A 72,089-nucleotide genomic window follows, 5' to 3' on the forward strand; every position below is an offset into this window, starting at 1 on the left:
GAAAGCCCCTTCTGTCCCTTCATCTGTCTTCATCTGTCCCTCACAAAGGTGCTATCCACAAGACTTCTATTGTTTCTTACTTTTTGGCCACACTTGACCATGCTACTCTAGAAGAGATCCTCCTGGCAGTTCTCAAGGGACCACACAGATCTTGGAATCAAACCCAAAGTTCCAACATGCAATAGATACACTAGCCCTTTGATCCTCATGCATTTATTCTGAGATATCTCTATTTGCTTACCATATGTTTTCTCTCTCTCTCTCTCTCTCTCTCTCTGTTTTTTGGGCCACACCCAGTGACGCTCAAGGGTTACTCCTGGCTACGCGCTCAGAAATCATTCCTGTCTTGGGGGACCATATAGGACACCAGGGAATCAAACAGCAATCCATCCTAGGTTATCGCATGCAAGGCAAGTGTCCTGCCACTTGTACCACTGCTCCAGTCCCATATGTTCTTTCTCTCTTTTTTTTCTTTTTGATTTTTGGGTTACACCCAGCAGCGCTCAGGGGGTTCCTCCTGGCTTTATGCTTAAAAATCGCCCCCAGCAGGCTCAGGGGACCATATATGCCCGGATTCAAACCACTGTCCTTCTGCATGCAAGGCAAATTACCTACCTCCATGCTATCTCTCCGGCCCCCTATATGTTCTCTTATGTATATTGTATATACTCGAGTATAAGCTGACCCCCCCACTCCAATTTTACCCTAAAAATTGGGAAACTTAGTGGTTCGAGTATAAACTGAGGTGGAAAATGCAGTAGCCACAGTAAATTTCAAAAATAAAAATATATACCCAAAAAATTACAATAATTGAGGAATCAGTAAATAAATAAATAAATACCTGATTACATTTACAATACATGATTGTTTGATATTCTGTATACCATTAACATACCACATTAACCCATAGCATTCAATGGCAGCTTTAATGAAGTGAATAAACCATTTAATCCTGAATCCTTATACACCAAAACCCCTGATTATAAGGATTCAGGATTTATACACATTTATATATATGACTTTACTGCCTTAAATGGGTTTTTCGCTTAATTAAATGTGCCATTGGATATTGTGAGTTAAATAGTTCAGTGGCTTACAGTTCAGTTCAATTTAGCCACCTCCTTCTTCAGCTCAGCCTCGACTTGTGGACTGAGCTGAAGCACTGCCCTCTTCAGCAGATAGCAGAAGACAACTGGAGACTACCTCATTTGATTCGGTACACGCTCACCAAGTCAAATAACCTGTAGGACCCGCGTATAAGTCGAGTTCGGGGTTTTCAGTGCAAATTTTGTGCCCAAAACTCAGCTTATACTCGAGTATATAGGTAATTAAAAATAATTGGGGCTAGCTCTGGCTGTGGCTGTTCTCAAGGTTTCTTCTGACTCTGCTCAGGGATCACTCCTGGTGGGACTGGGGTGGTGGATGTGCAGTCCTGGTGGAGGTGCAGTCTCTTATCTACAGAGAAAGAAAGGAGGCAGAAGAGGCACCTTCAAGAAACAAATAGCTGCAACCCTAGTCTCTGAAGAGGGTTGGGGCTAGCAGTAACTAAGCCGTGTTATGTTTGTTTTCCTTTGTTTTTTGGAATGGGGCACTTAAGTCCTTCTAAAGTCACTCTACCCACTGTAATATTTCTCTACCCTCCCCCAATACCATTTTTTAAATGTCTTCAAAAGACAACTATCTGAGAACTGAGTGATCGATAGTACAGTGGGGCAGGCACTTTCTTTTCATGCAGCTGACCCAGGTTTGATCTTTGGCTCCTCATACGGTCTTCTGAGCCCCAACAGGAGTTATCTCTGAGCACAGAGCCAGGAGTAAGTCCTGAGCACTACCAGGTGTGGCCAGCTTTCTGAGATTTATATTGTAGCACATAGTCATTTATGATAGAAAAAGCTAAGTAAGATATCACGTGGGGAGGCCTGATAATGGAGTCAGAGTTTTCTTATTCAATCATTTTAGGGATCTATTTAGTATCCTTCACTTCCATATCCAGGTTACATTGCAGTTTATCATAGTAAAGCTACTGTTATAGAAAGCTACTCTAGTTTTGATGTCAGGGATTACAATTAAATTGTGTCTGACTCTGGACAAGTCAGATTTAACCGTAATTCTTATCTTCTGAGTCTGCATCTTGACCACACTGTGACTTGGCTTGAATAATTTTTTTTGTTACCTGAAAGATTAAGATGCTACATTTTTTTTTGTTTTTGTTTCTGTAGCTTCCTACAAAACACATGACTTTCTGGAATTTCAGATTGAGTATATGGGATGTGGATGAATGTAAGGATGGTATCATTTCACTGGCTCTCTGCTGTTAAAGTTCTTAACCCTTCTGCTGTTGGGTATGCACTCAATTTTAGGGTTGAATCCAAAAGCCCTCAAAGCTTCCCACAGTTCACCCTCCCAAAGTGTTCTAAAAGAAAAACTTTATAGTACTTCCCAGACTCTCTGTGTATATATTATTGAATATATGCGGGGTCCTGAAGCCCCCCAGGGGGGCCCGGCCAGCAGGAATTAGCTGGGAAGACTTCTCAGACAACCGCACTCCTATTTTGCTGGGTAGAAGCACAACCACACTGTAAAAAATCTGAGAGAGGTTAATAATAAAGACCCAAGGCAATGTCTCACTGCTCAAGGGCAACTTTATTTGGCTACAGCTCCTTCTTATATAGAGAAGGAGAAGGGGGCAGTACAAGGGTGATGTCAATCACACTTTTGGCATGAAAATTACTTCATTATTCCAAATAAGGCAAGTGGGCAATACTTCTTGCAGTATCCATGGAAACATCTTGTGACCTTCTAGCTGCATTCCTAATTGCTTGACTATCAGGAGGTGGTGCAAGATGTGCTTGCCTCAGTGATCTTGAACAGACAATGTAGCATATACACAATAATGAATGTCTTGTAAACTCAGGGATATGGTTAAAGGAGTAAGGCCTCTTTTCTGGGAATGGTACTGGGCTGTGTTGCTCTCCTCCGGGCTAAAAGATTAATTATACTTTGCAGCTGCATTTTCCTTTCTCTTTGGCCCAAGAACTTACAGCAAGACTGCATGTAGCCTTTAGGTGAAAGGCTGGATTATGGCAGAAAGAATAGCAAAATGGCCTCAAACAAGTCAGTCCCCAACATCTCCCCCTTTCTCTTCTAATAAAAGAAGGAAAGTCGTGAGCGGGTGGAAGAACCGTGTCTTAGGCTACAAGGTTTGACCAGGTCGGACACGGCCAAAGCCGCATTTAAAAGGTGGCTACAAGCGCCGTGGGTGTGCACAGAGATCCGAATTATGTGTTGTAGCCTTTTAGGGCCGTGTCCTAACTGGGACCTTGCTAATCCCGTCGTAGGTATCTCCACAGCCGAGAGCACAAGTATCGGAGCGAGCTCCGTTTGTTAGCTATGCGCTTTATCTCCTGAAAACTTAGTGGCTGGAAGGGCGGCTTGGTGACAATAGCCAAGTTTTCACAGGAGTCACGTTGGGTTAACTGTTGGTAGTGAACTTGAACAGAGGTTTTTGCCGTCTCATTTACTTGGTTTTTAACAAGGGCAGTAAGTTTGCGGAAAGCCCATGGGTCAAAGGAAAGGAGCAGCATGAGGCTAATAAGAGGGCCCAAAATAGTGGACAGTAATGTATGTATCCAAGGAGAAGAGAAAAACCAACCCTGTTACCAACCTTGTTCTTGGTCAAAACGTTTCTGGAACTTCTTCATACCATTACCAATACGTAGAACACTATTCCTAACTAATCCAGATTTGTCTTTAAATACACAGCATAGTTCTTTAAGGGCCACACAGACTCCCCCCTCTTACATAAGGGCAAAATATAGAGCACGACGATTTTGAAGAACTATCATAATATGGGTCTGTGAGGGTTAGAGCAGAGGCATTTATAATATTTAAAATAACTTGAGAGGAGGAGGATGGGCCAGAAGGCAGAGTTCGTAGCTCACAACTTGCTTAATAGTGAGTTGATGACGCTGAGGCTGAACTTTCCAGAGAAGAAGTTTAGAGTTATTGGTGTAGATAGGAGATTTAAACGTTGTGATGCTTTTATAAAACGCGAAACCGGTGAATTGCAGATTTAACAGTGTTCATAGCTGGTGTTGGAGAGCGCTTGGGCAGAGGCATTGACCATTTGCAGGATGAGGTTCAAGGTGGAAACCGGACCAACAGGTTTGATGGTTAATGTAGGCTTTAACAAAGCTAAAACATAATAATCATGATAAGCAAGAAACATTTCAGTAACAATATGGGGAGAAAATTTAGTGGAGCAAACAAAATAAGTGGAGTTGGGGGCTTCAATGAAGATGGAAGAGTTGTTAACAATAATGGTTTGATTGCAAATGTGTGATTGTTGAACAGGCGGGCACATATATGGTTCGAGTAAGCAAAGTTCCACGACCGTGACTTGTTTGCAATGGAGGTTGTTGGTGGCAATGGTGGGCATTTAAGGCAGCTAGGCAGAGTGCTCAATTCAGCATTGTCAAAGGTGGAGTTAGTTAGAAACAGGTTTGCAGGAAAGGCGGCTGGCAGGAGGGGTGACAGGCTTTTTTGAAGTGGATGAAGACAGGACTGTGGAAGGCTGCGGAAATTTTTTGTTAGACTTCAGCATTTAAAAAATTTTTATAATTAACAATCGCCAATTTATCAAAAACTTTAAACTGAACATAAATGATTTTTGTTAAACTTTTTAGTTATTATTTTAAAGCTAGATGCTATTTTTTAGCTATAAATACATATTCTATAGGCCTGAACTTACACATAGCAGGAAAGTTGGGTGACTGCAAAGTCCAGAAATTCTCCAGGGAAAAGTTATCCCCGATGGCCATTGAGAAATTTGGGGTTTGCTATCCTTCACACTTTCCGCCATGTTCTTAGAAGGACAAAGCTAGCTTAATACATAATTTTTAACACATGATTTTTAGTTGCAAGATGCCAGTCTGTGAATTGACCAGACTGAACCAGGTTGAAAAAATTAATTGAAATTTGAAAAATGGATAAGGCTTTAAAAATTGTATTATTATAAAATGTAGAGATAACAAATAAACAGACAAAACAAAACAACACTAAACACAACATTTTACACTTGTGGCCACTTTCATTCATCACAACAGACACATAAACAGACAAAAGGATTGATTTAAGACTTATTTATAAAAAATTGACAAGCGCTTTTAAATATTTAGCTAGCATGTTTGTGAGAAGAAAAAAAAATTTTTGTAGAAAAACTTTTTTAGTTTTGAGAAGTACTTAATGTAGATGGAGTGGAACTTTGCTGAAAATAAATTTTAAGGTTTAGATTTAACACAAAACATTTTTAAAACAATTTTAATTTGAAGTTTAAAACATTAAGTAAAATGGTTAATGAGCACTGTAGAAGGAGTCTTCACTCCAAAGTATGAAATCATTTGCTGTAAATGAATAGGTTTTATTTAAATTGGTTTTGCAGTAGAACAGTAAGACAGCTGCAATAAAGTGTTAAAATTTTTATGATTAAACACAATAGCATGAACTATGATTATTAAAGGTATAAAAACTGATTTTAAAAAACAAACAACTGTTTTTACTATGAAGACTTAAAGTGAATAATTTGTAAAAAATATTATATACTAAATTAACTAAATGCTTAGATTATTATAAAATATAGTTAAAGACATCTGATACATTTACACACTTAGAACTTAAGACTAAAATTATATTTAATACTAGTTAATTTGCTTATAAAGTTTAGTTACTTTTATATATTACTTATAAAATTATATATAATATATTTTTCATTTATATTATTTTTTTACTGCGACACAAATATACAGATTTGTATAATGTGCTGATATTTTGAATGCACTTAAAATAATAGTTCTTTCAATGCAGAAATAAAGAACAACCATTGCTGTAGCACAAAGTTAAAACTAAGGGTACTATAAAGCACACCTAGGTGTTCACTGTGCATTAAATTAACTATATTGTTTAAAAAGGCTAACCACATTATTTTTCACATAATTTTGTAAATACTTTAAAAATTAAAATAAAACTTTTAATAGAAATATAAGATTTAAATTTAACACTTTTGTGTTCGTTTGGATTTTAAAACACAAAGAAGTTTTTCTTTTACCAATATTTTGTTATCTGTAAAGTGACAGAATTATGACCTTGCTTTAAAATTTTCTGAGAGGCATGAGAAAAAAAAATTTATTGCCTTTATCTTTCTGTTGCTTTTTAATGTTTTAATAATTACTTTACACTACTTAATGCACTAAACCTAATAACACATATTTGACGAAGTGTAGGGCTGACAAGGTGAAGCAGAGTTTTTCACTGATAATTCGGGGAGGGGCTAGCACAGTTAACAGCAGGAAGGCTAGAGGCAAATTATTTACAGTCCGCAGGGTGTAATGATATAGAGAAAAAAAAAGCAATCTTTTAAGATTAATTACTAATTTATTGGAATTAGAGGGAGTGGCAACCGAAGAGGGGAGTCTGGGTTGCAAAAGCACTATGGGGATCATGGTTTTATTAATTGATTTGAGAATATGCAAGAGATGCCACTTTTCAGATTTCTTTTGAATAACAAAGATTGGGTATTTCAAGGTGAATTGGAAGGCTTAAAGTGGGAGTGGCAGGGTTTGAGCTGGCTGTTTTCCAAGGCTGGCAGGAAAGAGGCTGAAGGAGGCTGAGGGCTGGTTTGAGCAAAGTAAAGGGTACATTAGGCTCAGAAGTTTTAACAGCAAAGTGTAGATATCGCAAGGTTTTATGGCTTAGCAGATGATACTTTGTAATTATCCTGCTTACTGTGCCCTTAGAATTTTTTGTAGGCACTGCAGCAGTTTCTGTTTTATGGCACTTAGCCTGACTTTTATTAGTTTGTTCCTTTGAATTCTCAAGAGGGGGGGCCTGGCCGTGGAATTCAGTGGGCAGAGGACAGACAACTATAGATTTAGGAGGGGGGGGGAACGCCTGAAAGGCAGAAACCTGTGAATTAAGAGAAGCAGCCTGTTTTTGAAGGCTTAAGATTTGTTTAAGATTTTTAATTTGGCCAAGTAGTTTCATTTCTATAGCTTTAAGAGGGGGAGCGGTGAGAGGAGGGAAATTGCCATGGTTAGGGACTGAGCGTTCAGGGCATTTAGAATTTTTTCTTCTGGGGCGGCGGAGGCTGCTGAGCAGGCGGGGGAAGACTTTCTCCATTAGGGAGAAAGACAGGAAAGGTAGCGCTGGTTTTTGAGCCAAGAGCATTATCAAGTTTGTTAGAGAGGTGAGAGACCATGGATGTAATTGTGGTGAGTTGGGAGCTTAAGTCAGAAAAAGGGGGGGGGGGAAGGAGAAAGCAGCAACAGTTTGTTGCCGGTGTGGGGGAGCTGCTGGAATGCCAGCTCTGGGGAGCGACTTCCAGGCACAGAGGGCAGCAAGAGCCATGTTGGCAAGCTGGGACCTGGAAAGTGTGTGCTGTATCTTTAAGGTATGAAAAGAGGCGAGGCCAGCTATACGAGCTTAGAGATTAGGATTCCTGCCTATTTGCAGGGGCTTTGCAATGGAAAAAAAAAGTTAACTTCTCAAGAGACAAAGAGTTCAGCTTTTAGATTCTAAGCAGGAGAGCGTGTAAGGGGCTTGGGGGCCATAGGAGGTTAAGGCTTGAAACGGCTCTTTGAGGCTTTTCCAATTAAAGGCTTTGTATTGTTGCAATTGCTGGCTAAGGAGGGGAGGGTGGTGAGGGGAGTAAAGGTTTTGGTGGAACAGGGACGGAGCTGAAGCTAGGGAAGTGAAGGGCTGTTTAGGATTTTGCACAGAGGGTGCAGCGGCCTCTTCTGTAGGGGTCTGGGTGCATAGAGCAGAAGCATGGACAGAAGTAAGGGAGGGATATAAATGAGAAGCATTAGAGAGATCTTTAAGAGCATTAGTTACTTTGGAGACAAAGGTAGAAGAATCAGTGGTGGAGGGAGGACAAGGGGAAGTATTCTCAGAGGGAGAAGGGAGATGAGAGACAGAATTAGAACGAGAGGGAGTCCTGGAACACTCACGGGAGACTTGTTGTACATGAGATTCAACGGCATGGATGATGTCTTTGGCGGTTCCGGCATTTTTAGTTACAATGATATCTCTTAACAGGCTCCAATATTGGAACATAATTTTTTCCTTCTGTGAATCATCATTATTTACAAAATAATCACTCATTTCATGTCCTACTTTGTCCCAAGTGGACGCAACAATTTCTGGACAGGTAATAATAAACCAATGACATACATTATGAATAAACATAAGAAAATTACAAATATTCTTTTTGGTAACCTCTACATGTCTGGCTATCAACTCAGACTGAATATCAATAATGAATTTAAGTTCAGTACTCAATGAAACACCCATGGAAGTGAAGCCAACGGGCGAAGCCCCAAGAGCCAATCAGGGGCGGTGATCGGAACGACTGAAAAAACTGCAGTTTAAATATTTGATTAAGGCTAACTCGTTTCAACGCCTACCCGGATGGGGTATATCCTGCGATTTACGAAACAGCTCCGGACTCGCCGACCCGTAGTCGTTCGGAGTGTGGCGGTGGTCTTCGAGCCCAGCGTTGGGCGCCAAAATGCGGGGTCCTGAAGCCCCCCAGGGGGGCCCGGCCAGCAGGAATTAGCTGGGAAGACTTCTCAGACAACCGCACTCCTATTTTGCTGGGTAGAAGCACAACCACACTGTAAAAAATCTGAGAGAGGTTAATAATAAAGACCCAAGGCAATGTCTCACTGCTCAAGGGCAACTTTATTTGGCTACAGCTCCTTCTTATATAGAGAAGGAGAAGGGGGCAGTACAAGGGTGATGTCAATCACACTTTTGGCATGAAAATTACTTCATTATTCCAAATAAGGCAAGTGGGCAATACTTCTTGCAGTATCCATGGAAACATCTTGTGACCTTCTAGCTGCATTCCTAATTGCTTGACTATCAGGAGGTGGTGCAAGATGTGCTTGCCTCAGTGATCTTGAACAGACAATGTAGCATATACACAATAATGAATGTCTTGTAAACTCAGGGATATGGTTAAAGGAGTAAGGCCTCTTTTCTGGGAATGGTACTGGGCTGTGTTGCTCTCCTCCGGGCTAAAAGATTAATTATACTTTGCAGCTGCATTTTCCTTTCTCTTTGGCCCAAGAACTTACAGCAAGACTGCATGTAGCCTTTAGGTGAAAGGCTGGATTATGGCAGAAAGAATAGCAAAATGGCCTCAAACAAGTCAGTCCCCAACAAATATATATATATATATATATTTTTTTTTTTTGGGGTCACACCCGGCAGCGCCCAGGGGTTACTCCTGGCTTCATGCTCAGAAATCACTCCTGGCAGGCTCGGGGGACCATATGGGACGCCGGGATTTGAACCGATGACCTTCTGCATGAAAGGCAAACGCCTTACCCTCCATGCTATCTCTCCGGCCCCATATTATTGAATATATTTAATAATACACTTATGAACACATATATTTCCATCCAAATAATATAGTAAATTTAAGTGTTGATTACAGATTACACTTCCTCCATAAAATCATTTCTTTAATTTAGATAGCAAACATTTATTGAACAGCTGCTATGTGTCAGGTGCTATGAATGACACTGGGGGAAAAAACTGAAAAAGACACAGTAGCATAACATTGAAGACTGAAGGAAACATCTTTTTAATTTATACTATTTTAGTATATGTGCTACTGAATTTCTAATATTTGAAGATAAATAGTTCCATATGGGGCCCGGAGAGATAGCACAGCAGTGTTTGCCTTGCAAGCAGCCGATCCAGGACCAAAGGTGGTTGGTTCGAATCCCGGTGTCCCATATGGTCCCCCGTGCCTGCCAGGAGCTATTTCTGAGCAGACAGCCAGGTGTAATCCCTGAGCACCGCCGGGTGTGACCCAAAAAACAAAAACAAATACAAAAGTTTCATATGTAATTATAACTTGCTTGCTATGTATAATTTCAAACTATTTCCTTTTCTGGTGGGGGCTACACCTGGTTCTGTACTCTGGGATCATGCCTGGCAGTGCTTGGGGGACCATATGTGGTGCTGGAGATAGAACCTGGGTTGGTAAAATGCAAGGTAAGTTCCTATTTGCTGTATCCTTCCAGTCCCTCCATTTATTTTTTTAGTTTAGGAAATTTTATTTATTTTGACAAGTGATAGGTCTACACCCGCTGACTCTGAACTCAAGAGTAATTCCACAGGAATACCATATGTAGATTCAGGGATCAAACCAGCTGCGTGCAAGTCCTTACCTCTTTTTTCTTTTCTTTTTTTTTTTTTTTTTTTTTTTTGGTTTTTGGGCCACACCCGGCATTGCTCAGGGGTTACTCCTGGCTGTCTGCTCAGAAATAGCTCCTGGCAGGCACGGGGGATCATATGGGACACCGGGATTCAAACCAACCACCTTAGGTCCTGGATCGGCTGCTTGCAAGGCAAACACCGCTGTGCTATCTCTCCGGGCCCAAGTCCTTACCTCTTATACTATCTCTCTGGCTCTAAATTATTTCTCTTTTTTGTGTTGTTTGTTTGCTTGTTTTGTTTTTTGTTTTGGTAACACTCCGGGCTTATTTTTAATTCTGTACTCATAGTTGCCCTTGGAGTACCGTTTGTGATGTTGGGTCAGCTGTGTGAATGGCATGTGCCCTACTAGAGAAATAGTACATATCTCTACCTACTGTACAATTTCCTCTAGCTCTATTCCCATTCTTAAGTTGCTGTTACAGAAGCTCTTATCCAAGCAATCAGCTTACAGCAGAACATTTAATTACATATGGTCACCTAAAAGTTATAAATAACCATTTTAGGTAGCCTTTTGTAAAAAATTCTCCACTAATGTCCTCTTCTCACCTACTTTTTATTTTTGGTCTTTTGGGTCACACCCGGCAGTGCTCAGGGGTTACTCCTGGCTCTGCGCTCAGAAATCACTCCTGGCATGCTCGGGGAACCATATGGCATGCCAGGATTTGAACCAACATTTGTCCTGGAATGGCTGTGTGCAAGGCAAACGCTCTACTGCTATGCTATCTCTCTGGCCTAAAGGGTAAATATTTTTTTTGGGGGTCACACCCAATAGTGCTCAGGGGTTCCTCCTGGCTCTACGCTCAGAAATCGCTCCTAGCAGGCTCGGGTGACCATGTGGGATGCCGGGATTTTAACCACTGTCCTTCTGCTTGCAAGGCAAGCGTCCTACCTCCATGCTATCTCTCCAGTCCAAAAGGGTAAATATTTTTTCTTGAAGATAATTTATTATCATTATTTTGTCAGCAAGCCAAGTACAGGCTCCAGTTTTATTGAGTCAAGCAAGTATAGCTTCTAGAAGAGGAAACAATGATTGAACCAAGACATTCCCATCACTTAAAGTCCATTTCTGCACCGTGTGTGTGCAATATGCTGCTAGCACCCTGTCGGCTCACATGGGCACATGCGTGTCTCGTGGGATTCCTTACAGAACCCAGCTTCGTTCTTCTCCAGTGTCGTCTCTTGGAATTGTACCTGATTTTATTACCAGCTTTCATCTGAATCCATTGAGGAATGGGCCGGTTCTGCTTTTGTTTCTTGGCCAGGAACTGCTTGATCCTAAACGTCTTGTGGGAAGACATGGAGAACACCACGTTCGCACAGCAGCGATGGCGGGGAAAAACAAAAGGGTAAATATTTTTTAAAGTTCTTTACAGACTCTGGATATAAACCCTTTGTCAGATATGTGATTTGCAAATATTTTCTCCCAGTGTCTTGCTTGTCTTTTTTATTCTCTTACAATTTTTTTATAGAACAAAAATGAAACATTTAGATGAAACCAAATTTTATTTTCTTTTTGAGACCATCTTTGTGTTGTTCCATAATATTGTCTCTAAGAACTCTGCCTAATCCAAGGCCATGAAGATTTTTTTTTATTGTAGTATTGAAACAGTGAAATTGATTTTGGTCAAATCACCAGTTGACTTCAGAAGAAATGTTTGGGTTTGTTTAAAGCAATCAATTTGGCAGTCACCATGTTTGAACTGTACCAGCTCAATAAAATCACTCTTTTCTTGGGGTCGGAGAGATAGCACAGAAATAGGGCGTTTACCTTGCACACGGCCAATCCAGAACAAACCTGGGTTCAATTCCCAGCATCCCATATGGTCCCCTGAGCCTGCCAAAAGTGATTTCTAAGCACAGAGCCAGGAGTAACTCCTGAGTGCCTTTGTGGGGGTGGGGAGGGGAGAAAATCACTTTTTTCTTGAACTAGATGAGCACACAAGCCACAAAGCAGAAAGCTGGCCATCTTGGGAGGAGAGGGTGGGCTAACACCCTACTTTGCTGAAGCCATTCCTGCTGCATTCATCACCAAGAGCCACTATTTTGCTTATGACCTGTCACATCACCATGTCTCTACAATTCTCTTCAGGGACATCAATCTGACCAAACTTCAGGTACCTCAGTCTTTGGGCTGCTATCACCAGGGCTTTTTGGAGTGACTATGGGCACCCACACACGTACTTGGTATCTTCATTCTGGGAAGCCAGGCAGCTAAGAACATACTCTATAGCAACAGTGCTTTGAATTTCTGGACAACTTCATTCATTTGAGGCTTTCATCCCTATAGGAGTACACCAATTTAACAGAATGGACAGCTAACAACAATAGCTTACTAAACCTTCTGCCATTGTATTAACAACTTCATTGGAGATACAATAATTTTCACAAAGTGCTTGCTACTGTACATTTAAAAAAATTTCTTCTTTTCCTTTTTCTTCTTTATTTTTTCCTTCTATTTTTTTTTTTTAATATGGAACGCTTCACGAATTTGCGTGTCATCCTTGCGCAGGGGCCATGCTAATCTTCTCTGTATCGTTCCAATTTTAGTATATGTGCTGCCGAAGCGAGCACCCTTCTATTTTTTTTTTTTAAATAACTCTGCTGGGGCCAGAGAGATAGCACAGTGGTAGAGTGCTTGCCTTGCTTATGGCTGACCCAAACTGATGGTGGTTCGAATCCCGGCATCCCATATGGTCTCCCGAGCCTGCCAGGGTGACTTTTAAGCACAGAACCTGGAGTAAACCCTGAGCGCTGCCAGGTGTGACCCCAAAACCCAAAACCAAAACAAAACTCCCCCCAAAAACCCTCTGCTCTCACTTATCCAGAAACAAATGTATTATAGTCAACTAAAATGTAATACAGTCAACTATGTCAACTATGTGATGCATAGTAAAAAATTAAAAAAGCAATACATTTTATTAAATTGTGTGGCCAAAAAAATAATCCCATTCTGAAATGCTTTCAGAATTATAATATGTTCTCTCAATGTTGTTTTTTTTTTTTTTTCTTTTTCCCTCTGAACACAGAGGCTCACATCTTAAAGTTGTGCATCAGTTTTAGCTAGTTTGGGTGAAGCAACTTCCAAAAATAGAAGAGTTCCTCTTCCCAATAGTGTCACAGGCCCAGGACTTTCTATTGTTTGGGCTGTACTGGTGCACAGACATTGACCTCTGCAGCTGAGAGGTGAGTATTACTTGGTCAGAGGTGGTCACACACTAATCTCAAAGGGAGGGCTAGAGAAGGAGTGACTCTGCACAGGTCGCAAATTGGAAGTGGCATTTTTGGAAAAAGCTAGGCATGTGTTAACAGAGAAAGGGCTATCAAATGACTGTCAGGTCAAACAGCAAATTTCACAACAGCTGGGCAAGCGCCCTTTGTAGCTTATTTTCAGTTGAATTGTGTTCCTTCTCTCAGTTCATAAATTGAAGCTGTAATCCTGGATGTGATATCATTAGGAGATGGGTGTTTGGGTACTGATTAGGTACCGATTAGGAACCTAAAGAATCTGGAAAACTGTAGTCCTCAGGCTGATATTATTGTCCCTATTATAGCTGTCAGTTCCCTCTCTCTCTCTCTCTCTCTCTCTCTCTCTCTCTCTCTCTCTCTCTCTCTCTCCTTCCCTCCCTCCCTCCTTCCCTCCCTCCCTCTCTCTTTCTCTCTCTCTCCCTCCCTCCCTCCCTCCCTCCCTCCCTCCCTCTCTCTCTCTCTCTCTCTCTCTCTCTCTCTCTCTCTCTCTCTCTCTCTCTCTCTCGGGGTAGTGGCTTTCTACAGATCAGGAAGAGAGTTCTCAAGACCTGATTTTGCTGATACACTGACCCCTGACAGCCAACTCCTCCTGTTGTTAAAGCCACCTGCTCTTGAATTCTTAGTCACAGCACACCTAGGAGACTCTCCTGCTCTTTATCAATTTCCAACAACTGCTATCCACAAAGCAATTATTACTTTTGGTTGATTGCTTTCAATGTGCCAGGCACTGTGCCAAGCATTTGATATGACTCCCATTTTCCTAGTGAATCTCTGGAAAATTTGATGACTTTCATCTTTATTTTAAAATAAAGTGTCAGATGAAGCTCACCACAAAGAGTGATGAGTGGTGTTAGAGAAATAACTACATTGAGAACTGTCCTAACAATGTGAATGAATGAGGGAAATAGTAAGCCTGTCTTGAGTGCAGGCAGGGATGGGGTGGGGAGGAGGGAGATTTGGGACATTGGTGATGGGAATGTTGCACTGGTGAAGAGGGGTGTTCTTTACGTGACTGAAACCCAACTGCAATCATATTTGTAATCACAGTGTTTAAATAAAGATATTTAAAAAAAATGAAGTCAGGGATTCTGAATGTGCCCTGTACTAATAGAGCTATTGTGAACCTTGGATCTAAAGCCAGTTGCCACTCTCATATCTGGTTCTTTCGTCCCAGTCTCTTAACTCACTAGGGCCCTGACTTGATCTTTTTATAAATATGAATACCTTTCTTCTTTTATTCTCCACAATTGATTAATTTTTATTATTTTTAATTTTTGACAGCTTTATTTCATGTATTTTGATTTTTATTATTTATATTTATACATTCATTTTATATTATATTTTAAATATAATATATAATTTTATATAATATAAACTATAAATATATAATATAAACATATAATGTAATAATATAAATATATAATTCTATATATTTTAATATATAAATTATATTATATTTATTATTGTATTTATATTTTACTATTATTTTATTATTTATATTTTCATGTATTTTTATTATTTTAATTTTTAATTTTTTGACAGTTTTATTTCATGTACTTTTATTATAACTACTTTATATAAGCATCATGGATATAAAATTATCTATGATTGAGTTCAGTCATAGAATGCATACCACTGTTTACCAATGCACATTTCCCATCACCAATGTCCCCACTTTCTTTTCTATACACCTTCCTGTTATTTTACTTATCTCTTTATCTTTCTCTCTCTTTCTCTCTCCCCCTCTTTTTCTTTTTGACACTGTGTTTTGCACTACTATTAATAAAGGGCTAAAATGCATATCACTTTGTACCTTTTCAGCACCCAGTTCTTGTCTAGGGCAATTAGTTTCAACTATCATTGTCATTGTGTATCCTTCTCTAACCTAACTGCATTCACCACTCTTTGTGGCAAACTTCCTACCATGGACTACTCCTCCCTGGCCTCATCTCTATTGTCTCTGAAAATTATTACCATGCTGTCTTTTATTTTTCTTATATCCCACAATGAGATTATTATCATCTATCCTTCTCTCTCTGACTCATTTAATTGAGCATAATACTCTCCATATCCATCCATGTATAAACAAATTTCATGACTTCATTTTTCCTAACAGCTTTATAGTATTCCATTGTGTAGATGCACCACAGATTTTTTTAGCCACTCATATTTTCTTGGGCATATATATATATGTATATATATATGCCTGATTTCTATGGCAAGTACTTCCATTACTATAGTGAATACCTTTTGTAGGGTGGTTAATACTAAGCACTTCAACCCTGTCCTCATATACAGACCACTTCTGCCTCCTACTAACTTCTGAATCCATGAGTATCCCAAAGGCTGTGAGAAGTCCTGTAAGGAAATAAATTTAACCTTTTTTAACTATGTAGGCAACTATACTTATAAAGGTTCTTATACTTATATCAGGAGCCAGAGATATAGCATGGAGGTAGCGCATTTGCCTTGCATGCAGAAGGATGGTGGTTCGAATCCTGGCATCCCTTATGATTCTCTGAGCCTGCCAGGAGTGCTTTCTAAGCGTAGAGCCAAGAGTAACTCCTGAGTGCTGCTGGGTGTAACCCCCCCAAAAAATGTTCTTACATAATAATGAGGACATGTTTTCTCATTTATTCTGGTGGTGACACAAATTAGGTTCTATATGAAAAATAATTACTTTAATTTTATGGTCTTCAGTTCTTTTTATTCCTTGGCCACATCAGCTAACTGGTAGCTATTTAAATAAGTGAATAGACTTTTCAGAAAATACTAACCTAATTGCCCTGGAAATATGATCCATGGGTCAAGAAGAATCTTCTGACTAAATTATTAATTATACAAAAATTATACACTCTCCCATTTCTCCCATGTCCTCTCTTATCTTGCTAAAAAGGCATTAAACCAAGCAATCAGGGGAATTAACTATTTATAGCTTAGGCATGTAGGCAAATAGCCCCAGCAATAACACACTGGTAGCCTCAGATATGGCTAGTTATGAATAAGCACATATCACTAAGTCAGGTCCTTCTTATGTGTTTGCTGATACATTTGCAATTTCATGCACAGTTTTAAATGGTGAGCATTAATCTGAATGGGCACTGAAGCATCAGTAAAGTCTACATTTTGCCCCATTTAATGAAAATGTTAGATAAAGATTTAATGCAAAACTAAACATTTGGCTCAATGTGTTCTCCTTCAGTGAATTAGCCAGTGTTTGCCATCTTTTTAAAAAACGGGGAGTTTAATGGCTCATTTCACCTGGTTTTGTTAGGGACAGATAGAGAACTGATAAACAATCCATTTGTTCCATTACAGTGGCTCCTAGCCACACCGCTGGAGTTAAGCCCCAGTGCTCATTTCCTTTAGAAACCCTGATGTGAGCTGAAGTGGTCAGTTTTGAATATTTGACTGATGTGGATGGAGCCTTAACAAGTGATTTCTCAGAGGAACACAGACAAGCTTTGTAGGAAAGAGACACCAGAACAGTGGGTTCTGAAATGACTCAGCTAGGCCAAAAAGGAATAGTGCATCACCGGGCCCTTATAGTGTGTTGTTCTAGATTTTTCACTGACTTTCATGTTCCACCTATCACTATATCCCTAGGAGCCGATTTCGTCCACTTGGCCCAATGTACAGACAGTGCTCATGCCTGGTGAAAAGTGGACCTAGGTTTTCACTTAAATGTTGTGTGCTGCCTGCCTGGCAGTTGCTAGGGAAAGTCCCAGCAGTGGTGAGAGATGGGTCATTCTAGGAAGTTCCCTATCCCCTCTAGATAGTCACTGCCTTTTTTTGGCTACTCTCAGAGGTGTATGGCTTACTTCTGTTCTGTGCTCAGGGATCACTCCAGGCAGGTGCAGTGGACCATATGGGATGCTAGGGATTGAATCTGGTTGATTGTATGCAAGGCAAGTGCCCTTCCTGCTGTATAATCTCTTTGGTCCCTGCTGATTGACCTTATGTTGATTACTGTTCTGATGACTTCACCCCCTCCTTCCACTTTTTTTTTGTTGTTCTGACCATGTCTGGGGGACACACCCTTAGTTGTGATGTACCAGAGATTCCCCAATACAGTGATGCCAGAGTGCAATTAATAACATGGGTATAGTTTTCTGGAGATGGACAGTGAATGAGTCATTTTGGGGGGCGGTGGCTTCTAAGCAGCGATCAAAAGGCTAGGATCTCATCAGAGATTCTTGGCCAACTAGGTGGACAATTCAGTGTAAGTGCTGGGGATACCTCTGCAGTGTTTGGACCATCCAGGGTCACACCTGGTGAGGCTAGGGGGTGCCTCCAGGGTTGCACCAGGAGATCTGACAGGGATCCATGTAGTGTCAGAATAAAACTATGTTGACACATGTTAGACATGAGCTCAATTGTTGTACTATCTCTGTGTCTCTTGAATGAGTATTTTTGTTTTTGTTTTTGTGCCATATCCAGTGGTTCTCAGAGGTTACTCCTGGCTCTGCACTTAGAAATTACTCCTGGTGGGCTTGGGGGATCCTATGGGATGCGAGGGATCTAATTTGGGTTGTCTGCATGCAAGGCAAATGTTCTGTATTATTGCTTTGGTCTCTTGAATGAGTTTTACTGTTTGTTTTGTTTTGGGTATATACCCAGAAGCACTCTCAGGGGTTATTCTGGCTCTGTGCACAGGAATCAATTTTGGCAGGCTCAGGGGACCATGTGGGATGCTAGGGATTTAACCTGGGTTGGTCATCACAAGGCGAACACCCTACCCACTGTGCTATCTCTCTGGCCTTTGAAATAAGTTTTAAAATAGATTTTCCACAGTGGTGCTGAGAGAGACTTGGGATTGATGGATTTTGGTGATGCTCAGGGGCCATTAGCATTATACAGAGAGGCTCTCAGGGCTTATATGATGCTATGAGCACTTCACATATGTTCTACATTGTCCTACTTGAGCCATATCCTAGTCCTGATTATGTATTTTTGTTGTGCTGGTGCCTCCAACTTCTGTCTTTTAGTGTATTAATTGATGACTTGTCAGAAATCCAAGAGGAAGCATAATCTCTGACATCACCTTTGTGGATACCAGAATTCCCCATCAAAGCAATTTAAAAAGTGTTCATTGAAATGTTTATAAATAAGATGAGTCTTGGGCCTGGAGAGATAGCACAGTGGTGTTTGCCTTGCAAGCAGCTGATCCAGGACCTAAGGTGGTTGGTTCGAATCCCGGTGTCCCATATGGTCCCCCGTGCCTGCCAGGAGCTATTTCTGAGCAGACAGCCAGGAGTAACCCCTGAGCACTACTGGGTGTGCCCCCCCCCCAAATAAGAGGAGTCTCATAATCTGCGATTCTATTTCTGGAGTCTGAGGAACACACTGGCCAGGTAATAATCCCAGTGGTTGTAAGCCTACTTTGATTTGAATCCTCAGTGAGTTGCAGAGCTTCTGAGTTTAGAGTCCTTACTGTCTGAAGTACACATAACAATAGCATACACTTTAAAAGTGGTTCGACCAATTCAATAAGTATGGCAGGTACAGTCTTTGAAACTCTACCCCATACATAGATGCTCAACAAATACTGGTGATTTTATTTTACTTAAAATTTATTATTATTATTATTATTATTATTATTATTATTATTATTATTATTTTGGTTTTTGGGTCACACCCAGCAGCACTCAAGGGCCACTCCTGGCTCTACACTCAGAAATCACTCCTGGCAGGCTTTGGGGACCATATGGGATGCCGGGATTCGAATCCCTGTCCTTCTGCATGGAAGGCAAACGCCTTACCTCCATGCCATCTCTCTGGCTCCCTATTATTATTTTTTGATCTGTGATTTTTTTGGGTCACACCCAGCACCACTCAGGGTTACTCCTGGCTCTATGCTCAGAAATTGCTCCTGGCAGTCTCGGGGAACCATATGGGATGTCGGGGTTCAAATCACTGTCCTTCTGCATGAAAGGCAAATGCCCTACCTCCATGCCATCTCTCCGGCACTTGATCTATGATTTTTATTTTAATTCTTTTTTTTTTTTTTTTTTTTTTGGTTTTTGGGTCACACCCAGCAGCGCTCAGGGGTTACTCCTGGCTCTATGCTCAGAAATCGTTCTTGGCAGGCTCAGGGGACTATATGGAATGCCAGGATTCGAACCACTGTCCTTCTGCATGCAAGGCAAACGCCCTACCTCTGTGCTATCTCTCCAGCCCCTTATTTTAACTCTTATGATCACATAATTTACAAATTTGTGCTGATGATCATCTCTACTAATGAGTTGGCAAATGCACTGTTATCAGTTACACTTATAGGGATAGGTTAGTCATGTTTATTTCTGAATAGCTATTTAAAAGACAACTCTGAACATCAGTCTGACTTCAGTAAAGAATTTATAAACAAAGTTTTACTCTAACTCGTCAGCCTAAATCTTAAAAGCATCTGACGTTAAGATCATCTAAAAGATGAGAAGTGTTAAGCATTTTTTATTTGATACTACACATATATCATACTAAAATACTTTTCGTTAAGTGAAAGACAATATCTTAGATATAGAGAATTTTTTTAAGTTGGAAAATTAAGAACAAAAAGATATAAGGGTCACTGTCATCTTATCCTGTTTTTTTTCCTTTATCAGGCTAATGAACACAACCTAAAACAGATAAGTCTTCCTGTTCTAGGAGACAGTAATTTCCTCAATATTTAGTTATATTAATCTAGCCAGTCATAGAAATCTGAATAGAAAACTATTCTCCCACGGGTATGTAAATGGCAATCTCCATCTCTTGGAAAGGTGAATATGATCAATTAAGTTCAATCATATCTTAAGAAGGGGCAAGCAGTGATTTGCACTTGCTGACTTGGAATTATCAAAATTAAAAAAGCTGATCATAAGTCTTTATTTTTTTGCTTTTTGGGCCCCACCTGTTGATGCTCAGGGGTTACTCCTGGCTATGCTCTCAGAAATCGCTCCTGGCTTGTAGGAACATATGGGACGCTGGGAGATCAAACCTCTGTCTGTCCTAGGTTAGCTTGTGCAAGGCAAATGCCCTACCACTTGTGCCACGGCTCCTGCCCCAATCGTAAGTCATTTCAACATAAGCCAATCTTACTTAAATCAGGGCTGTCCAACAAAAATATACGCTACACCAGCCATTCATAATCTGAATTCTGATGGATGTGGACACTCCCCCCCCAAAGTGATAATACTATGGAAATAGAAATGATTAAGAAGTTCCAGGTCCAGACACTGGCAAGTCCTAGAGTAACATGTGACTGGGCCTTGTTTCCTATCCTGGATATAGGAATGACATTTCCCGCCAGTGAATTAGAAGTGATTTTTAAAGTTATTATTCACTTGGAACCAGAGCAATAGGGCATTTGCCTTGCATGCGGCTGACTGGATTCGATTCCTGGCATCCCATATAGTCCCCCAAGCCGCAGAGTGCAGAACCAGGAATAATACCTGAGCACTACCAGTGTGGCCTACAAACAAAAAAATTATTCATTTGATTGAGGTGCTGTGATTTACAATACTGTTAATGATGGTTTCATGTGTACATGATTCCAACATCAGACTCCTCACCAGTATACTTAAGCTCCCTCCATCAAGGAATGACATTTTAGTAAGGATGTATGTAGGGAATATAGATTACACCTTAATTCATCAGGGAACCAATTGTGAAATAGTCAGAATTGCTTCAGTGCATGCAGGGACTTAAGTCGAGACCCTCAGCTTGCCTTGCATGCTTCCAAAGCCATGGCAGCATTTCTCAGCCCTTTCTCATGGCCGTTCTCCAACATTAGGACTGTAAGAACTGTCTGATCATTTGTAGTGGCATCAGGGTGGGTTTAAAGTTGGGGCTTTCTGCTTGCTGGAAAGTACTTTCAGTTTCTGTGACATCTCTTTGGCTTATATAGACCATTTCCTGTAAAATAAAAATAAAATTCCTGGGGCTGGAGAGATAGCACAGCAGTAAGGTGTTTGCCTTGCATGTAGCTGACCCAGAAAAGACGGTGGTTTGAATCTCGGCCTCCCATATGGTCCCCTGTGCCTGCCAGGAGCTATTTCTGAGTGTAGGGCTAGGAATAACCCCAAGTGTCGCTGGGAGTGACCCAAAAACCAATAAATAAATAAATACATAAATAAATAAAAAATAAAATTCCATGAAATCTTACAGTTTCCTGAGACTAACTTTTCAAATAATTGTGCAACTACTGACAAAGGCATCATATACTCAAATTTAACTGATCATTATGCACCAGAGAGAGATTCAAGATGGATAAATAGTCTAGAGAGTTAATTCAGTAACCCAGGGAACATTTTTGTTTCTTGTTCTGGGTTGCTAATGAATGAACTAGCATTTTCTGTATAACATTACTTGACTCAGATATTGGTTCTCAATATCTCATTGACGTGACCCTTTTTTATATATAAATATGGCTAAACTATAGATAATTTCCCCCTGTCTTTCCTTCTTTAGGACTCAATTTACCAGTCATCAAATGACCAGGTTGCTCTTAGCTAACCTTCCAGAATTCTACCTTTCCTGGGACACTGAAGTCAGTCTGACAATATTGACCAAGCTTTGAAGAACACCAGCTGACTAGAAGAGCTGATGAGCACAAAGGAAAGAATTTTTTTTTTTCTCTCAGCAGGAGAACAGCTCTTTCCCTCTCTCTCCACTTCCAGTGTATGAGAGCTCCATTCACATAGGATGCCTGCTTGTTGTTTGCAAGTGAGACTCTCACTTTCTCTTATAACTCAGGCCAATGATTATCCCAGTTCTCTGTCTGCATCATTACAGTGGCTCCTCAATGTCTGTTTTCCTATTCTGTTCTAAGTTTGTGTTTCCTAGACCAAGGTGCTTATTGCATTGCAAGTGGCCCTTTATTGCTTTTGTAAACCATTCTCTCTTGTTATAATTCATCTCCCATTAACTGCCATATAATCTCTTGCGCATTTTCACTTAGTTGTTAATATACTATATAATAAAAAATTATTTGGGAAGAGTTTTTTGTATGGTACAAAAAAGTTTTTTATGGTGGTGTTCAGGGAACTGTATGTGGTGCCTAGAATTGAACCACTTGCAGGCAAGTGTCTTAAATCCTATGCTATCTCTTGTCTCCTCATAGACACCTACCTACCTACCTACCTACCTACCTACCTACCTACCTACCTACCTACCTACCTACCTATCTATCTATCTATCTATCATCTATCTATCTATCTATCTATCTATCTATCTATCTATCTATCTATCTATCTATCTATCTTTATTTTTGATTTTGGTTATATTGGTGATACTCAAGGGCTACTCTTGGCTCTGTACTCTGGAATTATTCTATGATGCTGGAGATCAAACCAGGTCAGCCTCATTCAAGGAAAATGTATTACCAGCTGTACTACCTCTCTGGCCCCAAACTGAATTTTCTTGAACACCTGGGTACCTTAGCCTCAACATAGCAACCTGGTTCTTCTAGAGTTCCATGAGTATCCCAATGTGAAGGAAAGAGGAGGGCTGGAGATTTTGCTGACTAGACTCTTGGGCTCCAGTCATCTGGAAAAGTCAACTACTTTAAACAGAGTTCCCCAAGTGTGGCAAGCACTTCTAGCAGCTATGAAGGTTAAGATAGTGTGGTGGGTCATCTCCACCAATGGTCTGATTGAGAGGATGGGGCAGTCCATCTCTGTAGGCTTTTATTTAGTCTTTAGAAGGGCCAATCCTAGCAGTGATCAGGACGTGGGCCACTCTCATTGGTGGCACACACTGAGAATTGGACATAGGGCCTTACATACACTAAGTATATGCTCTACCACTCAAGTCATATCTCCAATGAGATCTTGTCTTATTCAGGGAGAATCAGGAGAAGCCGTTAATGATTCTTGGCCAGCAAGGCTGGCAGTTCTGTACAAGGGCCCGAAGATACAATGATACTCAGTCCCGGATTACTGGGGGCCTCCAGTACTGTACCTGGTGATTCTCAGGGACCATGTGAGAATCAAACCTGGGTACATAAGAGGCATGTACTCTAACTCTGGTGCTAGTTCTCAGCTATTGAGACCTTGCTTTTATTAACTTTCTCAGGGGGATTCTAGAGTTCATCTGGGATTTCATCCCAGAGAGATGAAAGAGATTAGAGGAGTCATTGGTTGCAGTTTGGGCATCCCATACCTGAAGGAGGTGGGCAGGCTGTGTCATTCCTTCTCTTTTCTAGCTTGTACCCATGAGTGAACCTTACTGTCAATGCCTTGGTTATCTGAGCTCTAAAATTGGAATTGTGGGGGTGAGCCCAGATTATTGATGTGAAGGTTAAATGAGTGACACCCTCTGAGTACTTGGCAGAGAGGGAGCACTAAATCAACTCGAGATGTTGGCTTAATGACTGAGTGCTAAGGAAATGTGAAGGCTGTTGGGTGTGTGAGACCTATCCCAGATGCCTTCTGAGAGAAAGCATTCAATATTATTCTGGCTGAAAACAAGGAAAAGGAATAAAAGAAGAAAAAAGAACGAGTAGTTATATTGAGAGACGGTTTTTAAAAAAGCAGAGGAAGGAGCCAGCAGGCAGGATGAAAAGCTATGGTAAAAATTCCTTGCTGAAGTCTGGAGGCCTGGGTCTAGATGTGGCTTGGGCTTAGCTAAGCTACAAGATCATTCCACCATTTCTTTTTTTTTTTTTTTTTTGGGGGGGGGTGTTTGGGCCACACCGGGTAACGCTCAGGGGTTACTCCTGGCTATGTGCTCAGAAGTTGCTCCTGGCTTGAGGGACCATATGGGACACCGGGGGATCGAACCGCGGTCCGTCCAAGGCTAGCGCAGGCAAGGCAGGCACCTTACCTTTAGCGCCACCGCCCGGCCCCACCATTTCTTGACTTCTCTTTTCCTGGTTTTAAATTAGCCTATTAACTGATTTTTTTTTTAAAGCAGTAGTTATTGCATAGTTTAGACTTAGATAATCCAAGACTTTTTGGCTAGATGCTTTCACAATATCACACAGTTAAACCAAAAACAAAGTGGGATTCAAGATGGGATTTTTTTTTTATTATTCTTTTCCCCTGTGAAGATCTTAACAGATAGCTACTAGGTCCCTTGGTTACCTTCTAAGGGTTTTGTTTGCCTTGAATAATGCATTTCATTTGGGTCTTTGTAGTATTCTCCCAACTTCAAGCATGACCATCCCACTTTCTCTGCTTTTGCTGTATCCTGATTCACCCTTCCTATCATTAACCAGGCTATTTATTTATTTTTACATCAAAACTCTTACATATAAAAGTCATTTTTATTTATTTTTATTTTTAAAGTTTTTTTTTTTTTTTGTTTTTTGGGCCACACCCGTTTGATGCTCAGGGGTTACTCCTGGCTATGCGCTCAGAAGTCGCTCCTGGCTTGGGGGACCATATGGGACACCGGGGGATCGAACCACGGTCCGTCCTAGGCTAGTGCTGGCAAGGCAGACACCTTACCTTTAGCGCCACCGCCCGGCCCCCATTTTTAAAGTTTTACTCAATAGGATAGTTTGTTGCATAAATTTGAATGTCATTAACATGTATATCTTCGATCTAAAATATTGTTAACTAATTAATTATTTGGGTTTTTAGGCCACACCCGGTGACGCTCAGGGGTTACTCCTGGCTATGCACTCAGAAATCGCTCCTGGCGTGGTGGACCATATGGGACACCGGGGATTGAATCCAGGTCTGTCCTGGGTCAGCCATGTGCAAGGCAAGTGCCCTACCACTGTGCTATTGCTCCGGCTCTTGTAAAATTTATTTTTGTCATTATCAATACCAAGACCCAGATGAGTTTATTTTCTGGCTGGAGAGATAATTGGGGTTCAAAACATTTACTTTAGTTGAAATAGATCCTGGTTCAGTTCTCAGTATCACATGCCATGAGCTCAGATCTGAGAATAGCTCCAGATGTAGCACAAAATAAAAAAAAACTTTATCACTGTTTTTGGCTTTATCTAGAAAATAAAGTTATTTTAAAAGAGAACTTTAGATTATTTTTGTAAATGAGAAACCTAAATTGTTTGCCTTAAGAAGATGTTAACCACAAAAATGAACAGAATGGGAGGGAGCAGAGAGATAACATAGGTATTAAAGTACCTGTCTTGCATCTGCTGACCCAAGTTCAAAGAAAGATCTAGTACCATTCTTTGTCTCTTGAGCACTGCCAGGGGGCTCACTTCTGACTACAGACCAAGAAACACTCCCAGGTGACTCTTAAACCAAATTAACACAATGGGAAGACAAATCCACTTTCTAAAATTTTAGCTGGATTCCCCATTAGAATCAGTCTAGCTCCTGCTTTCTTGGTATGGTTTTGTTGTTTGTTTTGGGGCAATACCCTGTGATGCTCAGGAATTACTCTTGGCAGTGCTCATGGGACCATATGGGATACTGGGCATTGAATCTGAGTTGGCAATATGCAAAGCAAATGTCCTACTAGTTATGCTATGGCTCCAGCCCCTAGAGCCTACTTTCTTTTTATTTAAAAAAATATCCCCAAACTATACACTGGCCATGCAGCTGAAGATGGTCACCACTTAACCACTCATCTCTATAGAGACACCAAACATCAAAACTCCAGGTATGCCAGATTTGGGCTGGTATCACCAGGGCATTTTTGGAATGAGTCAAGACACCTTCCCTCACCACTTCTTACTTCCAGAAGGCCTGGCAGCTAAAACCACACCCCTCAAACACAGTTGCTATGTATTTAGTCAGCTCCATAGACTCACTCTGTTTTAGAAAGATATATACCAAGCCATGAAAAATTATGGGTACAACAGTCTTGCTGCTGAAAATGGCAATCTTAGAAAAGGCAGGACAAGTCCCAGCCCTGCAGAAGCCACGCCAGCTGCACTTACAACCCAACACTGCTGCTTCATCAAGGTCCTGTTTCACTACTTAACCACCGATCTCTGCAGAGTGCCAAACTGACCAAAATTCCAGGTATGTCAGTAATTGAGCTGACACCACTAAGATTTTTTTGGAGTGAGTGTGAGCACCCTCCCTATGCCTTTTCATATAAACTTGTAATTCCTGGACAACTACAATTTTTCCCCATACTGTCATTACAATAGGAACTCAGTAATGTCAATGTGGATTCAAAGCTGCTTAATGTTCAGAAACAAAACAAATAGCAGAAAATCAACTAGTAACAAATTGCTTTGCAAACCTTCTGACAATGATTTAATTACCTCATTATGAGATACATTACTTTTTTTAAATTTTACTTTTGCTGTACTATTTTTAAAAAGTAATTTTTACTACTTATCTGTAATCAAGCAATATAAAATATATTATTTTATGCCTGCCAAGGGGTTGGATTTGGAAGTAGTGTGAATCTGGGACAATGGTGGAGGGGATTTTACACATATGGTGAGATTATATTATGAGTAACTATGTAATACATGGTCTATAAATAAAGTAATTTAATATTTTTTTTAAAAAAAAAACCTCCCCTAAATTAGGAATTTTGTTTTTTGGGTTTTTGGGCCACACGCAGCAGGACTCAGAGGTTACTCTTGGCTCTGTGCTCAGAAATTGTTCCTGGAAAGCTCGGGAGACCATATAGGATACCAAGAATTGAACTGGAGTTGTCCAGGGTTGGCCACATGCAAGGCAAACATCCTACCACTGTGCTATCGCTTTGGCCCCTAAATTAGCAATTTTGAAGAATCTTAGCAGCAAGCTCAAACTCCCTGCCCTTCCTTTGATTTAAAATCAAACATCTGATATTGAGCCAAAAAATTATGCTTTTCTATAAGCAATTTACTGTTATTTAAACAATTGGAATGATTTCTTCTAAATAGGTAACTGCATCTGACACTTTGGAACTCCAAACATTTGCCGGTGCCTGGGGAGTCTATCTACATCAATTTCTCCTTCATTGGCTTTGCATGTCTTAGTTCTTGCTCCCCAGCCTTTTCAATAGTGTCTTGGGTCTTTGTAACTTGCCTCATTCATCATTTATTCAAGTCTGTGAGGCAGAAGTTGCCAGGCAGCACTTTTCCTGATCCTACCTCCAGATGGAAGAATATTGGCCTTACCAGTTGTTGCAAGGCTGAAAATGATCCAGTAAAGAAAAAGTGACTTGCAAAATGGTCATACGTGCTCAGCAAGCAAGAGCAAATGTTCTGAGCCACGAAGACATCATTGTCTCTAGTTTGAGCTTTCTTCCAGCATTCAGTCCTTAAGCCACCTGTGTTAGCTCTTGCTCCCCCCATTCACCAGCTCTTACCAAGACTGCTAAGTGAGTGGTTTACTCAACTTCCAGTTCAGTGATGGCTGATTGTCTGGAATGCCATTTGTGTTTGCACAGTACATCTGAGATCTGAATTAGCTACTGAAGTCAAGTAGATTAGAAAAGGAGTATGATCAGGAGGGCATGAACTTCTGAGCGGCACTAGAGACACCTCTGCTTTATCTCTTAATGGCTGTGAGTAGAGGGGCTGCTTCTAAGAGGGACTATGGCCTTCAGTTCTGAATGGGCTTCAGTGTGGTTAAATCTTCCTAAAATTTAGAATATACCTTGATAGTAAATTGGATATCTTTTTGAGGACCTTTCTTTGCTTTGTGTGTGTGTGTGTGTGTGTGTGTGTGTGTGTGTGTGTGAGTGAGTGATTTGGACCATACCCAGCCCTGCTCAGAGGTTATTCCTAGAGGTACTCAGAGGATCATATCAAGTGTCAGAGATTTGAATGGGGTTAGCCTTAACCCCAGTAGTAATTCTCTGGCTCATTACACAAGACTTTTGGAAGACAAGCTCATCCTCTTATAAAAAGACTCCAAGCATAGAGGCATAGAGTTATACAGTAAAGGGAGGTAAACATTCTTTTGAATCAATTTATCAATTTAACACAGCAGAGTAGTGTTGAGTTACTGAGGTCAACAGCCAACAGTCACATTCCTCAAGTGTTTGATTGGTGAAATTCATTAACAAATAGCCAGTAAAACTGTTTCTGATTAATCATGTTGATAATTTTTTTTGTACTGTGCTACAAGCTCTTTTAATTTAATCTGCTTGGACAGCAGCCCATTCTGGTAAAGTATCTTGACTTATCTAAAGAAGCATTGATGAGAAGACTACTAGTAGGGGCTGGAATGTGAAGGTGATATCATGTAATCATTAACTCGGTGGCTACTGATTTCCTGCATTTTGATTCCTTTCTTTTGTATTTGTAGGCATGCAGGAAGGGAAAATGTGTCCCAGAAGCAAAGAAGGGAAGGGGAATACTGTTATTAGTTGAACCTAAACCATTGTATAATTGTCGGACATGAAAATATTTGACAAGCCTCAATACTATCTGCAAGGAATACTTGTCTTTTAACCTTTTATTCTGTAATTCAGGGCCACTCAAGCAGTATGCAGGTGACTCTGCTGGGTTGGGTATCCAACTATAGATGAGCTTTTGAATGCCAGGCATGCACTCTTTCCCTCTGGGCTATTTTCCTGGCAGGAAACTCATCTTTTTTTCTTTCTGTTTTGGTGGTGGTGGGCATTCTGACTATGTTCAGGGCCTCTAGGGCCATAGCTGGCAGTGCTTGAGAGCCAGATGGTTTGGATAGTGAAGCCCTAACCTCTAAACTAGCTCCTTCTCTCAAAAAACACCACTATATATATTTAGTTTTTGGGCCACACACCCAGTGGTGATCAGGGGTTAGTTCTGACTCTGTGTTCAGAAATCACTCCTGGCAGGCTAGGGGGACCACATGGGATGCTGAGGATCAAACCTGGGTCTTTCCTGCGTCAGCTGTGTGCAAGGCAAACACTCTACCATTGTGCTATCACTCTGGTTCCAAGAACACTGATTTTTTATCTATCTATCTATCTATCTATCTATCTATCTATCTATCTATCTATCTATCTATCTATCTATCTATCTATCTATCTATTTAGATTTTTGGGCCACACCTGGCGGTGCTCAGGGGTTACTCCTGACTGTCTGCTCAGAAATAGCTCCTGGCAGGCATGGGGGACCATATGGGACACCGGGATTCAAACCAACCACCTTTGGTCCTGGATTGGCTGCTTGCAAGGCAAACGCCGCTGTGCTATCTCTCCGGGCCCGAACACTGATTTTTTTTTTAAAGGCAAGGAAGGCAAGTGTGCTTTTTTTTTTCAAAAAGTGGAAGTCATGACCAGGGTTTCTTAATCCCAGTATTGCTGACATTGGTCATTGTCAGTAAGGGAACTCTTGGTTGTGGGTACTCTCCTGTGCCTTTAACCTTCAGCAGTAGATGCCAGTTATTCTTCTATCATTTGGAGCAATAGAAACAAAAAATCTTTAGATATTGTCTTTCAGATATTGCTAAATTTCCCTCACTTCTTCCCTGGGTTGTGTGCAAGAATTGCCTTCACTGGAGAAACATTGCCATAGATGTACAGTTCATCTTATTTTAATTTTTTGTTTGTTTGTTTGTTTTTGGTCACACCCGGCTGTACTCAAGGGTTACTCCTGGCTCTATGCTCAGAAATCGCTGCTGGCAGGCTTGGGGGAGCATATGGGATACTGGGATTCAAACCACCGTCCTCCTGCATGCAAGGCAAACACCCTACCTCCATGCTATCTCTCCAGCCCAGTTATTTTAATTTTTAATTAAAAAATTTGGCACCATACCTGGCTATGCTTAAAACTTTTTCCTATCTTTGTGTTCCTAGCTCTGGAAGGGCTTGGGGGACCATATGTAGTGACAGGGATCAATCCAGGTCAGCCACATGCAATAAATGTACCTTAAGCCCTGTTCTATCTAGATATACAATTCTAACATCTAAAATACTATGATGGGTGTCTTGCTGACTTCACTTCCTTGTGTAACATTTAGGGCGCAACCAAAATATCTTTCTCCTGTAAACCTTTTCTCTCCTGTATTGTGATTTCATTTCTCTTTACCTTGAGGCCACATGTCTCTCATTCCTCTCTCTTCACTTTTTCTTCTCTTCCCAGTACAGAACACTGTACTTGCAACTCTTCAATTACAATTTAGAAATTAACAAAAATTCTTTCTTTCCTAAATTTGGGAGAGACAACCCTCAGAGGCAGTTCCCCCAAACTATTTAGAAATTGAATTAATTTTTTTTTCTTTGGTCACACCCGATGGTGCTCAGGGGTTACTCCTGGCTCTGTGCTCAGAAATTGCTCCTGACAGGCAAGGAGGACCGTATGGGTTGCTGGGATTTGAACCACTGTCTGTCCTGGATTGGCTACATGCAAGGCAAACACCCTACTGCTGTGCTATCTCTCAGGTCCCTGGAATGAGTTTTTTTTTTTTTTCTTCATTAAAATAGAAGTCTAGGGGCTGAATGCAAAACCAGGAGTAACTCCTGAGCACTTTTGTGTATGATCCAAAACAAAAACAAAAACAAAAACAAAACAACACACACACACAAAAGGAAGTCTAAAGCCAGGGAGATAGCTCAAGGGACTGGAGTCAATGCTTTGCATGTGGGAGATTCAGGTTATCTAACCTGGCACTACATAGTTCCTTGAGCAGTGCCAGGTGTGGCCTCAAAACAACAATAAGAAGAAACCAGAAACTAAAGAACCAGAAGTGAGGAAACGGTGTACATCAAAACCAGAAGAATCAACACTATTGTGAGTATGTGACTCAAATTATATTTAAATAAATAACATTTTTGAAAGACAGGAGGAACTAGAAAAAAACAAACCCAGATCAACTATAGGATCAGGGATATGGTTCAGTGGTAAAGCACATGCAGGAGACCTGGATTCAAAATCCCAGAACCTGCCAAATTCATAAATAAAACAACATAGTCTAAATGATAGAAATTTGAATGGGCTAAGAAGTGACAGAAAGTTTTAGAATTGCTGAAATTTCCTGAGCACTGATCAGGGTGACCCAAAATTGAAAAATAAAAGTTTTGAGGAGACACCTCAAGGGTCTGGAAAGCATGCTTTGCTTATAAGAAGCCTGGGTTCAGGGATTTTTTTGGAGTGAATGACAATACCAATCTCCCCCTCCCCTCTACTACTTCCGGGAAACTTGGCAGCTGAAAACACAACCACAAAAGCCTCAGTATCAGTGATAGTGCTTTGAATTCCTGGACAACTTCATTTGTTTGATGCTGTCATCATCATATGAACACATCAAGTTAGATGCCAATGTGTAGTGGAAGTTACTTAATGTTTGGAAACTAATTAAATAGAAGAATGGTCAGCTAGCAGCAAGAGCTTACTAAATCTGCTAATGTCTTAATGAGATCATTGGAGATACAAAAATTTTCACAAATTTGCTTGTTACTGTACTTAAAAATATTTATTTTTTCTCTTCCTTTTCCTTTTCATTTTTTTTCTTTTTTAAAAATAACTTTGCTCTCACTTATCTGGAAACAAATGTATTATGGTCAACTTTGTCAACTATGTTCTTTAAATGCATGTTCTTTAAATAAAGTAAATTAAAAAAAGAAAGGAAGGAAAGGCCTGGATTCCATCTCTAGCACCACACTACCCCTTAACACTGTCAGGTGAAATAAAAAAATCTCCAACTCCAAATAAACAAGACCAACTCAAATTACCTCACATCTACTGAGAACTTAATTTGCCTTGTCTTATTTGATTCAGGTAATACCCCAATTTTACAGATGTGAAAATAGAGATTTAATGAAGTGAAGTCAGTCCTGAGAGCTGAACTGGCGCTATAAGACTCTGAGCTTAGAATGGGTTTGAGGGTTCCTTCCCTGTTCATGCAGCCACAGTCCTCAAAAGGGAGGTGAGTAGGTAAGGCAAGAAGGAGTGTGAGTCAAGATGGTGACTTTTCAGGAGCTGCCAACAAAGTAGGTTAGATTCTCAAGGCCTTTGCTTTCAGTGTCTTGGCCTATGCAAATCTTCAAATGAATGTGGTCCCCTTTCTTTGTTTCCATCTGCCTTACTGAAACTGCTACTGCTTAGCGGTGTGGAGTATTGCTTTCCTAGATTAGAAAGTGAATTTCTAAAGGCAGCTGAAGTGAAGGTTTAAGAGGGCTCTCCAACTAGCAGGTGTTGGAGTCAGAGTGGAAAGGAGAATGAAAGACTAGAGAATAGTGAGTTGAATCTATTTGGCTCTTGAAGTATGAGTGAGGATAAAAAAAAGATGGACCTAAGCCTGAAGTCTTGACAGTATATAGTCCTTATATCTCCCAAAAACCTTGCTTGTGTTCATTTTGTATATACTGCTCAATAGATATAGTTTGGGTCACACCTGGTAATGTTCAGGGCTTACTTCTGTCTCCATGTTCAGGGATCACTTCTGGCAGGGCTTGGGGAACCATATGTGGTTCTGAGAATGATCTAGGTTGGCCTAGATTAACTCAGTGCAAGTAAGTGTTTTACCTGTTCTGCTCTACTATCTCTCTGATCTTTAGTCTTGTTATTTATTTCTTTATATTCAAGTATAATCAACATGGTACACTATATTAGTTTCAGAGATATGCCATAATTCCATAGTTGTGAATATTGAAAATCAGTTACTATAGTGAATTTAGTTCACATTTATTCCCATGCACAACTAAAATGAAACTTATTTATTATGTCATAAGGACTCTTCACAACCATCAAATATTTAATATACTATTATTATCAACTATAATCTTCATGATTTATTTTCAACTTTATGTTTGTGCCTTTTGACCTGTTTACCTATTTGTTTATCTTCCTTGTGTGTCCTTTTATGTTTCTGATATAAAAACTCAAAGAAAGAGCAGAGAAAATATCTCAAAGGTCTGGAAAACATACTTTGCATGCAGGAGGCCTAGGTTCAATCCTTAATACTACATGGTCCTCCAGCATCACTAGGAATAAACTCTGACATCAAATCTGGGTTTGCCTCTGAACACTGCTGGGTGTACTCACAAAACAAAACAAATGAAAATATAATTAGATAAAATAAAAATACCAAGAGGTTGTTGTAGTTTCCAATATCTTGATGGCAAAATTGTATGCAAATGATAAAAAAGAATCCCCATAGGGTTCAACAGTAACAAAAATAAACATGTTTACTGTGAAAAAGTTTAGAAATGTGGAAGAAAGAATAAACTGATTGGTAGAGCTGAAGACATAGTTCAATGGGCTGGAGCACGTGCTTTGCATGTAGGAGGGTGATTTGATTTCCATGCTTGCCTCCCCATCACCAATGGGAGTAACCCCAAGGGAGGCCTCCAGCACCTCTGGGTGTGGTCCTTAAAATAATAACTGTATATTTAATTGGCAATTCCACCACACAGCAAGGTTCACTATTTCCATATTTTACAAGTCATAAAGGAAGACTTTAGACACACTATAATCAAATAATCACTTAGACAAAGTGAGAAGGAGGGATTTAGGAGAAATCAGGGCTGAGATTAGAAGGAAAAATTACTCCTCATTATCAGGGGTGCACAAATTGCTTTCAGAAATGTCATCTGGATCGCAGGGAGCAGAATGTAGCTTCCTAAAGATGGGGTGTCCTTAAGACCCCTCCGTCACTGACTTTAGGCACTGTTTCTCCCTCCCTCTAAGTCCCCTGAGTGGAGTAAGGTCTCCCAGGGATCTTTCAGATCCCCCTAGAGAGCTCTACAGAGCCAGCCAGCCATGGGCCTGAACATGCTCTTCCCGCACTCCACTTCAGAGTACTCCAAAAGCCACGGTCTTGAAAGGCTCTCAAGACTCCAGACTGCTCTCTGGAAACTTCCCTCCCCCTTCTAAGGGGCTGAACCCTGGAAAGTATGAGGAGAGGTGAAACCAAACTCTCACAGGGCAAGCTCTTACTGGGGCTGAAATCAGTGTTCAGCTTGTCTTACAGTCCTTTATCATGGAGCCCATGTAAGTGTGTGGGCAAATGTATACACAACAAGCTTGTGCTCAATATTTGGGAGGAATATTACTTTATCTTCAAAGGCCCATTTTATTTGTTTTTAATTTTTATATTTTGAGGAATTTTGGGGTGGCATACATAAGTCATTACTTATTACTGGCTCTGTGTTCAGGGATCACTTCCTTGGTAATCTGGGGATCATAGGTGGAGTTTGCATCCAATCAGGGTTGGGTGCTTGCTAGATAAACACTATACACCATATTGTTTCCTTGGCCCTTTGATGTATTTTGAATAGAAAATCTATCCACAGTACAAAAGAGTACATAGCATGAGGATAAAGTATCCATTCACCCCATTATATAATCCCTAACTTCTTAAATTGAATGTGGCAGGGGCACAACAAATCTTAAAATATTGTTTTAAAATCAACTTCATTATGATTTTTAAATTTGCCCCATTAGACATCCAAACTCTAAGAAGTTACAAACTGAATATTTTACAAAACTTATAGATCATGTCTTAAAAACTTGAAGGCTTAAAAGTATTGTTCTCCAGTAAGATTCAGAAAGACCTCATGCTGACAAGTGCAGGTCTACGTGAAAAGAAAGTCCTCATGCTGACGGTTAAGTCCTGCGTGGAATCTTTATGATTTATTATCAGAAAATATTCGATTTGTATACCTGTTTTTATATATTTTATATGATGAGGGCTGTGCAAAATTTCATAGGTGAAAAGGGGATTGTGAAACCCTGACCTCATCTTTTAGGCCCTTTTCCCACAGAGCCTTTCTAATTATCCTTCTAGGGAGATTCTATGTTCCTTAGTTTTGGGAGATTTAGGGGAGAGTGACTTGGGTCATACCCAGCAAGAGCTATTCCTGACTTTGTGTAGGGGTCACTCCATGAGGTACCAGGGATTGAACTGTAATATGCAACATGCAAGGTAAGTGAAGTGCCTTACATCCTGTGTTATTGTTCTGGTCGAACAGTGGAGAATCTTAATGTCTTCTTAGTCTGTGACTCTCTCCTAACTTAGTACATTCTCCAACTCAGTACATTCAGACCCCCCAACACCAAGGTTCTTAAGTTCTTACCCAGGTACCATTTTTTTCTTCATACTTAGACTTAAAAACTGTTGGAAGCATTTTTCACTCTTTCTAAATTGTAAGTTAAATAAATGCTCTCATGTCTATGCAAGGAGAAGAACAGTTGACTTATTTATTCCTTCGTTAAAAAAAATTAGCCAAGGGGCCAGAGAGATAGCATGAAGGCAGGGCATTTGCCTTGCATGCAGAAGGACAGTGGTTCGAATCCCGGCATCCCATATGGTCCCTCAAGCCTGCCAGGAGCGATTTCTGAGCACAAGAACCAGAAGTAACCCCTGAGTGCTGCCGGGTGTGACACCCTCCAAAAACTTAGCAAATAAATACATACTGGATCCTCTTTTGTTGACAGGGCACCAAGTTAAGAATGGGGAACCAGTTGTGTGAAAAGTAAATGCATGGGGCTGCTCTCATGAAGCAGAATAGCATCAGATCCACCCAGTTGATCCATGTTGTGGCAGGCCCATTCTGTGTCACTATACTTCTGAAGTTTCTACTGAGGCTTAGATCAAGAGAAATAAAATGGAACTATTTTTTGTTAAAGGTTACAGAAACTTCCAGAGAATAAACCCAATGATGTAGAAGAGGTATCTTCTCTGAGGACTTGCGCTGGTTTTCTTCCTCTGTTTCATGACCAGCTGAAGCAGTACTACTTTTATCACTGGGTAGACAGAGGAAGGAAAAGTTTCATGGTTTAAGGTGACTCTGGAAACCTAAGTGGGGTGCTTTGCTGCAGTCAATGTGTGGTGCTGGTATCCCTGCGCAACAAGAAAGCTTGTTGGGACTGAGTCCAGCTTGAGCCTAGTTTGCCAGCTGAAACCTGACTTGTGGCTCCTCGATGGATGGCTCCCACAGAGCACCCACAAAAACATCAATATGTTCAAGGCGGCCTATTTGGTAAATCCAGAAAATGAAAGGAAAGGGAGCTAGTCGTTATTAAAACTGCTCTATCAAATGGAATACTTGTGAAATTTATCACTTGTTTTCTCCAAGTCAATAGATGGAATTGGCTCAGTGAATGAAATTTGAAATGCCATAAGATACAAATTTTTTTTTTTGGTTTTTTTTGGGGGGGGCACACCCGGTAACGCTCAGGGGTTACTCCTGGCTATGTGCTCAGAAGTTGCTCCTGGCTTGGGGGACCATATGGGACACCGGGGGATCGAACCGCGGTCCGTCCAAGGCTAGCGCATTCAAGGCAGGCACCTTACCTTTAGCGCCACCGCCCGGCCTCAAGATACAAATTTTTAAATTAAATTTTGTTTTTCTTTGGGTCACCTGGCAGTGCTTCCATTATGTACTTGGGACTGGCTCCCAGCAATGCCAGGGAGACCATGTGGTGATGGAGATCAAACCTGGACCTTTAGCTTGCAAATTGTGTGCTTAATAAGTTGAGTTATTTTTCTAGTCCTCAAGGTTTGTTTGTTTATTTATTTATTTATTTATTTATTTTTAATTAGACTTACTTAGTTTTTTCAGAGCAGTTTGAGATTGGTATCACAGAAACACAGAGATTTCTCATGCACTCTCTGCCTATGTGTTATCATTATCTCTTCCAGAATGGTATATTTGTTTCATTTGATAAATGTAAACAAACATAATTTTCACCCTAAGTCCTTAGGTAGTGGTCAGAATGCAGATATTGGTACCACAAAGGGAAAATGCATGATTGGTAAAAACATAAGTGTTGTGGGTAAATATTATAACTTAAAAACTTCTTGCCATGAGGCTGAAGCAATAATACAGGAGGTAGGGCACCAGCCTTACATGCTGTTTACAGAGGTTCGATCCCTAGCATTCTATATGGTACCTTGAACCTTATAGAATAAATTCTTTAGTGCAGAGCTAGGGAAATGACCTGGGGAATAGTTTGATTTTAGGCACTGCATGTCCCATAAATCCTGCTGGGAGCACGCTTCCAGGTATAGGTACCACCTCTTCCCCCACCCACTCCAAAAAAAAAAAAAGAAAGAAAGGAAGGAAGGAAGGAAGGCAGGAAGAAAGAAAGAAAGAAAGAAAGAAAGAAAGAAAGAAAGAAGAAAGAAAGAAAGGAAGAAAGAAAGAAAGAAAGAAAGAAAGAAAGAAAGAAAGAAAGAAAGAAAGAAAGAATGAAAGAAAGAAATAAAGAAAGAAAGAAAGAAAGAAAGAAAGAAAGAAAGAAGAAAAACACAATTTTGTTAGCTTGTAACCATTGCATGGCAAAAATAGTAATACTTTTTGGTGGCTAATTTCTTTTTTTTTTTTTTTTTGGTTTTTGGGCCACACCCGGTGGTGCTCAGGGGTTACTCCTGGCTGTCTGCTCAGAAATAGCTCCTGGCAAGCATGGGGGACCATATGGGACACCGGGATTCGAACCAACCACCTTAGGTCCTGGATGGGCTGCTTGCAAGGCAAACACCTCTGTGCTATATCTCCGGCCCCCCCCCCTTTTTTTTTGGTGGCTAATTTCTTAGACTTAATTTCTAGAGTTAAATTGATCAGCTTATCACAAGGACCAGGAAAATATTAGCTACATCGAGTGTTACAATTAACCCCACAGTTATTACATATAGTGCACCATTTTTATATCTTTTTGAAAAAGAAAATTGAGGCCGGACAGATAGCAATGGGTAAAGCACTTGCATCTGGTCACCCTAAGTTTGACCTCTCATATCCTGTATGGTCCCCTGAGCACTACCAGGAGTAATTCCTGAGTGCAGAGTGAGGAGCTCTGCTGAGGTCAAATTTCTTGCCAACAAATAAAATTGAGATTTACAATTGATGTGTAACAGTGTTAAGGGTTAAGGCATACAATATGTTGATTTGGTAAATTTATTTATTAAATATGCTGGTCATTATAGCAATAGCTGATAATCTCTATCACATTACATATATATTTATCTTTTGGGGAGCCGGAGAGATAATTACAGTGGAAAGTACTATCTTATAAGTAGTTATGTATGTAACCACCCTGGTTTTGATCCTTGGAGCCCCATATGACTGACCCACTGAGCTCCCAGAAAATGACCCTGAATTCAAAGCTAGGACTTAATGACTTTATGATCTTCCACATCCCATATGGTCCCCTAAGCACCATTGAGTAAAAGAGTAAGCTCTGAGCAGAAACAAATAACAAACATCTTTTTTTGGTGGTTCAAATACTTATGACCTAGTCACTTAGAAGCTGGATTTATATAATGTAGTATCATAGACTATAATATAAATATATGGGGACTTTATTAGATCATCAAAACTAATTAGCTATTTAGTTGAAATATTATGCCATTAAGCATTTCTTCTATCCCCACTCCTCAGCCCTTGATACTAATAACTATTCTATTTTGTTTTCTCTGGTTCAGTTTGTTTAGATTCCACATATAAGTGTTTTATTAAGTATTTTTGTTTTGTTTTCTTGAGACACATCTGTTGGTACTCAAGGGTTACTCTTGTCTCTGCACTCAGGAATCACTCTTGGCGTTGTTCAGGGGATCTTATGGGATGCTGGGGATTGAATTCTAGGTCAGCCGCATGCAAGGCAAATGCCTTTCCCTCTGTACTATGGCTCCAGCTCAGTATTTGTTTTTCTTTTTTTCTTTTTCTTTTTTTTTTTTTTTTGTTTTTCTCAGGCCACACCCGTTTGATGCTCAGGGGTTACTCCTGGCTAAGCGCTTAAAAATTACCCCTTTCTTGGAGGGACCATATAGGACCCCGGGGGATCGAACCGCAGTCCTTCCTTGGCTAGTGGTTGCAAGACAGACACCTTACCTCTAGCGCCACCTCGCCGGCCTCAAGTATTTATTTTTCTACCTGACTTATCCCCCTTACTATAATATCTGAAAGGCCCAGAACATTTTAAAAAAGGCAGGAATTTATTCTTCCTCATGGTTGCTAATATTTCACCATATATATTTGTCTTCTTTATCTATTGATCTGTTGATTCTCTAGTTTGGCTATTGTGAACAATGCTGCATCAAACATAGAGTATATATATCTCATTGATGCTCTACTAGAACTTCTGAATATATATCCATATATCAATAGGCTGGATCATATGGCATATATTAATCTTTTTATTTGTGGGACACACTCATCAATTTTCCAGGGCCATAACTGTCAATACTTGGGGGAAAGTAGTAGTCTATTTCTGGAGGATATTCCCTGCTGTTTTCCAGAGTGGTACCTCATATGAATTTCCATGAACAGTATACAAATATTCCCTTTCCTCCACATTCTCAACAACTCTAACTCTTGTCTTCTTGATGAAACAGTCTGTCTGATATGAGGCGACAACATCTCCCAAGGTAGTGATTTGCATTACCTTGATAGTTAGTGACAACTTCATGCACTGATTAGTAAATTTCTTTATCTTGTTTTTTTATGTTTTGATTTGGGACTACTTCTGGCTCAGTTCTCAGAGGTTGCTCCTGCTAGTGCTAGGGAGATCATAAAATATCAGATACTTCACACAAAGCCTGTGCTCAGCCTATTGAGCTATTTCTCTGACCTCTTGCTGGTCATTTGGATACTTTCTTTGGAAATACATCTATTAAGTTCCCCCGCCATTTTAAAATCAGACTCTGGGTTTTTATTGTTTTGGTTTGTATAAATTCCAATATATATTAGTGTTTTTGGAAAATACCTAGTGGTGCTCAGGGCTTATACTATACTTGGGGGTCACTTCTGGTGGGTTTGAGAGACCAGATGTGTTGCCAGGGATTAAACTAATGTCTGTTGCATGCAAGGCAAGCACCCTAGCTTCTGTATTATCATTTCGGCCCCTCCTTATATATTTTAGATATTAACTGCTTCAAAATAATGGTTTTATTACGATATATTAATAATTAAAATACAGTGAAGACAGATGTGTGTAGGGCATTAGTCTGATGAATTTATATCCATTACTTTATTTAAATCACTTCACAAATATGTTAGGTTTTGGTTTTTGTTTTATATAGAAGTACTGACATTTGAATTTCTCAATGCCATATAACAATGAAATGGTAAAAGGAGGCTGGAATCCTGGTCTGTTTGACTCCATATATACACATTTAGGGGCAGAAAAAAGAGTGCAAAGGTTAAGATGCTTGTCTAGAATGTGGCTGTGGGCATAATTCTGCTTCATATCCTGCTACAGCATATAGTCCCTTAGCACAGCCAAGCATGACCCATGAACACCACTGAATGTGCTCCATCCTCAAACCCACCAAATGCAAACCACTCCGACACAGTTAATCTACAGATATGCATCTTGTTTGAGGAGAAGATCTTTGTTCAATTTGTTTTGACGTCTCTATTCTGGGCTGAGTACACACCATGCAAATGTCAGACTTTATGAAGTATCTCTAGTTTCCTCTAAACTGGAATCTTTTTCAGACATCTTTTCTGAAATTCTTGGTATTCACATGGTATATAAAGCTAAAAATCATGTATCTTTGGGTAATGAAGCTAAATTAACTTATTCTTAGGATAATTGCATTTTACACTTTTAAACAAGTTCCAAACCAAGCAAGAATTGCTCTGCCAACCTCATTGCTAGTAAAAGTGTTAATGTAAGAATATAGAAAATCATGGGGCTGGCGAGGTGGCGCTAGAGGTAAGGTGCCTGCCTTGCAAGTGCTAGCCAAGGAAGGACCACGGTTTGATCCCCTGGCGTCCCATATGGTCCCCCAAGCCAGGGGCAATTTCTGAGCGCTTAGCCAGGAGTAACCCCTGAGCATCAAATGGGTGTGGCCCGAAAAAAAAGAATATAGAAAATCATAAGAATTTTTAACAATGCCTAATAATTGTGTATAAGAGAGGACTGTAATATAGTGCACATTTACCACCATCCTTACATCTCTGGAATGAATTCTACTTTATCATGGTGTATGACATTTTTTTTTTTTTTTTTTTTTGGTTTTTGGGCCACACCTGGTGATGCTCAGGGGTTACTCCTAGCTAAGCACTCAGAAATCACTCCTGGCTGGGAAATCATATGAAATGCCGGGATCAAACCGAGGTCTGTCCTGGGTCAGCCTCGTGAAAGGCAAATGCCCTACCACTGCACTATATTACTCAGGCCCCGGTGTATGACATTCTTGATGAGCTGTTGGTTTCTGTTTGCTAGTATTTTGTGAGATCTTTGTTCCTTAAGCATATCAGCTTCTAATTCTCTTTTTTTTGTGGTGTCTCTGTCTTCTTTTGGTAACAGGGTGATGTTAGCTTCATAGAGACTGTTTGGGAGTGTTTCTATTTCTTTTATTTCCTGGAAGAGCCTGATAAGGATGGGCAGTAAGTCCTCCTTAAAGGTTTGAAATAATCTACTAGTGAAACCATTTGGGTCTGGGCTTTTTTGGGGGGAGGTTTTTGCATTTTGATTACCATGCATGTCAATTTCCTTAGTGATAGGCCTATTAAGGTATTTTACATCATCTTAGTTCAATCGTGGGTGGTTATAGTAGTCTAAGAATTATTCCATTTCTCATAGGTTTACTTGTTTTGTGGCATAATGATTCTCAAAGTAATCTCTGATTACTCTCTGAATTTTTGTAGTACCTATAGAGACAACCCCCCGTTTTTCCTTTTTCCCCCCTTTTGTTTTCTGATTCAACTTATTAAGTTTTTTCTCTTCCTTTATGAGTTTTCATTCTCATTTGTTTCTAGGATTATTTTGATTTCCTCTTTGATTTCTTCTTTGACCCACTGATTGTTCAATAGAGAGCTACTTAATTTCCAGGTATTAGTTATTTTTTCATTACTGTTTATAATTTACTTCTATTTTTATTACATCATGGCCTGAGAAGATAATTGATATAATTTCTATTATTTTATTTATGGAGGTTTGTTTTATGACCCAGTGGTCTATTTTTGAGAATGTCCTATATACATTGGAGAACAATTTAGTGTATATTCAATTTTGTGAGGATGAAAAGACCTATATATGTCTAATAAGCCACTATCTTCCATTTAAAAAGCTAGTATATTCTTGTTGAGTTTTGACCTGGTTGACCTATTAAGAGGTGACAGAATACTGTTGAAGTCTCCCTCAACTACCATGTTGCTATTGATGTCTTTCTTCAAGTCTATTAGTAGTTGTTTTAAGTATTTTGCTGTCCCCCTTTGGGTACATATATGACTAGGCATGTGATTTCTTCCTGATTTACATATCCTTTGATTATTTATTTATTTATTTTTGGTTTCTGTGTTCACACCCAGCAGCGCTCAGGGGTTACTCCTGGCAGACACAGGAACCCTATGGGATGCTGGGATTCAAACCACCAACAGTTCTGAGTAGGCAAATGCCCTACCGCTGTGCTATCTCTCTGGCCCATATCCCTTGATTTTTAAAAAATGGCCTATATGTTTCTTATAACCTTTTTTTGTTTTGGTTTTTTTGGATCACACCCGGAAGCACTCAGGGGTTACTCCTGGCTCTATGCTCTCAGAAATCCCTCCTGGCAGGCTCAGGGGACCATATGGGGTGCTGGGATTCAAACCGCCAACCTTACCTCCATGCTATCTCTCCAGCCCCACTTATAACCTTTCTAAAGTCTGAAGTCTATATTGTTTTATATTAGTATGACCATCCCAGCCTTCTTAAGGAAGTTGTTTGCATGAAGAATTGACTTCCAACCTTTGAGTCTGTTTGCTCTGACTACTCAGATGTGTTTCTTGCTAGCAGGAAAATGTTGGATTCAATTTTCTGATTCATTTCTTGACTCTGTGTTTCTTTACCTGTACCTGGTGCATTTAGTCCATTGACATTGAGGAGATGATTGTTATGGGATTTTTGTGCCATCTTTTTGTAGAAGTTTGGGGTGTTTGTCTTGCCTTTTTAAAATCAAATACTTTATTTAAACATCACGGTTACTAAGTTGTTTATTATTGAGTTTCAGTCATAAAATATACACATAAAGTAGACCCTTTAGTTTTTCTTTTAAGGTTGGTTTTGAGTCTGTAAAGTTCCTGAGCCATCCATGAAACTGTGTATCCTTCCATCAAACTTGAATGAAAGTTTGGCTGGGTTAAATAGTCTTGATGAGGCATTCATTTCACTGAGTTTTCCTACTATATCCCAACACTCCATTTGGGCCTGGAGAGTTGCTTGTGATAAATCTGCTGCAAATTTTAAATTTGCTTATTTGTATGCAATTTTCCTTTTTTATCTTACTGCTTTCAGTATTCTATCTCTATATATGGTTTTCATCATTGTGACTTGAGGTGCTTTTATTTGCCCTTTTTGGTATCCAGAATGTGGGTGCAAGAATTCTTCAGCTCTGGGAATTTCTCAGCAATGATGTCTTTGACTATTGCTTCTTCATGGGTGTTTTCTTCCTGGCCTTCTGGGACCTCAATGACTCTTATGTTGTTCCTGTTAAATTTATCCCTCAGAACTACTATTGTCTGTTCACCTATTTTCAGGGTATTTCCATCTCCTTTTTGTTTTATGACTCTTTTACCATTTTTTCTGTTGAATGGAGGTATTATACAGCTCATCTTCCAGCTCACTGATTCTGTCCTTAGCAGCTATTACTCTGCTGGTGAGGCTTTCTAGTGAGTTTTTAATTTCACCGACTAAGTTTTTCAGTCCTAATATTTTTGTTTGAAGTTTTCTTATTTTAGTTCTCATATTTGCTTAAGTCTTATTGGCTTTCCATTTTATGGTCTCTTTGAGTTCTTTGAACAATCTTAACATTTCCTCTCTAAAGTCCTGATGAGAGAGGTTATATAGGTGGTTGATGTTAGCTGAGTCTTCATAACTACCATCTTCACTCTCTAGATGTGGTGTGGTTCTGTGTTGTTGTCTCATTGTGACCTTTGTAGTGTGGTGGTTTTTTTAATGTGTTGTGGTGGGGCTCCTTGATTAGAAGAATTGTGGCTCTTGTCTGGATTCACTCAATGCAATTCAGTTCAAACAATAAATATTAAAACATTTGCAGTCCTGGATGTTGAACCAAGGACTTTGCACATCCATAAGCCAAGAAGGGACTAAGACAAGAATATATTTAGGGGCCGGGAAGGTGGCGCTAGAGGTAAGGTGTCTGCCTTGCAAGCACTAGCATAGGACGGACTGCGGTTCGATCCCCTGGTGTCCCATATGGTCCCCCCAAGCCAGGGGCGATTTCTGAGTGCATAGTCAGGAGCAACCCCTTAGCATCAAATGGGTGTGGCCCCCCCCAAAAAAAGAATATATTTGTACTAATAATTGGAGAGATTAACATTTACTTTGCATGTTTAGGACCCTGGGCTTGATTCTGGCACTTCAAGGGCCCTGAGCCTTTTCTTAAAAACACACAATTCCTCAAATTTGCGCCTTAATATCTTTGTCTAAAACAACAGATTTTTTTTTTGGCTACACCCTGTGATGCTCAGGGGTTACTCCTGGCTAGGCGCTCAGAAATTGCTCCTGGCTTAGGGGACCATATGGGATGCAAGGGATCAAACCAAGGTCCGTCCTGGGTCAGCCACGTGCAAGGCAAATACCCTACTGCTGTGTTAGTGCTCCGGCCCCTTACTACACTTTTGCTGATTATATTCTTTACTTCATCTGTTCTGACTTTTGAGTTATCAAACATATTACTTCTTTCATATCTTTCACTAAAAATTACAGTTTCCCTAATTCTAAACTCTTTATATAATGGTGTCAATTACTCTGTGAACTCCTTGCATTATTTTTTGGAGGATCCTTACTCATTGTTGCTTTGTACTTATTCTTTGCTGTGTTTCAGAATCATTCATGGTGGCGCTTAGTGAGGGGCTATATGGGTACTGAGGATTGAACTGGGATAGGCTTCATTACAGTTTATTTATCTGTACTGTCTCTTGCATTCTTGATTATTCTTTCATAGACTAATTTCCTAATTCTTAACTACAACTGAATTGGCTTCATGCTTGGTCTATATTTTTTGTGTAATGAGTGCATAGAAAATCCATTTATTCCCTTTGTATCTAAACAATACGCACATGGGGTATGTTAATAGGTAGAGTCACCTAGCATTATCTAGTGGCGGCAGGCTCTAATTGCAGGCTCTAATTTTAACTGAATTAACTTTTTTGGGGGAGGGGGGTTTGGGTCACACCTGACAGCGCTCAGGGATTATTCTTGTCTTTGCACTCAGAAATCGCTCCTGGCAGGTTCGGAGACCATGTGGGATGCTGGAATTTGAAACACTGTTCATCCTGGGTGCAGTGAGCAAGGCAAATGTCCTATCACTGTGCTATCTCTGGCTCCAACTGAATTAACTTTGAAAAAAGTTTAAATTTTAAATCAAGCATAAACAATGATAAGAATGTTTTAAGGAGGAAAGATACTTCTATACACTTTCCTTTTTCATTGTTGTTTGATTTTTGAGCATTTGGGCTATATCCAAAGGCTCTCAGGGATCACTCCTGGTCGTGCTCAGAGGATTACATGCAGTGTTGAGGATTAAATGAAGAATAGGGCAAGAGTGATAGCACAGCAGGTAGGGCAATTGCCTTGCATGTGGCAGACCCAGGTTTGATGCTCCAGCATCCTAAATGGTCCCCCTGTGCCATTCTAAGAGTGATTCCTGGGCCGGGAGAGATAGCACAGCGGCGTTTGCCTTGCAAGCAGCCCATCCAGGACCTAAGGTGGTTGGTTCGAATCCCGGTGTCCCATATGGTCCCTCGTGCCTGCCAGGAGCTATTTCTGAGCAGACAGCCAGGAGTAACCCCTGAGCACCGCTGGGTGTGGCCACCCCCCCAAAAAAAGAGTGATTCCTGAGCTCAGATTCTGAGCACTGCTGGATATGTCACACCCACAAATTTAAATAAGTAAAAATAAAAACCCAGACATAGCTGAATTCAATGAAAATGCCTTAACCCTTGTATTATCTCTCCATCCCATTTATATTTGTTTTAAACATATATACTTACTACTTTATCATTAAAGCAACTACATATTTTATGGCATTTTCATGTTTTATTCATCTAATTTAGAATCATATATGCAAAGCCTACGGGTTGCTGCTAGCCCTGTGTTCAGAGGACACCCCTGGTGGTATTCAGGAACCATATGTGGTGCTGGGGATTAAGCCCAGGTCAGCCATAGGCAAAGCAAGCACTTAATTCCTATTCTATCTCTCCAACTTCTTCTTATTACAAGTTACAATTGTGCTTTGAGCACATTTAAGAAATTGTACCTTCCCAGGATTCCTTGATGCTAGAAAATCCTTGCCAGGCCTGGCCAAAGAGATAGAAGTAGAAATTTCCTGTGTGGGCTTCCAGGAATGCATTTGTTTTCCTCATAAAAAGAGTACAATGGGCACATGCATTTGCTTTTTATTCTTACCCTTCTTCCTGCCTGGATTATGAACATCATATTGGAGATGCAGAACCCCTGTTTTCAATTCTTAGGGTGTAGAGAACCAGGCACTAAGAAAGACTGAAAAAAACTAGAAGGAGCTAGAAAATTTGTTCACTTCTGTAAGTAGGTCCCCAGTCCTACCTCAAAGTTTCTATTACAGGAGAAAAAATAACCTCCTTATTTGGTTAAGCACCATGGTCAGTTACTTGCAGATAAGTGATGCAAATATTAAATATAGGAAAATATGAAAATTTTAGGTTTCATGAACAATTTTTATCCTAAAGATAATGGCAATTAAATGCACCAAGCCATAAAAAATATATTTGAGCTTCCCCCACCCACCCAGATTTTCTTAGTGACTACTTGTGATTACTTGAGTTTTTCTTCCTTCCTTTTTTCTTTCTTTCCCTCCCTCCTCCTTTCTCATCCTTCCTTCCTTCCTTCCTTCCTTCCTTCCTTCCTTCCTTCCTTCCTTCCTTCCTTCCTTCCTTCCTTCCTTCCTTCCTTCCTTCCTTCCTTCCTTCCTCCCTCTCTTTCTCTCTTTCTTTCTTTCTCTCTCTCTTTCTCTTTCTTTCTTTCTTTCTTTCTTTCTTTCTTTCTTTCTTTCTTTCTTTCTTTCTTTTTCTTTTCTTTCTTCTTTCTTTCTTTCTTTCTTTCTCTTTTCTTTCTTTTCTTTCTTTCTTTCTTTCTTTCTTTCTTTCTTTCTTTCTTTTTTTTCCTTCTTTCTTTCTTTCTTCTTTCTTTCTTTTTCTTTCTTTCTTTCTTTTTCTTTCTTTCTTTCTTCTTCTTTCTTTCTTTTCTTTCTTTCTCTTTCTTTCTTTCTTTCTTTCTTTCTTTCTCTCTTTCTCTCTCTTTCTTTCTCCCTTCCTTCCTTCCTTCCTTCTTCCTTCCTTCCTTCCTTCCTTCCTTCTTTCTCTCTCTTTCTCTCTTTCTTTCTTTCTTTCTCTCTCTCTTTCTTCTTCTTTCTTCTTTCTCTCTCTCTTTCTTTCTTTTCTTTCTTTCTTCTTTCTTTCTTTCTTTCTTTCTCTCTCTTTCTTCTTTCTTTCTCTCTTTCTTTTTCTTTCTTTCTTTCTTTCTTTCTTTCTTTCTTTCTTTCTCTTTCTTTCTTCTTTCTTTCTTTCTTTCTTTCTTTCTTTCTTTCTTCTTTCTTTCTTTCTCTTTCTCTCTCTCTTTCATTCTTTCTTTCTCTCTCTTTCTTTCTTTCTCTCTCTCTCCTTTCTTCTTTCTTCTTTCTTTCTATTCTTTCTTTCTTTCTTTCTTTCTTTTCTTTCCTTTCTTTCTTTCTTTCTTTCTTTCTTTCTTTCTTTCTTTCTTCCTTTCCTTCCTTACCTTCCTTCCTACCTTCTTTCTTTCTTTCTTACTTTCTTTCTTTCTTTCTTTCTTTCTTTCTTTCTTTCTTTCTTTCTTTCTTTCTTTCTTTCTTTCTTTCTTTCTTTCTTTCTTTCTCTCTCTTTCTTTCTCCCTTCCTTCCTTCCTTCCTTCCTTCCTTCTTCCTTCCTTCTTTCTCTCTTTCTCTCTTTCTTTCTTTCTTTCTTTCTTCTTTCTCTCTTTCTTTCTATTTGTCTTTCTTTCTTTTTCTTTCTTTCATTTTTTCTTTCTTTCTTTCTTTCTTTTTCTCTCTTTCGTTCTTTCTTTTTCTTTCTTTCTTTCTTTCTTCTTTCTTTCTTTCTTCTTTCTTTCTTTCTTTCTTCTTTCTTTCTTTCTTTCTTTCTTCTTTCTTTCTTCTTCTTCTTTCTTTCTTTCTTTCTTCTTTCTTTCTTTCTTTCTTTCTTTCTTTCTTTCTTTCTTTCTTTCTTCTTTCTCTTTCTCACTTTCTTTCTTCCTTCCTTCTTCCTTCCTTCCTTCTTTCTCTCTCTCTCTTTCTTTCTTTCTTTCTTTCTTTCTTTCTTTCTTTCTTTCTTTCTTTCTTTCTCTCTCTTTCTTTCTTCCTTCTTCCTTCCTTCCTTCCTTCCTTCCTTCCTTCCTTCCTTCCTTCCTTCCTTTCTTTCTTTCTTTCTTTCTTTCTTTCTTTCTTTCTTTCTTTCTTTCTTTTCTTTCTTCTTTCTTTCTTTCTCTTTCTTTCTTTCTTTCTTCTTTCTTTCTTTCTTCCTTCCTTCCTTCCTTCCTTCCTTCCTTCCTTCCTTCCTTCCTTCCTTCCTTCCTTCCTCTCCTCTCCTTCCTTCCTTCCCTTCCTTCCTTCCTTCCTTTCTTTCTTTCTTTCTTTCTTTCTCTTTTTCTTTCTTTTCTTTACTTTCTTGACTTTCTGTATCTGTTGGTACTAATAGCTTACTCCTGAATCTGCACTCAGGGATCATTCCTGGCAGGACTCAGGGAACAATATAAGGTAGTGGGGAATGAACCTGTGGTGGCCCCCAAGTAATGTGAGTGCCCTACCTGCTGTACTCTCTGGCCTATTATTACTTGAATATGTTCCTTCCCTCTGTCCTCCATTTCTCCTATCCCCTCTTCCTTCATTCCATTATTCCAGCCTTCCTACTTGCCTGCAATCCTTCTCTCCTTTCATTGTCCCTTCATTCCCTTTTAAAACAAATGTTGTTGAGCATTCCTGACCCATGTGCTGGAAAATAAAATACTGATCAAAACAAGCATAATTTCTGTGCTTACTGATAACACAAACATACAATTATAAAACAACGTAAGGAAAATAAAATAAAATTATGAAAACATGTAAAGGAAGGACTAGGCTTGGCCTAGTAAGGCATGCCTGAGAATCTGAGATCCAAGCTGAGAGAGTGATAAATAGAGTTTAATGGACAAGTGATGCAGTGAGAAAGACAGCATTTGAAAAGACCCCCTGCTGTAAAGAGCACAACACTTTTTGAGGAACTGAAAATTGTCCTCATGACTGAAGTATTGAGAACAAAGAAGAAAATAGCTCAAAAGTAAACTAGAGAGGTGAAGGGCCTGGTTAAGACAGTATAGTATTTATTTTAGTACTTTGCTTTTTATCCTTAGAGAAATAGAAAGTCATTGAAGACCCTAGACCTTTAGGGATGACTTGTACATATTTGAGCTTAACCACTCAATTTTTATTCTAGTTTTTGGTCTGGAGCAGTTTGGAGTTAGGTAGAGTTGCGTAGGGAGCCTGGATAAGATACCAGATAGAAGAGGGTAGACAAAGGCACAAATTATGATTGTTGGGATTAAAGATGAGACAATAACATGGATATAAAAAAGCTGGAGGAGCTGAATACCATGTAGAAGATAAAGCCAATATCCTGGTGATGATTAGTCAGAGTTTGACCGATGGGAGAGTTTAAGGAAAACTCATAAGTTCAGGCAGGCAGAACTAGATAGTTGGTTTCAGACTACTGGTATTTACTAAAAAAAGGAAGCTAAAGGAAGCTTCAGTTGAGTGTGGGAATTATGATGAGTTTTTACTGAACTTGTTAGTGTGAGAAGCCTTGAGACACTCATATGGAGATGCCATAGAGGCAGGTGTAAGAGTTCTGGGTGTTAGAAGCAAGGAAGATCTGGGCTGGAGGCATCAATGTAGAGATGGGGGAAGATCATGTGCTCATATAAGGAGAGAGGGCAAAGTAAAAAGAGAAGAAAGTTAGGATCAAATTGATGCAAAGGTGGGGCCGGGAAGGTGGCGCTAGAGGTAAGGTGTCTGCCTTACAAGCGCTAGCCAAGGAACGGACCGCGGTTCGATCCCCCGGCGTCCCATATGGTCCCCCCAAGCCAGGGGCGATTTCTGAGCTCATAGCCAGGAGTAACCCCTGAGCGTCAAACTGGTGTGGCCAAAAAACCAAAAAAAAAAAAAAAAATTTGATGCAAAGGTGATGAAAACCTTGTTCTCATGCTCATGAAGCTTATGTCTTGGTAGATGTGATGAGCTGCACATGCACACGCACACACACACACACACACACACACACACACAATTTACAGTGTAGATAGAAAAAGACTAATGACCCTACCAGCATCATCTATGGGGCATCCAGTGGAGAAGTCCTACACAACAAAATACAGCTTCAGAACCTGGTACAGTGCCTAACACACAGTAGATGCTTCAAAAACAGTTGTTAAAGGAATGACTACTCTCTCAGACTTGGAGTTTCTTAGACTGTGACAGTGGCACTAAGAAAACCACTCAGGAGTGGTTGTTCACGGCTTTATTCAGCTTTCACGGATCCTGCTCTGTCGCCAACTCAGGAAGTGGTTGGGACATTTTGAGAAGCTGTCTGTCCATTCACACACCATCTGAGCTGCTGGGGAGCAAAAGACAGACGAGCTAAGAGGTCTCAGAGGTACCTACATGGTAGTTCCGCTTTGCTAGTGAGTTAGAATATGAAATGGCTTCTGTGGTTCTGGTGATTTGAGGAGTAGCTGTTTTGTATTCTGCCAGAAACTTGGCTGGTTTGTGTGCGATGAAGCCACTTGAGGTTTGAGTGGAGTTGTGATAAACCAACCCCCTGCAAACCATGGTGGAGCTGAAGAGAACAGGGTTCTTATTGTATGATTCTGGGCCACATCTGTCTGTGCTCAGGGGCACCATGCAGTGCTAGGGATCTAACCAGGCCTCCCACATACAAAGTACACCTGCTAGCCCAAATCCCAAGAATGGGGCACTTTAATACAATTCTTTAAATCCCCATTATGCCAAGAGAAAAGAAAGTGTGGCAACCATTGTCTGTTGCTCCAGTCCTTAGAAAGAGCCCAATGAATGATAGTTGCTCTGACATCTACCTCTGCAAAGGTGGTCCTTCTCTTGGATGTGCCCCTCCTCCGCTGCAGGCCAATGACAGAGCTCAGCAGAGAGGGCTGGCTGGCTTAGCTATCTATGTTTCTAAGGAAACATCACCAGTGAGTGCTGAAGTGCTCAAAGCTCCATGGTGAGGTGGCCAAGAATGGGATGATGATCCAAGGTGCTTCCTGCCTCCTCTGTTTCTTTCCCTGCTGCTTTCCCCCTTCTACCTTCTTGCCCTTCTCACTTGGCCTCCACATCCTAGAGGTGGTCAGGTGATCAGAGGCAATAAGGTAAATAAGTAGCCATGTGTCCTGGGAGTCATGAGGCTTGCTTAAGTAAAGGACAATAGAGACAGTGGTTCAAATGATTTTTTTGTGTTGTTGCTTTTGTTGTTGTTTGTTTTTGCAGGGTGGCTGGAGTGGTGGTTGTGGGTGCTTAGCCCTGCAGTGTGGGACTGATGGTTCAGTGCTTAGGTTGTTGATGCTATGTGGTCACCCAGGTGTTGCTCAGGGGGCCATGCAGTGTTGGGGCTGTGGAACTCAGGGTCTGGTTTCTGCAGCTCCTTGTACTGCCTCCATATAAATGAATTTGAGTTTGGCTGTGCTATCTACTAATTTTGTGACAGTGCAAGTTACTTAAACTTATTTTACTTTATTTAAAGAAGATGCATCACATATTTGACAATAACACATTTGTTTCTAGATAAGTGAGAACAAAGTAATCAAAAAAGAATAGAAATAGAGGCTGGAGGGATAGCATGGAGGTAAGGCGTTTGCCTTTCATGCAGAAGGACGGTGGTTCCAATCCCGGCATCCCATATGGTCCCCTGAGCCTGCCAGGAGCGATTTCTAAGCATAAACCCTGAGTGCTGCTGGGTGTGACCCAAAAACAAAAAAACAAAAACAAAAACAAAACAAAACAAAAGAAATAAAAAAGAAAAGAAATGGGAAGAGAAGAATGAAAATTTAAAAGAAAAAAGAAACATGTACAATGGCAAGCAAATTTGTAAAAATTATTGTATCTCCAATGAAGTCATTAAGAAAATGGCAGAAGGTTTAGCTGTTGTTAGTTGCCCATCCTGTTATTTCATTTGTTTCTGAACATTAAGTGACTTCAGCATCTATAGGGATGACAACATCAAACAAATGAAGTTGTCCAGGAATTCAAAATACTATTACTGATACTGCAGCTTTCGTGAGTGTATTCTCAGTGGCCAGCCCTCCCATAAGGAGGAAGATGCAGGGGGAGAGTGCTTGCACTCCAAAAAACCCTGGTAATAGCAGTCCAAATATTGGCATACCTTAATTTTGGTCATATTGGTGTCTTCAAAGAGAACTCTAGAGAGTGGTGAGGCAGTGCCATAAGCAAGCAGTGATTATGGGTGATGATGTAGCAGGTGTACTTTGGCAGGTGTACTTGCCCTCTCCTCCCAAGATGGCCAGCTTTCTGCTGCACAGCTGGTGTATCCAGGACTTTTCATGACATAGTTTACATCTCTTTTGAGAAAAGAGTAAGTCTATGAAGCTGGCCTGGTGTGAACATAACGATTGCCAGTTAAAAAAAAATTTTTTTTTTTTTTTTGGTTTTTGGGTTGCACCCGGCAGCACTCAGGGGTTACTCCTGGCTCTATGCTCAGAAATCGCTCCTGGCAGGCTCAGGGGACCATATGGGATGTTGGGATTCGAACCACTGTCCTTCTGCATGCAAGGCAAACACCTTACCTCCATGCTATCTCACCAGCTCCTTAAAATTTTTTTAAAGAAATCTGTTTCCTTATCGTAAAGATTAATATAATAATAAAAATCTATCTTTTAGATCGCTAGGAAAATGAAGTAGACTCTTACACTGAAGCAGGAAGTGTCCCAATAGAAACAGATTTGGATTGATGGACACAGAAAAAGAATTGATCAAGTGACAGGTAAAGCAGGGGCTAGTAAGCTAGTATAGTGGTTAAAATGGATGCTTTGCAGGCCTAAGGCTGATCCCAGTTCCATCCCTGACATTCCATGGTGCCCCAAACACTACTGGGTGTGGTGATGGAGCCTGATTCCCACCCCATTACCTCTTTTGTGATCTGGAAAATCTCAGGCACGGCAGGCCCAAGCAGCACCTGAACCTTGAGTTTATTTGGCCAAGAATTTCCCGGAGCACCTTCTGCCCACTGCTCCCAAGACTCCAGAGCCTGTGTTGGGAGGTCTCTCCATACTCTAACAAACAAAAAACCAAGACACAGAAAACTCCCAGAATGCCCAGACAGCTACAGAAGCAGCTCAGAAAATGGCAGGCAGGGCCAATGAAAATCTACCAGGCTAAAAAACTGGCTTCAGTGGGGGACACTGTTGCCACCACTGTTTACTACTTGGTGATGTGACTATCCATGTTCTACCACTGCCTCCTCAGTCATGGATCCTAGTCTTGATCCCGGTCTGGTTGCCACTACTATCTGGAACTGTGATGTGATTGTCTCTAATCACACCAGCCAGTCACCATCAAGGCTTCCTACTGTGCTCAAGCTCATATTGTTTTCTCCTCCCACTTCTAGTTCTTATTCTCCAGCTTCGCTTTATTTTCTTCCTCCTCCTCCTCCTCATCCATTTTTTTTATCTTCTGATCTTTTGCATTTTCTCTTTTTTAAATCTCTATTATTATTGCCATTTCTCTTTCAACCTTTTCCACTGTACTCTCTCTTTGTCAGGAAAATCCCTCTAAATGGATAACTTGAATTGAGGGACATACAATGGAAAATTTTAATACATATTGCCAAGTTGTCTTCCAAAGAATTTGTAACAATTTATACCACCACCTAGCAAATAGTCTGTTTCCCACCATTGTCACCAATAGAGAATATAAGTTTTCAAGATTCAGCATTATTTTAATTATGTTTCCTTTGTTATGAGTGAATGTGTGCATTTTTAGTTATATATACACATACATATATGTTATCGCTTGGCCTTTTTTTGCATTTTTACTTTATTTAAACATCATGGTTATAAATTTGTTCATAATTAAGTTTTCCCCTAAAAATACTAGGTTCTTTTTTTTCTTTTTTTTTTTTTGGTTTTTGGGTCACACCCGGCAGTGCTCAGGGGTTATTCCTGGCTCCAGGCTCAGAAATTGCTCCTGGCAGGCACGGGGGACCATATGGGGCGCCGGGATTCGAACCAATGACCTCCTGCATGAAAGGCAAACGCCTTACCTCCATGCTATCTCTCCGGCCCCTAGGTTCTTTTTGATTAAGTTTCAATCATACAATGTACAACACCCTTCACCATTCACCAGTGCACATTTCCCATGATCAATGTCCTCAGTTTCCCTCCTGCACTCCCCCACCTGCCTCTGAGGAAAACAATTTTCCTCTCCTACATTCTCAAACCAATGGTGTTGGTTTGCAATACATCACTGAGAGATATCATGCCTGCAACTTTATTTTCTTTCAGCATCCAATTCTTTTCCAGAGTGATTATTTCCAACTATCATTGTCATAGTGCTCCCTTTGCTGCTATAACTGCATGCCCCAGTATTTTTGGCAAACTTCCTATCATGGACTGGTCCTCCTGGCCCTTGTGTTTATTGTCTCTGGATATTATTATAATGACATTTGTTTTTTTTTTTTTTTTTGGCCACACCCAGCTTTGCTCAGGGGTTACTCCTGGCTGTCTGCTCAGAAATAGCTCCTGGCAGGCACGGGGGACCATATGGGACACCGGGATTCGAACCAACCACCTTTGGTCCTGGATTGGTTGCTTGCAAGGCAAACACCGGGCCCTATAATAACACTTTTAAAAAAATATCCCACAAATAAATGCAATCATTCTATGTCTGACTTATTTCACTCAGTATAATACTCTCTGTCCACCCATGAATAATCACTTCATTTTTCTTGACAGTTGTGTAGTTTTCTTTTTTTCTTTTTTTTTTTCTTTTTTTTTTTTTGGTTTTTGGGCCACACCCGGTGGTGCTCAGGGTTTACTCCTGGCTGTCTGCTCAGAAATAGCTCCTGGCAGGCACGGGGGACCATATGGGACACCGGGATTCGAAACAACCACCTTTGGTCCTGGATCGGCTGCTTGCAAGGCAAACGCCGCTGTGCTATCTCTCCGGGCCCAGTTGTGTAGTTTTCTATTATGTAAATTTAACACAGTTTCTTTATCCACTCATCTGTTCTTGGGCACTTGTTGTTTCCAGATTCTGGCTATTGTTAATAGTGCTGTGATGAATAGAGGAACGTGGAGGGCTTTTCCACATTATGTTTTTGGGCTTCAATGATATATTCCTAAGAGTGGTATGGTATTGCTGGATTATATAGAAGTTCAAATTTTAATTCATTTTTTTAAGGAATATCCATATTGTTTTCCCCCCCAAAACTGACCAGTCTATATTCCCACAAGCAGTGAATGAAAACCTTCCTGTCTCCTGCATCCACACCAACACTGATTGTTCTTATTCTTTGTGATGTGTGCCAGTCTCTATAAGGTGAGATTGTATTTCATTGTTGTTTTGATTTGCATTTCCTTGATGATTAATGATGTGGACCATATTTTCATGTGTCTTTTGGCTATCTGTATATATATATATATTTTGGTTTTGGGCTACACACAGCAGTACTCAGGGGATACTCCTGGCTCTGAGCTCAGAAACTGCTCTTGGCAGGCTCAGGGGACCATATGGGTTGCTGGGGATCAAATCCGGGTTGGCCATGTGCAAGACAAATGCTCAATCTATTATGCTATTGCTCTGGCCCCATGTATTTCATTTTTAATCCTGAAGTTTATGTCATATTTCACCTTTTTAAGCCTGAAGTTCATGTTGTCTGATGGTATGACTATCCAAGCCATTTTAAGGGAATTGTTTGCTTGAAGGATGTCTTCCAACCTTTGATTTCGAATCTGTGTTTGCTCAAATTATACAAATGTGTTTCTTGCAGGGAGAAAAATGTTGAATTGGATTTTTTTTTTATCCATTTTGCTACTCTATGCCTCTTAATTGGTGCATTTAGTCCAATGACTTTGAGAGGAATTATTGTCATGGTATTTTATGCCATCTTTTTTTTTTTTTATGGTTTTTGGGTCACACCCGGCAGTGCTCAGGGGTTATTCCTGGTTCCATGCTCAGAAATTGCTCCTGGCAGGAACAGGGGACCATATGGGACGCCAGGATTTGAACTGATGACCTTCTGCATGAAAGGCAAATGCCTTACCTCCATGCTATCTCTCTGGCCCCTTTTCTTTTTTTTTTCTTTTTTTTTTTTATGGTTATGCCATCTTTTTGTAGAAGTTTGGTGTGACATTTGTCTTTCTTTAAAGCAGACCTTCAGTTCTTTTATGGTAGATTTTGCGTCTATAAAGTGCCTGATCTGTTGTTTATCTGTAAAGCTGTGTATCCTTCCCAAAATCTGAATGAAATTCTGGCTGTGTATCCTTGGTGAGACGTTCATTTCATTGAGGTTTTTGTATCACCTGGAGGGTTACTCATGATAAATCTCCTGTAAATCTTAAAGATACTGTTTTGTATGTATTTCCCTCTTTGATCTTGATGCTGTCAGTATTCCATCTATGATTTTCATCATTGTGGATGTGCTTTGGGGTCTTTTTATTTAGGTCTCTTTTAGCTGGTACTCTTCAGGAATTCAGGATGTGGTTGCATGCACTTTTCAGTTCTGGGAACTTTTTTGCAATGATGTTTTTGACTGTTGCTTCATCATAGGGGTTTTCTTCCCGTTGCTCTGGAACTCCAATGATTTTTATGTTGTCTCTGTTGAATTTATCCCAAATATCTATTATTACTTGTTCATTTATTTTGAGGATTTTTTCTATCTTATGTTTGTTTCTTTTAGGCTCTTTTCCAACTGCTTCTATTATATGGAGGTATTATACAGCTTATCTTCCAGCTCACTAATTCTGTTCTCAGCACTGGTTACTCCACTGGTTCATTAACTTGTTTATTCACTTGGAAGGTCCCCAAACTTCTTGCTTGGACTTTTTTTTTATCACTCACTATAACATGAATATTTTATTTAAATAAATATGTATTTATAGTGTCATGTGTCTCTCTTCCCTTCTGTGGCCATCACTGAAGCAGTACAGCCAAAGTGAAATTCAATCATTTTGTGACTTCTGACCAGCGTAAGAACCATAAAAAGCACTTCAATGAACCTTTCCACATTCACAGGAAGATTATGTCTTATCCTCTTTCCAAAGAGCTGAGACAGAAGTACAATGATCTATGCCCATCTGGAAGGATGATGAGGTTCAGATTTTACAGAGTTCAGCAAATTGGCAAAGTAGTTTACAGGTTTACAGGAAGAAATATGTCATCTACATTGAGCAAATTTCGCAGGAGAAAGCAAGTGGCACAATTGTCTATGTGGACATTTACCTCAGTAACTTTGTTTTCACTAAACTAAAACTGAACAAAGATCACAACAAGATCCTTGAATGCAAAGCCAACTCTCACCAAGAAGGAAAGGAAAAGGACAATTAAGGAAAAAACAATTGAGAAGATACAGGAATAAAGTTATTTTATATACAATTTGATTAAAAATGTAAGATGAAAAAATTATTTTTCACTCTGATGTACTTTTAGGAATGTATTTTCTAGACACAAATCTATAAGGTCAATTTAGACAGATTTTATTTTGGAGTAAGAATAAAATATTGTGACTAAGAATTCTTAATTTTTTTGTAATAAATTTATTTATTTTAAAGACCTTGGTTTTCAGAGTTGCACATCATACAGTAATTTAGAGTATTTAATGTTCCACACCAATCCCATCATTAGTGGTAACACTGCCTCCACCATTGTCCCCAGTTTCTCAACCTCCTTGAAGCCTGCCCCTTGGCAGGTACAAATAATTTACTTAATATAGCTAGGTACCGCTAAATCATTGGAAAAAACCTTTATCTAAAGAAAATTTGTGAAAATTGTCATATTTACAATGGGGTCATAATGTCATTGTCTCAAGTTTTACTAAGCTGTTTATTGCTAGTTGAGCATTCCATTGTTGGTTTTGTTTGTTGGGTTTATGTGGCTTCTACGATAATTTTGCAGTGTTTCATGGGTGTGGCTGCAAGGATTTTGTGGAGGGAGGCAGCCTTCCCTGGCTCCAAAGAGTCCCTGGAGATGTCAGCCACAAAACCAGCATACCTGGAGTTTGTTGGGGGTTAGGTGATTCTGCAGATTAGTGTAAAAATGGTGAAGCTGGGTCACTGGTGGGGCAGTGTAGAATAGATTTGTGTGTGCAGTTGCCAGGGCTTCAGCAGGGTGGGGACTTTCCCTGTCCTCCCTTCCAAGGGGCCCTAGTGCAATCAATTGTGAGGCCAATATATTCATGAGCTTTTATAGCTGTTTGCCTCTCTTCAGAGACTTAGATGAGTCTATGGTGCTGGCTGATGGGTAGACATGGTGGTTGACTTTGGATCGTGGGTGTGGCTGCTGGGACTTCTGGAAGTACAGAGGTACAAAGAGAAGTTCAGAAGGGTTGGGGCTGGAAAAAGGGTGATTGAGGTGGCTTACCCTGGCTCCAAAGAATGCCTGGAGATGTTAGTCACAAAACAAACATACTTGGAGTTTGGTGGATTCTTTAAAATAAACAAGCCATACTTGCTTCATCAGCACATATACTAAAATTGGAATGATAACAGAGAAGATAAGCATGGTCCCTGGGCAACTATGACATGCAAAGTCATGAAGCACTCCCTAATAAAAATAATAGAAGAGGGGGCCAGAGAGATAGCACAGAGGTAGGGCGTTTGCCTTGCATGCAGCCAATCCAGGACAAAGGGTGGTTCAAATCCCAGCATCCCATGTGGTTCCCTGTGCCTGCCAGGAGCAATTTCTGAGTGCAGAGCCAGGAGTAATTTCTGAGTGCCACTGGGTGTGACCCCAAAACAAAGCAAAACAAAAAGAATAAACAAACTAGTGCCCCAAAGAAGTATAACATGAACTATAAAAGCAAGTTATATATGTAATTATATATTTTATATTTTCCAATATATAATTATATATTTTCCAATAAACACATTTAAAAAGTGAAAAAAGGGGCTGGAAGGGCAGCGCAGGGATTTAGGCTCTTGCTATTCACATATCTGAAGCCGGTTTGTTCCATGGTACTGCATATAGTGCCCTGAGACCCACCAGAAATGATCCCTGAGCATAGGGCTAGGAATAAAGCCTGAGCACTGCTGGGTGTGGTTTCCCACTAAAAAGGAGGAGCCAGGGTTGAGGAAAATGCACTTGACCACTGCTCAATCCCTAGTACTGCATGGTTTGCTGTGCATCCTTGGGGACAGCCCTCGAGGCCCGAAGCACTGCTGGGGTGGCTCTGATCATCCCAGGCATTGCATGGTTGCTTCCTTGGGCCTGTGCATTGAGTTGCTGCTGGATTCTTGAGCACTCCTTGGGAGACTTCCCCCACCTCCAAAAAAAGGTGAACAAAAATAAGTGAATTTAGTTCATTTATATATTTAAATTAAAATATGCAAAAGTGGGCCCAGAGAGATAGCACAGCGGCGTTTGCCTTGCAAGCAGCCGATCCAGGACCAAAGGTGGTTGGTTCGAATCCCGGTGTCCCATATGGTCCCCCGTGCCTGCTAGGAGCTATTTCTGAGCAGACAGCCAGGAGTAACCCCTGAGCACAGCCGGGTGTGGCCCAAAAACCAAAAAAAAAAAAAAAAAAAAGAATAATCCCACCACCAATGTAAAATTCCCTCCACATTGTCCTAGATACCCATCTATTCCTAAGCCTATCTTCTTGGCAGTGACAAAATAGTGTATTTTATATTGCTTGTTTACAGATAATTAGAAATAAAATTATTTTTAAAGTATAGTAATATAAGAAAATTTGTGAAAATTAATATATCTTGCAATAAGATCATTAATTTGTCAGAAGATTCGCTAAGCAATTTGCTGCTAGTTGATTTTCTGTAATATGTTTTGTTTCTGAACATTAGATGACTTTGAACCCACATTGACATCTAAATTGGTATGTTCCTACTAGAATTTCAGTATGGAAAAAAATTGGAGTTGTCACACAGCTGTGTATGTTGCTAGGTTGTCCAATAATTCCAAGATCTGTGGTTTCTGTGGGGTGTGGTTTCTTTCAGCTGCCAAGACTTCCGAAGTGGGAAAAAGCAGGAGGGAGGGTACTATACTCACTCCAAAAAGTATGGGTGATGTCAGCCCAAATAATGGCACACATGTTGGGATTAATCAGATGCCACCCCACTTGTTACTCATTGGTTGGAAACATCTTTAAATGTAGTACTTTGGATTGGTACCACTTAATCCAATTGGATTGGATTAGACACTTACTTAATCTCCATTTCTGGGTATAATTTGATTCTTCCTAATAAATACACCGAATCAAAAAATAAACAAATAAATACATAAATACACTGGATCTCAGGAAATGCTCTCTTGAATTTTCAGACTTCCCTAAGGAACTGCCTGCTTTTAAGGAGTGGAAGGCTTGTGTGTTGGAACTCTTGAGCCCATTTCACCCTCTTTAGTGAGTGTGGATTATGTCCTGCATTGATGTTTGCTTCTAGCCCTGTGTCTCTCTAGTTTCCTGGCTTTAAGCTTGAGGCCTGATTAAATACACCTCGAGTTTTTGTCAGACTGGTATCTCCGCAGAGCTCCGTGGTTGAATGGTAAAGCTGAACTATTGGTGAAGCAGCAGTTGTGTGTGGTGGGTGCAGCTGGCATAGACTCAACAGGGTGGCGACTTGGCTTGCCCTCTTCCCCTGAGATCGCCATTTTTGAGCTGTACAGTCAGTGAGCCCATGACTTGTCATGGCTTGGGTTCCTACCTATCTTTAAAACATTATCAACTCAACAATTTCCAAAAGGAAGAAGAAAAAAAGCTATTGTATGTGAAAAAATTTGGCAAATCCTATGAAAACACATTCTTAAAACATTTTCATTTCTGAGAAAAAAGTAGTGTATGATTGTTTTTTTTGTTTCATGACTAACAAAATGATTCATTGTTTCAGTGACTTATTTTAACCATGTCTACACAATACAAGTGTGATCACGCATGAAAAAAAATAAGTAAGTCAATTAGAAAAACTATCTTGGATTACTGCCCTCTAAAAGTCACTGGACTCTCAAAAAAATAAGCAAGGATTTGGTTTCTGATACCAGAAAAAAAAAACTAACACAAAAATTAAAGCAACTTGTCATGCTCAGTTTTAAGGTGAATGAATATAAGTTGTAGTTTTATGCTGAGAATTTTTTTACACCTACTTATCTGTGCTGTATAATGTAGTTGCCACTAGCCCCCATAAAACACTATAAAACACTATAAAACACTAAAATGTGCTATAATACAAATTGTATTTAGAAAATCTAGAACCAAAAAGGGATGAAAACTATATTCTTAATATTTTTTTCTTTTTTTGGTTTTATGATCATACCTAGTGGTGCTCAGGCTTGCTTCTAGCTGGGCACTCAGATGTCACTTCTGGCAAGGTCAGTGGACCATATGAAGTTCTGGAGATTGAACTTGGGTCAACTTCATGCAAATTAAGTGCTCTACCTGCTTTTCTATGGCTCTGGCACCCTATATCCTTAATAGTCTTATATTGATTACATATTAAACTAATTTACTTTTGCATATTTTTTTTTTTTTTTTGGTTTTTGGGCCACACCCGACGGTGCTCAGGGATTACTCCTGGCTGTCTGCTCAGAAATAGCTCCTGGCAGGCACGGGGGACCATATGGGACACCGGGATTCGAACCAACCACCTTTGGTCCTGGATGGGCTGCTTGCAAGGCAAACGCCGCCGTGTTATCTCTCCGGGCCCTTGTGGGATTATTCTTGAAACAAATGAATTAATCGCAACAGTGTAATACATGGTCTTTAAATAATTTATAAAAAAAAAATTACAAATATAAAGATAGGTAGGAACAGATGTGTTCCTACAAACAAATATCAACAAATGTGTTGACTTAGTTTGGAAAGACAAAAACAATTTTACTTGAAGAGAAATCTCTCAGAGAAACGACAATCTCCCAGGAGAGTTTGGAATCTAGTTTTAGGAATAACGGAATCTAAAGAAAACATGGTAATTCTTTTTATTTTATACAGGCTTTTTATTAAAAATGTAACCAAAATTTAACATATATTTATTTTATTTTTAATTAATATCTTTATTTAAACACCTTAATTACAAACATGATTGGGTTTCAGTCATGTAAAGAACACCTCCCCTTCACCAGTGCAACATTCCCATCATCAATGTCCCAAATCGCCCTCCTCCCCACCCCATCCCCGTCTGTACTCTAGACAGGCTTTCTATTTCCCTCATTCATTCACATTGTTATGATAGTTCTCAATGTAGTTAGTTCTCTAACTGCACTCATCACTTTTTGTGGTGAGCTTCATGTAGTGAGCTGGAACTTTCAGCCCTCCTTTCTTTTTTCTCTGAAAATTATTGCAAGAATGTCTTTCAGTTTTCTTAAAACCCATAGTGAGGGAGACTATTCTGCGTCTATCTCTCTCCCTCTGACTTATTTCACTCAGCATAATAGATTCCGTGTACATCATATATAGGAAAATTTCACGACTTCATCTTTTCTGACGGCTGCATAATATTCCATTGTATATATGTACAACAGTTTCTTTAGCATTTCATCTGTTGAAGGGCATCTTGATTGAGAAAACATGGTAATTGAATTAAGAGCCATCAGAACTTGTGAGACTAGGAATCCTCCAAATATCACAATATAGAAAAGGAGGGCCCGGAGAGATAGCATGGAGGTAAGGCATTTGTCTTGCATGCAGAAGGACAGTGGTAAGAATCCCGGCATCCCATATGGTCCCCTGAGCCTGCCAGGAGCGATTTCTGAGTGTAAAGCCAGGAGTAACCCCTGAGCGCTGCTGGATGTGACCCAAAACAAACAAACAAAAAAACCCCACAATATAGAATAGGGTGGACCATCTCTTCTTTTCATTTTTGATAGGATTAGAGGACATTTTCTTGTTAAGTTCTACCAGTGCCTTATATATTTTAGATATTAAACCCTTACAGGTATGTATTGGGTGAACAGTTTCTCCTATTCCCTGGGTCATCTTAGTATCCTGGTCACCATTTCCTTTGAGGTACAGAAACTTCTTAGTTTAAAGTAATCCCATTTGATTATCTTTGCTTTCATTTACTTGGTCAAAAGTTTTTCATTTTTGAAGATGTCTTAAGCTTCAATGTCATTTCCTCTATGTATCATATGATTTCAGGTTTAATCCTGTTTGATTTGATTTTTGTGCATGGGGTTATAAAGAGGTCTTAGTTTATTTTCTGGCATATAGATAGATGATCAGTTTTCCTAGCACCACTTGTTGACTTGCTTATTATATATGGATGGATATGGAGAGCATTAAGCTGAACAAAAATTAGTCAGAGGGAGAGGGATAGACTTAAAATGACTGCACTCATGTGGTGTATAAAATAAAAGATAGTATGATAATAATATCCAAAGACAATAGAGATAGACCAGGAGGACTGGTCCATGGTAGGATCCTTACTATAAAGAGTCAGGGAATATAGGTAGAGTAGTGAATTGACCACTAGAGGTAAGGCATCTGCCTTGTAAGCGCTAGGCTAGGACGGACCTTGTTTCAATCCCCTGGTGTCCCATATGGTACCCCCAAGCCAGGAGTGATGTCTGAGTGCATAGCCAGAAATAACCCCTGAGTGTCAAACCAGTGTGCCCCCCCCAAAAAAAAAAAAGAATCGCTCTGGACAAGAACTGGGTGATGAATGAGGCAAAGTGATATACACGATACATTTTTCAGTAACAATATTAGAAAACACAGTGTCTAAAAGAAAAGAAAAAGGAAGACTGAGAGAAGATAGACATACAGACAGAAAAAAAGATGTCTGCCATAGAGGCAGGCAAGGTGGAGGGTGGGAGAGAAATTGGGACATTGGTGGCGGGAAATGTGCACTGGTGAAAGGATGACTCTTGGATATTATATAACTGACACTTAATAAAAAACAACGTTGTAATGGTATTTTATAGTGACTCAATTAAACATTTATTAAAAGAAAAGAAAGAGGATCAGATTTCCCAATTTGACATAACTTAAGATAATCAAATCTCAATCAATCAATCAATCAAATTTATTTAGGCCACTCTCTATTGTACTTCTCTCAGCTTTAATGCTTTAAGATCATCAAAGTATTGAGGGGAGAAGACGCATTGTAAGAAGTTATGCTAACTTTATGGTAGGATTGAGAAAGAAATTCTTTTCACTAAGATTTTAATGTTGAATTTAATCTTACTGAAAAAATATATCTATTCTATCTAAGCACATGTAGACTGATAAAAATGGAAACTGATTTGTTAGCTGAGACTCTTGGTCACAGGATTATTCTTAGGTCTATACTTCAGGTGTTTTGTTACTGGGAACAATTATTCTCCTTTAAGACTCATAATAAGCAAGCACTTTCTGAGTATTATACTGCATTCTGGGCATATTTTTCACAAATGTCAACAATAAAAATCATTATAATATAAAGTACTGCAAATTTAAGAAAAAATTCTGTAACATTTTGTTTTGTTTGTTTTATTTTGGGGGGTCTCACCCAGTGGTGCTCAGGGTTACTCCTGGCTCTGGGCTCAGAAATTGCCTCTGGCAGGCTTGGGGGCCCATATGGGATGCTAGGATTCGAACCACCATCTATCCTGAATTGGCTGCATGCAAGGCAAACACCCTACCACTGTGCTATGTCTCCGGCCCCTCTTCTCTAACATTTTTTTCCTTCAATCTTCATTTGCTTTTTTAAATAGAAGCTGCTGAGCCATTCTTTACTTCCAGAATGAAGCAGCAAAGGACAGCTAGCTATTGGGCTGTGTTTAGAAAGCTAAATAAGCACTAGTTTATCTGTAACTCAAGTCCAATATTATGATCACAAAGAGCTTCGGAAAACTGTCTTGATTCTTCTCCTTCCTTATTTGTTCACTAATAATTTATTCCTTCTCTTCCTTTCCTTCCTCTTCTATTCTTCCCCTCCCTCCCTCCCTCCCTCCCTCCTCCCTCCCTCCCTCCTCCCTCCCTCCCTCCCTCCTCCCTCCCTCCCTCCTCCGTCCCTCCCTCCCTCCTCCCTCCCTCCCTCCCTCCCTCCCTCCCTCCCTCCCTCCCTCCCTCCCTCCCTCCCTCCCTCCCTCCCTCCTCCCTCTCCTCCTCCTTCCTTCCTTCCTTCCTTCCTTCCTTCCTTCCTTCCTTCCTTCCTTCCTTCCTTCCTTCCTTCCTAGAGCTATAGATTTCCCCCTCCCACCGGAATAATATTTCGAATGATTCTTTAACTAAATGGTTTTCTACCATGGTCAGAAAGCTACTGACCCCATCAGGAGCACAATGCAGACTTGGTGGCAGGTGATGGGAGGAACTGTGTGATGGGTGATGGGTCCGAAGGTCACATGACTCAATTTAATCTCAAACCTGTCAATTCTCCAGCTTCACTTGAAGGAGGCCAGGATCCCTTACCAGGAGCTTCCAAAATGAGAAACAAATTTCTAATAACTCCTATCACTTCAAAACCCATAAATTGAAGGCCAGGTATTCAGTGGGGCAGGTTTTCAGAGATTCAAGAAGGTCAGACTTGGAAACACATGAGGAAGACACAGGACTTTATTATTTTTTTTTAAATCAACCTGTGTCTTAAAGCTTGTTAAGTCTCTTGACTGTGGAATAAAAAGAACTTAATGAGGGAAAAACTTGAAAGTGGTTTTTCGCTTTGAAAGTCCATGGGCAGAAGCAGTGTTCAGCAGGCCAAGTGCATGCTTTCCGTGTTGGAGGCCTGGGTTTGATCCCTGGCACCATCATGAATATCACCAAAAGCATGGCTGGGATAAAGCCAGATTTCCAGAACCATGGTCCTCGGCATGAGGTAGGTGAAGGTCTCAATAAAAGGACATTGACTTTTTCATCTAATGTGATAGAGCTCCAAAGCTGATTCTGGATCTTGGCTTTTTCCCTTGGAAACAAAAGAAAATGAGTCTGCATGACTTCTAAGGTAAATCTATAGGTAAGAGGTTCGTGACAAAATTTATTTTTATTTTTATTTATTTTTTTTGGGGGGGGGGGCACACCCGGCTGTGCTCAGAAGTTACTCCTGGCTGTCTGCTCAGAAATAGCTCCTGCGGGGCCGGGCGGTGGCGCTGGAGGTAAGGTGCCTGCCTTGCCTGCGCTAGCCTAGGACGGACCGCGGTTCGATCCCCCGGCGTCCCATATGGTCCCCCAAGCCAGGAGCAACTTCTGAGCGCATAGCCAGGAGTAACCCCTGAGCGTCACAGGGTGTGGCCCAAAAACCAAAAAAAAAAAAAAAAAAAAAATGAAATAGCTCCTGGCAGGCACGGGAGACCATATGGGATGCCAGGATTCAAACCAACTACCTTAGGTCCTGGATCGGCTGCTTGCAAGGCAAACACCACTGTGCTATCTCTCCGACCCCTTATTTTTATTTTTTATTTATTTTTATTTTTTACTATAACATTTTTTATGTGATCAAATGGCATGTGAATTCGGTGTGTCTTCATTTTTGAGCATTCTGTCTTTTCAGCATTTTGATTTGTGGCTTGTAGGAACTGGATGTGCTTCGGGAGATCCCTTGCAGGGGTCCTCAAACTTTTTAAACAGGGGGCTAGCTCACTGTCCCTCAGACCATTGGAGGGTCTGACTTAGTAAAAACAAAACTTATGAACGAATTCTTATGCACACTGCATATATCTTATTTTGCAATGAAGAAACAAAACAGATACAAATACAATATGTGGCCCGCGGGCCATAGTTTGAGGACCACTGCGTAGAGGCTGCAATTTAGTTGTAGGGATTTTATCAAATAGTTTTTTTTTCTCATAGGACATCAAGGTTGCTGCCATATGGGAGATGATTTGTTCTAGAAACATTCTAGATGTGAGTGTTACAAAGGCAACAGTTTAGGGGGAATGCTTCCCAAAGTACTCAGAACCAAACCAAACACCTTTATGTGAACTATAAGATCCAGCCTGAACTGATTCTTTGGTGGATTCCAGCTTCCCATTTAATTTATTCTGGATCCGGAGGCTTTTCTTTAGGTCCTTGAAGACATCAAGCTTTGTCTTGATGAGCAGCTTGATACAAGATGTTTTCTCTGAGTTCTTGGTTTTCCCTTACTCTTAGTTGGCTTCAAACTCAGTTTACCTAGGGGCCGCAGGAGGCAAAGTCGGGATGATCCTTGAGTGCAGTCAGTAGTAAGCCTTGAACATTGGGGAGTGTGACCCAAACAACTAAAACAAAACAAAACAAAAAAAGATTCCTCTAGGGCAGGGCCACAAAATGTTGTACAGAGGGCCGTTTGCGGCCCACGGGCCACGAGTTTGAGACCCCTGGCTTAGCTGATGACTCTTACATTGCCATATTATAAATATTACATCACCAGGGAGGCCTTTACTGATTACTCATCTAAAACAAAGTAGTCTCTCTCTTTTTTCCTTTAGAACTCAATAGAATTTAAGATTCACATACACTTATTCATGGATTGACTCCACTCTTACCTTCCTCAGTAGACTAGAAAATCCTTGAAAGCTTGGGTAATTTTTGTTTGCTTTTTGTTCACAATTGTATTTCCTAGCACCTATGAGGCAGTACGTGTCTAGACTGATGAAGGAATACATTTGTTCACAGAAAATTCCTAGCACAGTCAGCTCACTGGGTAACTGTTTTTAAATATGACAGAATTTATGAGACTACTTAGTACAATTGTCACTTGGACCCCGTTTTGGCATTGTGGAAAGAGCTATTGGTCTTTTGGTAAAAGAACAACAATACCAAAGTGTGTTTATTCAAGTTGAATAGATCTTTTTAATGTCATGGGAATGCCATGGCATTAGCTAATACAATGTCTATGCCCTCAGTCTGATTCTTAGTAAACTACAGGGAAGTACCTAGCCAAGATACCTGAGATTTGGAATCTGAAAAATCAGTCTCAGAATTAAGGGAATCATTTGTAAACGAAATCCTTGGTTTCACTTACAAACGAGAGTCATTATTGTGGTGGCAATCAGCTTTGCTTAGATGTTGCTGGAACCACATGAAAAAAGGGATTATGTATTAAGAACGAAAGTTTTCTTTAAAAAAAAAATCGGTAGCAATTCTCTGCCTTTTTTTCCCCTTCTGGTCCATGGAAAGTGTTATCTCAGGCAGCCTTGTGCAGGAAGTTGGGTTTATCACTTCCTCACAGTTGCAGTTTGTCTCGGACTTAACTACGTGCTATCAGATTACATCAAAATGTAGGCCTTTGTGTGTTGAACTCATCAAAGGATCGGATCCTCAGAGGCCGATATCACTTGGGCGCATATGCAGCCGTGTAGCAAAACAAAGCCTATCTAAACAGGACACCGCTCATTTCTGTTGTGTGCAGCTCCACGAGGCCCAGCTTGCAGCAAAGGTCTGCGTTCAGGTGTCAGCAGGGTTTCACTTCTTGTTTTCCTATTTAGAAGGACAGTTATTTGCCTGGGGGTGTGCAAGGCATGAAACCCCCATATCATACCTGCCAGGGGAAAGACCAGATGGCGTCCGGTCCTGGGCAGGCGAGCATCGGTAGCAGGCTGCGCTCACCTCTGCGCTCCAGCCTGAGTTTCATCTGGGAGCTCAAGCGTGCGTCTCCTAAACTCATGCGTTTTTCCTGCGCGTCCTTGCACAAGTGTCTGTTTTTCCCGGGTGGAAAAGAGACAGGCTGATAACCTTAGGATGCAGACTAGAGGTCAGGAAGAAAATCATCCCCGACACGCGCCCTGAGGAGGGAGGTCTGTTTTACAAAGCCAGTCCTGCCAACCCAAAGGACTCAGCTCTGCAGCCCATGAAGTTTCTCAGGCTGCACTTCCACCTTTGAGGCTTCGTTGCTATTTTCTCCTGGCAGAGTTCCCTCTTCTTTGCGGTGGGCTAGCTGCCAGATGCTGCTTCTATTGGCAGCCAGAGGAAATCCAGACAACTGTGAAGTAATATTTCTGCCCCGGCCTGGCTTCGCCCTCGTGACCAAGGATTTTTTTTTTTTTCCCCCTCCCTCTTCTTCTTAATATTATGCCCTGCCAACTCTTCTGACTTGCCTAAAAAGGACTTTTAGCTCAGCAGCCCTGGGAAATGGCCCTGAGACTTCGGACAGACAGCTTTGGGGGGTGGGTAGGTGGGTGGGAAGATCGAAATAGTGAACTTCCTTCCTTGCCCATGGTTTTAGCAGTCTCTTGTGTGGTTTGAGTGTCATCTTTTTTCTTTTTTGCAGTAACTCTCCAATGGGTTGATACTTGTTTGCTCAAATCTGAGCTAAAAAGAAGAGGGACTGAGCTTGATTTTATGAACTCTTTCTTTTTTTTTTTTTTTTTTTTTTGGTTTTTGGGTCACACCTGGCAGTGCTCAGGGGTTATTCCTGGCTCCAGGCTCAGAAATTGCTCCTGGCAGGCACAGGGGACCATATGGGGCGCCGGGATTCGAACCGATGACCTCCTGCATGAAAGGCAAACGCCTTACCTCCATGCTATCTCTCCGGCCCCTTATGAACTCTTTCTAAGCCAGGCACTATGAAGACCGCATTTGCACTTAGGCTGTATGCAAATGCCCCAAGGTCTATAATAGATAGGTCTATAATTGGAAAGCTTAAAAAAAAAAAAAGGTCTACATAGAACACGAATCATCTTGTTCTACCTCATATTTCTATGTCCTCCTACAAATTGAAAAAAGAAAAAAAAATGAGTGGATGAGACTCAAGGACTAAGTGGTGTCAGGAGCATTGGGTGGAATAAAAAGTGGTCGGATCTAAATACTCAAACCAAAGTCAACGACCTTAGACTCAAGAGACCCAAACTACAAGCTATACACAAAAGGAACCTGTTATACTAGCAGTACAGGGGGCCAAAGGTGGATATATGGGATGCATGCAGGGAACTCTGGTGGAGGGAGGTCAGTACTGGTGGTGGGAATGGCCCTAATTTACTGTCACTATGTGCATGAAATACAACTGTGAAAGACTTGTAATTCACATTGATTTCAGTAAAAAATTAAAAAAATGTCTATTACAAGAAGCTACATTTTTTTAAAATCAGAAACCATTTAAAATAAGAAATTATAACAAGTCTTTTATTTTATGATTTTTTTTAGTTTAGCCTCCTAAATCTTGTGCTTTTCTTTCCTCTCCTGCTTCCCTCACCTCCAGGTGGCAGAGACATCCCCCCCACACCCACCCCACCTGAGTCACTCTTGGCCGTAGCTCTTCTAAGGATCCCTTCACAACCTGACTTTCAATAGCGGTGCCTTTGGGTGGGTGTTGGAAGGTTCTGGACCAGTGTATGTTTCTGCCTGGACTCATCTGTGAACTCTTTGGCTCTTTTTTGAGCTTTTGTCCTAGATTACCGCTGAAAAAGCAAACTCCCCTCAAGTTCAAGACCCATTAAAGGTTCATTCAAATCCTCAGGCTGGATCCAGACTCCTGATTCCTCTTTATTTGGTGTAATGATAACTCTAATGAGAACTGTGAATACCAAGTCAAGACCAATTCTTTCAGATGAGGTTAAAACTATTTTTTTTCTGATTGCATAAGTAATAAATGCAACACCACCTCCCAGCAACACATACAAAGATATATATATATATATATATATATATATAAAGTTAAAAAATCTCTGTGGTTTATCTCAGATTTATTTGACACACATTTCTCAGACATGAAAATGGAATAAAACTTATTCTTCTGAAATTTTTTTGTTTTTCTAAGCAGTGCATCACAGATAGATTCAAATGTCAGTTTACACAGATAAACCCCATTATTTTGTGTAACTGTGGCTAGTTCGCAGTAGAGTGGACTATAATATATTTACTTAATTCTTTACTGATGGACTTTGGACAGAGATGTATTTTGGTGGCTTAACAAATAGTGCTGTATTGAACATCCTTGTGCAAACACCTTGTGCCATATATGAGTATTTCTGTAGAATTTTGGGTTAGGGGCTGTGCACATTTAAAAATGTAATAAGTATTATAAATTAAGTATCTGTATAACAGTTTGCAATCCTCCTCAAAATCTGAGAAGCCCTGTTTAATTTTATATCATATATAATTGAACTTTATATATTATATTAATTCTATTTATAATTTATTTATTATCAATCATATTAATTATATCATAATTAAGTTTTATATTTATTAGTAATTATTATATTAATTCTATTATAATTAAAATTTATATTTTAAAATTGACTACCTCTATTTCCTCTTACATGATTTTTCTGTTTGAATCTTTCATGTAATTTTCTGTAATTTGTTTTTTGGGGGGTCACACCTGATTGTGTTCAAAACCTACTCCTGACTCTGTGCTCAGGAATGACTCCTGGCAGGCTTGGGGAACTATATAGGGTGCTAGGGATGGAACCAGAATTGGCCACATGCAAGGCAAATGCCCTACCCATGAACCTAACCCTTGTATTTTTCTTTTTGACTTGTACAGCAGCTAGAATATTTTTGGTTAGTAATTAATTTGTTACAGAAAGGTAATTTCTATTTATTGTTTTCTAATATGGTGTCCATAACATAGATCTGGAGATAGGATAGTCTAAGACTGGGAGTGATTGAGTGATCTTAGGCACAGACTCTGGCCCCTTTTGGAAGATTCTTTAGTCTTTTTTATATTTATGGTCATGCTATCTGTAAATATAGCATTAGCTACCAGAAAGATAACTAAAAATATTGGA

General features: G+C 40.1%; 3 non-coding genes and 1 pseudogene across 3 annotated transcripts; 2 read left to right on the top strand and 2 right to left on the bottom strand.

Annotated features, from left to right (window-relative positions):
* Positions 1 to 5,811: 5,811 nt before the first annotated feature.
* On the bottom strand, positions 5,812 to 5,941 carry LOC125995552 (small nucleolar RNA SNORA22). The gene has a single exon (XR_007491054.1). It is a non-coding gene; the product is annotated as a small nucleolar RNA SNORA22 (small nucleolar RNA).
* A 5,642-nt stretch (positions 5,942 to 11,583) lies between these two features.
* Positions 11,584 to 57,885, top strand: LOC126033403 (60S ribosomal protein L26-like; annotated as a pseudogene).
* LOC125995282 (U6 spliceosomal RNA) lies at positions 12,752 to 12,858 on the bottom strand. Its single transcript, XR_007490829.1, has one exon. It is a non-coding gene; the product is annotated as a U6 spliceosomal RNA (small nuclear RNA).
* A 1,088-nt stretch (positions 57,886 to 58,973) lies between the features above and the next one.
* Positions 58,974 to 59,077, top strand: LOC125995471 (U6 spliceosomal RNA). The gene has a single exon (XR_007490992.1). It is a non-coding gene; the product is annotated as a U6 spliceosomal RNA (small nuclear RNA).
* Positions 59,078 to 72,089: the final 13,012 nt, after the last annotated feature.

This window comes from Suncus etruscus, chromosome 17, assembly GCF_024139225.1.
Source record: "Suncus etruscus isolate mSunEtr1 chromosome 17, mSunEtr1.pri.cur, whole genome shotgun sequence".
Classification (NCBI taxonomy): Eukaryota; Metazoa; Chordata; class Mammalia; order Eulipotyphla; family Soricidae; genus Suncus; species Suncus etruscus.